Genomic DNA, 71,357 nt, shown 5'->3' with positions numbered 1-71,357 from the left:
AGATTTTCACTAATCAAGTGTATAAGTTAATCACCCTTTGAACAGCTTAAACGGCGTCATATCGTAGTGGGTAAATATTTCATTTTAGCTTTCAAAATCAAAACCACCAATATTCAGAGACAGATCACATTATTTAACGAATTGAATATGTTTTAGTTGTCGTCATTGTGTCTAAAAATGGGGTTAATTTATATTATGATACTAAGTATTTGAGTTCTTATCAAAAGTATTGAAATAATGAGATAAATCCACTTTTTTAAACACGGTTTGAGCCAATCATCTTATGAGAAATATCAGGATGATATGGCGAGTTTAAAAATCATAACATCAATATTACTGTCAACCAAGGTATTTCCGCGTGCGATTAATTTTTGCCTATTTCGCGGCGATTTAAATTCGCGAAAATTAATGACCGCAAAACATTTTCGGTCAAAGGTACAGTAGCCCAGATTGACAAAAATAACATCAGGGCTTGGCACACACTATACTGGCACTAGGATAAACGCTTTATTTTTTGATCAGTTTGTAAAGTGAAACTAGATAAAGACATACTGTTTCGACAAGCCGAGCACAATGTTTTACCAGACAAATAATCGAAGTTTGTATAGGAACTATTTCTTCAAATAAAAAAAATGTATCTTAATATGTTAAAGGTTAAATATATTGAATATTTATCAAAACGAAATGAAAGATATATATATATATATACATTGATATTTCATATTATTCGGTAATTGATACCTCTTTGTATTGGGTACATGAGTACTTAAAAGCTGGTCAGAGGTCACCTGAATATTTTAAACATTGGTAGTATGTATGTATCTTTTTGAAGCATCGAATTTAGTATTTAGTTCAATATGGCGGGCGGTTAGGTTCGAGCTTAACACGGTCTCGGGTTGGCAGAGTTCGAGATATGGATGTTTGAATTTATCTTTTCTTCTATTCCATATCTTTCAGGTGGACTGAACATTTCTGTATTTGAACTTTGTTTCGAGATGTATGACGACAACAATTGTGATGACGTTATAAGTTTACAATAACAAAGTCTGAACAGATGAAATAATGTACATTCGATCAACTTATTCTGCATTTAAGTTTCGTTTTAGCATTAACACACATTTTTTCTTCTAATTATCTTGTAACTAGATCATCACTATTTAAGTTGTAAATATATAATATATAAAACAATCATTCCCAGATCACTGGTGCATATGTTTGCCTCCTTTTACAAATATCGATTAATAATCATTCATATGTAATCATAGTTCGCACCCAGCTTTGCCAACACCAAATCACTACATTTTTTTGCATATTAAAGTGTATATAGCATTTTAGAATAGCATGCAATAACAGATACTGTTTATGTTTTTGAAACATTTCTAAAACTATAGTTTTTACACAGAATAAGAACCTCACATGTACAGCGTACATATGCAGAAATGGAAAGATGATCAATTGAGATTTTTGAAAGAAAGAAAAGTGTAACATATGTTAAAACAAAATCAAAATGCAGAATCAATTGATTTAATGCACACTACTCCATCTGTCCTGACTTTGCTTATTTCAATACGTTATTGTTAACTTATGACGTCATCACAATTCATCTAATTTCACTTCAACACGTTAAAACAACGCCCAAAAATCATCTTAATTAATCATCTAACAGTTATGTTACTTCATCCCTCCAATAACAAACGTAACGGTGCTCTTACTTTACCCTCTTATACCACACCCAACTGTCATATTACTTCTCCCCACTAATATCACACCCAACGGTCATCTTACTTCATCCCTCTAATACCACACCCAACAGTCATCTTACTTCACCCCTTTAATATCACACCTAACAGTCATCTTACTTCACCCCTCTAATACCACACCCAACAGTCATCTTACTTCACCCCTCTAATACCACACCCAACAGTCATCTTACTTCACTCCTCCAATACCACACCCAACAGCCATTTGACTTCACCTTTTTAATACCACACCCAACAGTCATCTTACTTCTCCCTTCTAATACCACACCCAACAGTCATCTTACTTCACTCCTCCAATACCACACCCAACAGCCATTTGACTTCACCTTTTTAATACCACACCCAACAGTCATCTTACTTCACCCCTCTAATATCACACACACCGGTCATCTTACTTCACCCCTCTAATACCACACCCAACAGTCATCTTACTTCACCCCTCTAATACCACACCCAACAGTCATCTTACTTCACCCCTCTAATACCACACCCAACAGTCATCTTACTTCACCCCTCTAATACCACACCCAACAGTCATCTTACTTCACCCCTTTAATACCACACCCAACAGTCATCTTACTTCACCCCTTTAATATCACACCCAACAGTCATCTTACTTCACCCCTCTAATACCACACCCAACAGTCATCTTACTTCACCCCTCTAATACCACACCCAACAGTCATCTTACTTCACCCCTCTAATACCACACCCAACAGTCATATTACTTCACTCCTCCAATACCACACCCAACAGCCATTTGACTTCACCTTTTTAATACCACACCCAACAGTCATCTTACTTCTCCCTTCTAATACCACACCCAACAGTCATCTTCCTTCACCCCTCTAATATCACACCCAACAGTTATCTTATTTCACCCCTCTAATACCACACCCAACAGTCATCTTACTTCATCCCTCTAATACCACACCCAACAGTCATCTTACTTCACCCCTTTAATATCACACCCAACAGTAATCTTACTTCACCCCTCTAATACCACACCCAACAGTCATCTTACTTCATCCCTCTAATACCACACCCAACAGTCATCTTACTTCACCCCTCTAATACCACACCCAACAGTCATCTTATTTCACCCCTCTATTACCACAACCAACAGTCATTTTACTTCACCCCTATAATACCACACCCGACAGTCATCTTATTTCACCCCTCTATTACCACAACCAACAGTCATTTTACTTCACCCCTCTAATACCACACCCAACAGTCATCTTACTTCACCCCTCTAATACCACACCCAACAGTCATCTTATTTCACCCCTCTATTACCACAACCAACAGTCATTTTACTTCACCCCTCTAATACCACACCCAACAGTCATCTTACTTCACCCCTTTAATACTACACCCAACAGTCATCTTACTTCCCCCCTTTAATACCACAACCAACAGTCATCTTACTTCACCCCTCTAATACTACACCAACCAGTCATCTTACTTCACCCCTCTAATACCACACCCAACAGTCATCTTATTTCACATCTCTTATACCACATCCAACCGTCATCTTATATAACCCCTCTAATACCACACCCAACAGTCATCTTACTTCACCCCTCTAATACCACACCCAACAGTCATCTTACTTCACCCCTCTAATACCACAACCAACAGTCATCTTACTTCACCCCTCTAATACTACACCCAACAGTAATCTTACTGCATCCCTCTAATACCACAACCAACAGTCATCTTATTTCACATCTCTTATACCACATCCAACCGTCATCTTACATAACCCCTCTAATACTACACCCAACAGTCATCTTACTTCACCCCTCTAATACCACACCCAACAGACGTCTTACTTCACCCCTCTAATACTACACCCAACAGTAATCTTACTGCTTCCCTCTAATACCACACCCAACAGTCATCTTATTTCACATCTCTTATACCACATCCAACCGTCATCTTACATAACCCCTCTAATACTACACCCAACAGTCATCTTACATCACCCCTCTAATACCACACCCAACAGTCATCTTACTTCACCCCTCTAATACCACAACCAACAGTCATCTTATTTCACATCTCTTATACCACATCCAACCGTCATCTTACATAACCCCTCTAATACTACACCCAACAGTCATCTTACTTCACCCCTCTAATACCACACCCAACAGACATCTTACTTCACCCCTCTAATACTACACCCAACAGTAATCTTACTGCTTCCCTCTAATACCACACCCAACAGTCATCTTATTTCACATCTCTTATACCACATCCAACCGTCATCTTACATAACCCCTCTAATACCACACCCAACAGTCATCTTACTTCACCCTTGTAATACCACACCCAACAGTCATCTTACTTCACTCCTTCAATACGAAACCCAACAGTCATCTTACTTCACCCCTCTAATACCACACCCAACAGTCATCTTACTTCACCCCTTTAATACCACACCCAACAGTCATCTTACTTCACTCCTTTAATACCACACCCAACAGTCATTTGACTTTCCCCCTTTAATACCACACCCAAGAATTATCTTACTTCACTCCTCCAATACGAAACCCAACAGTCATCTTACTTCACCCCTCTAATACCACACCCAACAGTCATCTTACTTCACCCCTCTAATACAACACCCAACAGTCATCTTACTTCACCCCTTTAATACCACACCCAACAGTCATCTTACTTCACCCTTGTTATACCACACCCAACAGTCATTTGACTTCACCCCTTTAATACCACACCTAACAGTCATCTTACTTCACCCCTTTAATACCACACCCAACCGTCATCTTACTTCACCCTTCCAATACCACACCCAACAGTCATCTTACTTCACCCCTCTAATACCACACCCAACAGTCATCTTACTTCACCCTTCCAATACCACACCCAACAGTCATCTTACTTCACTCCTCTAATACCACACCCAACTGTCATCTCAGTTTATCATTTAATGCCACATTAGACGGTCATGTGATGTTACAACTCCAATACTACATCAACACATTTAATTTACTTCCCCCCGCTAGTAAATCACCAATGTTTCATTTTACAACACCCCTCTTATACAACACCAATGTTTCATTTTTCTTCATCCCTCTAATACCACACTAATGTTTCATCTTACTTCAATCCTCTAATTCCACATTCGACCGTCATCTCATTTCATCCCTCTAAAACAAAGCCCAACAATAATCTTACTTCACCCCTCTAATACCACACCCAACTGTCATCTGAGTTGATCATTAATGCCACATCAAACGGTCATACTATTTTACAACTCCAATACTACATAAACACAGTTATCTTAATTCCCCCTCTAGTAAATCAACAATGTTTTATTTTACATCACCCCTCTAATACCACACCGATGTTTTATCTTACATCAGCCTCGTAATATCACACCAATGTGTCATCTTATTTCAACCCTCTAATACCACACCCAACAGTCATCTTACTTCACCCCTCTAATATCACACCCAACAGCCATCTTACTTCACCCTTCTTATACCACATACAATAGTCATCTAACATCACTCATCTAATACCACACCGAACATTCATCTTACTTCACCCCTCTAATACCACACCCAACAGTCATCTTACTTCACCCCTCTAACACCACAACCAACAGTCATCTTACTTCACCCCTCTAATACCAAACCCAACAGTCATCGTACTTCACCCCTCTAATACCACACCCAACAGTCATCTCACTTCACTCCTCCAATACCACATACAAAAGTCATCTTACTTCACCCCTCCAATACCACACACAAGAGTCATCTTACTTCACCCCTGTAATACCACACCCAACAGTCATCTTATTTCATCCCTCTAATACCACACCCAACAGTCATCTTTCTTCACCCCTCTAATACCACACCCAACAGGCATCTTACTTCACCCCTCTTATACCACACCAAACAGTCATCTTACTTCATTCCTCTAATACTACACCCAACAGTCATCTTACTTCACCCCTCTAATACCACACCCAACAGTCATCTTACTTCACCCCTTTAATACCACACCCAACAGTCATCTTACTTCACCCCTCTAATACCACACCCAACAGTCATCTTACTTCACCCCTCTAATACCACACCCAACAGTCATCTTACTTCACCCCTCTAATACCACACCCAACAGTCATCTTACTTCACCCCTCTAATACCACACCCAACAGTCATCTTACTTCACCCCTCTAATACCACACCCAACAGTCATCTTATTTCACTCCTTCAATACCAAACCCAACAGTCATCTTACTTCACCCCTCTAATACCACACCCAACAGTCATCTTACTTCACACTTGTTATACCACACCCAGCAGTCATTTGACTTCACCCCTCTAATACCACACCCAACAGTCATTTTACTTCACCCCTCTAATACGACACCCAACAGTCATCTTCCTTCACCCTTGTTATACCACACCCAACAGTCATTTGACTTCACCCCATTAATACCACACCCAACAGTCATCTTACTTCACTCCTACAATACCACACTCAACAGTCATCTTACTTCACCCCTCTAATACCACACCCAACAGTCATCTTACTTCACCCCTTTAATACCACACCCAACAGTCATCTTACTTCACCCTTGTTATACCACACCCAACAGTCATTTGACTTCACCCCTCTAATACCACACCCAACAGTCATCTTACTTCACCCTTCAATACCACACCCAACAGTCATCTTACTTCACCCCTCTAATACCACCACCCAACAGTCATCTTACTTCACTCCTCGAATACCACACCCAACAGTCATCTTACTTCACCCCTCTAATACCACACCCAACAGTCATCTTACTTCACCCCTCTAATACCACACCCAACAGTCATCTTACTTCACTCCTCTAATACCACACCCAACAGTCATCTTACTTCACCCCTCTAATACCACACCCAACAGTCATCTTACTTCACCCTTGTTATACCACACCCAACAGTCATTTGACTTCACCCCATTAATACCACACCCAACAGTCATCTTACTTCACCCCTCTAATACCACACCCAACAGTCATCGTACTTCACCCCTCTAATACCACACCCAACAGTCATCTTACTTCACCCCTCTAATACCACACCCACAGTCATCTTACTTCCCCCTTTAATACCACAACCAACAGTCATCTTACTTCACCCCTCTAATACTACACCAACCAGTCATCTTACTTCACCCCTCTAATACCACACCCAACAGTCATCTTACTTCACCCCTCTAATACCACACAAAACAGTCATCTTACTTCACCCCTCTAATACTACACCAACCAGTCATCTTACTTCACCCCTCTAATACCATACCCAACAGTCATCTTACTTCACCCCTCTAATACCACACTCCCAACAGTCATTTGACTCACCCCTCTAATACCACACCCAACAGTCATCTTACTTCACCCCTCTAATACCACACCCCAACAGTCATCTTACTTCGACCCTCAAATACCACACCCAACAGTCATCTTACTTCACCCTTCCAATACCCACACCCACCAGTCATCTTACTTCACTCCTGTAATACCACACCCAACAGTCATCTTACTTCACCCCTCTAATACCACACCCAACAGTCATCTTTACTTCACCCCTCTAATACCACACCCCAACTGTCATCTCAGTTTATCATATTATGCCACATTAGGACGGTCATGTTATGTTTACAACTCCAATACTACATCAACACATTTAATTTACTTCCCCCCCGCTAGTAAATCACCAATGTTTCATTTTACATCAACCCATTTTTTATCTTACATCAACCTTCTAATATCACACTAATGTTTCATCTGACTTCAACCCTCTAATTCACATTCGACAGTCATCTTATTTCATCCCTCAAAAACAAAACCCAACAATAATCTTACTTCACCCCTCTAATACCACACCCAACTGTCATTTATTCATTAATGCCACATCAAACGGTCATACTATTTTACGACTCCAATACTACATAAACACAGTTATCTTAATTCTCCTCTACTAAATCAACAATGTTTTATTTTACATCACCCCTCTAATACCACACCAATGTTTTATCTTACATCAGCCTCGTAATATCACAACATGTGTCATCTTATTTCAACCCTCTAATACCAAACCCAACAGTCATCTTACGTGACTCCAATACCACAACCAACAGTCATCTTATTTCACCCCTTTAATACAACACCCAACAGCTATCTTACTTCACTTATCTAATACCACACCCAACATTCATCTTACTTCACCCCTCTAATACCACACCCAACAGTCATCTTACTTTCACCCCTCTAATACCACACCCAACAGTCATCTTACTTCACCCCTCTAATACCACACCCAACAGTCATCTTACTTCACCCCTCTAATACCACACCCAACAGTCATCTTACTTCACCCCTCTAATACCACACCCAACAGTCATCGTACTTCAACCCTCTAATACCACACCCAACAGTCATCTTACTTCATTCCTCTAATACTACACCCAACAGTCATCTTACTTCACCCCTCTAATACCACACCCAACAGTCATCTTACTTCACCCCTTTAATACCACACCCAACAGTCATCTTACTTCACCCCTCTTAATACCACACCCAACAGTCATCTTACTTCACCCCTCTAATACCACACCCAACAGTCATTTTACATCACCCCTCTAATACCACACCCAACAGTCATCTTATTTCACCCCTCTATTACCACAACCAACAGTCATTTTACTTCACCCCTATAATACCACACCCGACAGTCATCTTATTTCACCCCTCTATTACCACAACCAACAGTCATTTTACTTCACCCCTCTAATACCACACCCAACAGTCATCTTACTTCACCCCTCTAATACCACACCCAACAGTCATCTTATTTCACCCCTCTATTACCACAACCAACAGTCATTTTACTTCACCCCTCTAATACCACAACCCAACAGTCATCTTACTTCACCCCTTTAATACTACACCCAACAGTCATCTTACTTCCCCCCTTTAAATACCACACCCAACAGTCATCTTACTTCACCCCTCTAATACTACACCAACCAGTCATCTTACTTCACCCCTCTAATACCACACCCAACAGTCATCTTATTTCACATCTCTTATACCACATCCAACCGTCATCTTACATAACCCCTCTAATACCACACCCAACAGTCATCTTACTTCACCCCTCTAATACCACACCCAACAGTCATCTTACTTCACCCCTCTAATACCACACCCAACAGTCATCTTACTTCACCCCTCTAATACTACACCCAACAGTAATCTTACTGCATCCCTCTAATACCACAACCAACAGTCATCTTATTTCACATCTCTTATACCACATCCAACCGTCATCTTACATAACCCCTCTAATACTACACCCACAGTCATCTTACTTCACCCCTCTAATACCACACCCAACAGAGACGTCTTTACTTCACCCCTCTAATACTACACCCAACAGTAATCTTACTGCTTCCCTCTAATACCACACCAACAGTCATCTTATTTCACATCTCTTATACCACATCCAACCGTCATCTTACATAACCCCTCTAATACTACACCCAACAGTCATCTTACTTCACCCCTCTAATACCACACCCAACAGTCATCTTACTTCACCCCTCTAATACCACACCCAACAGTCATCTTATTTCACATCTCTTATACCACATCCAACCGTCATCTTACATAACCCCTCTAATACTACACCCAACAGTCATCTTACTTCACCCCTCTAATACCACACCCAACAGACATCTTACTTCACCCCTCTAATACTACACCCAACAGTAATCTTACTGCTTCCCTCTAATACCACACCCAACAGTCATCTTATTTCACATCTCTTATACCACATCCAACCGTCATCTTACATAACCCCTCTAATACCACACCCAACAGTCATCTTACTTCACCCTTGTAATACCACACCCAACAGTCATCTTACTTCACTCCTTCAATACGAAACCCAACAGTCATCTTACTTCACCCCTCTAATACCACACCCAACAGTCATCTTACTTCACCCCTTTAATACCACACCCAACAGTCATCTTACTTCACTCCTTTAATACCACACCCAACAGTCATTTGACTTTCCCCCTTAATACCCACACCCAAGAATTATCTTACTTCACTCCTCCAATACGAAACCCAACAGTCATCTTACTTCACCCCTCTAATACCACACCCAACAGTCATCTTACTTCACCCCTCTAATACCACACCCAACAGTCATCTTACTTCACCCCTTTAATACCACACCCAACAGTCATCTTACTTCACCCTTGTTATACCACACCCAACAGTCATTTGACTTCACCCCTTTAATACCACACCTAACAGTCATCTTACTTCACCCCTTTAATACCACACCCAACCGTCATCTTACTTCACCCTTCCAATACCACACCCAACAGTCATCTTACTTCACCCCTCTAATACCACACCCAACAGTCATCTTACTTCACCCCTCTAATACCACACCCAACAGTCATCTTACTTCACTCCTCTAATACCACACCCAACTGTCATCTCAGTTTATCATTTAATGCCACATTAGACGGTCATGTTATGTTACAACTCCAATACTACATCAACACATTTAATTTACTTCCCCCCTCTAGTAAATCACCAATGTTTCATTTTACAACACCCCTCTTATACAACACCAATGTTTCATTTTTCTTCATCCCTCTAATACCACACTAATGTTTCATCTTACTTCAATCCTCTAATTCCACATTCGACCGTCATCTTATTTCATCCCTCTAAAACAAAGCCCAACAATAATCTTACTTCACCCCTCTAATACCACACCCAACTGTCATCTGAGTTGATCATTAATGCCACATCAAACGGTCATACTATTTTACAACTCCAATACTACATAAACACAGTTATCTTAATTCCCCCTCTAGTAAATCAACAATGTTTTATTTTACATCACCCCTCTAATACCACACCGATGTTTTATCTTACATCAGCCTCGTAATATCACACCAATGTGTCATCTTATTTCAACCCTCTAATACCACACCCAACAGTCATCTTACTTCACCCCTCTAATATCACACCCAACAGCCATCTTACTTCACCCTTCTTATACCACATACAATAGTCATCTAACATCACTCATCTAATACCACACCGAACATTCATCTTACTTCACCCCTCTAATACCACACCCAACAGTCATCTTACTTCACCCCTCTAACACCACAACCAACAGTCATCTTACTTCACCCCTCTAATACCACACCCAACAGTCATCGTACTTCACCCCTCTAATACCACACCCAACAGTCATCTCACTTCACTCCTCCAATACCACATACAAAAGTCATCTTACTTCACCCCTCCAATACCACACACAAGAGTCATCTTACTTCACCCCTGTAATACCACACCCAACAGTCATCTTACTTCACCCCTCTAATACCACACCCAACAGTCATCTTTCTTCACCCCTCTAATACCACACCCAACAGGCATCTTACTTCACCCCTCTAATACCACACCAAACAGTCATCTTACTTCATTCCTCTAATACCACACCCAACAGTCATCTTACTTCACCCCTCTAATACCACACCCAACAGTCATCTTACTTCACCCCTTTAATACCACACCCAACAGTCATCTTACTTCACCCCTCTAATACCACACCCAACAGTCATCTTACTTCACCCCTCTAATACCACACCCAACAGTCATTTTACATCACCCCTCTAATACCACACCCAACAGTCATCTTACTTCACCCCTCTAATACCACACCCAACAGTCATCTTACTTCACCCCTCTAATACCACACCCAACAGTCATCTTATTTCACTCCTTCAATACCAAACCCAAGAGTCATCTTACTTCACCCCTCTAATACCACACCCAACAGTCATCTTACTTCACAATTGTTATACCACACCCAGCAGTCATTTGACTTCACCCCTCTAATACTACACCCAACAGTCATTTTACTTCACCCCTCTAATACTACACCCAACAGTCATCTTCCTTCACCCTTGTTATACCACACCCAACAGTCATTTGACTTCACCCCATTAATACCACACCCAACAGTCATCTTACTTCATTCCTACAATACCACACTCAACAGTCATCTTACTTCACCCCTCTAATACCACACCCAACAGTCATCTTACTTCACCCCTTAATACCACACCCAACAGTCATCTTACTTCACCCTTGTTATACCACACCCAACAGTCATTTGACTTCACCCCTCTAATACCACACCCAACAGTCATCTTACTTCACCCTTGTTATACCACACCCAACAGTCATCTTACTTCACCCCTCTAATACCCACACCCAACAGTCATCTTACTTCACTCCTCCAATACCACACCCAACAGTCATCTTACTTCACCCCTCTAATACCACACCCAACAGTCATCTTACTTCACCCCTCTAATACCACACCCAACAGTCATCTTACTTCACTCCTCTAATACCACACCCAACAGTCATCTTACTTCACCCCTCTAATACCACACCCAACAGTCATCTTACTTCACCCTTGTTATACCACACCCAACAGTCATTTGACTTCACCCCATTAATACCACACCCAACAGTCATCTTACTTCACTCCTCCAATACCACACTCAACAGTCATCTTACTTCACCCCTCTAATACCACACCCAACATTCATCTTACTTCACCCCTCTAATACCACACCCAACAGTCATCTTACTTCCCCCTTTAATACCACAACCAACAGTCATCTTACTTCACCCCTCTAATACTACACCAACCAGTCATCTTACTTCACCCCTCTAATACCACACCCAACAGTCATCTTACTTCCCCCCTTTAATACCACAACCAACAGTCATCTTACTTCACCCCTCTAATACTACACCAACCAGTCATCTTACTTCACCCCTCTAATACCATACCCAACAGTCATCTTACTTCACCCCTCTAATACCAAACCCAACAGTCATTTGACTTCACCCCTCTAATACCACACCCAACAGTCATCTTACTTCACCCCTCTAATACCACACCCAACAGTCATCTTACTTCACCCCTCAAATACCACACCCAACAGTCATCTTACTTCACCCTTCCAATACCACACCCAACAGTCATCTTACTTCACTCCTGTAATACCACACCCAACAGTCATCTTACTTCACCCCTCTAATACCACACCCAACAGTCATCTTACTTCACCCCTCTAATACCACACCCAACTGTCATCTCAGTTTATCATTTAATGCCACATTAGACGGTCATGTTATGTTACAACTCCAATACTACATCAACACATTTAATTTACTTCCCCCCGCTAGTAAATCACCAATGTTTCATTTTACATCACCCATTTTTTATCTTACATCAACCTTCTAATATCACACTAATGTTTCATCTGACTTCAACCCTCTAATTCCACATTCGACAGTCATCTTATTTCATCCCTCAAAAACAAAACCCAACAATAATCTTACTTCACCCCTCTAATACCACACCCAACTGTCATTTATCATTAATGCCACATCAAACGGTCATACTATTTTACGACTCCAATACTACATAAACACAGTTATCTTAATTCTCCTCTACTAAATCAACAATGTTTTATTTTACATCACCCCTCTAATACCACACCAATGTTTTATCTTACATCAGCCTCGTAATATCACAACATGTGTCATCTTATTTCAACCCTCTAATACCAAACCCAACAGTCATCTTACGTCACTCCAATACCACAACCAACAGTCATCTTATTTCACCCCTTTAATACAACACCCAACAGCTATCTTACTTCACTCATCTAATACCACACCCAACATTCATCTTACTTCACCCCTCTAATACCACACCCAACAGTCATCTTACTTCACACCCCTCTAATACCACACCCAACAGTCATCTTACTTCACCCCTCTAATACCACACCCAACAGTCATCTTACTTCACCCCTCTAATACCACACCCAACAGTCATCTTACTTCACCCCTCTAATACCAAACCCAACAGTCATCGTACTTCAACCCTCTAATACCACACCCAACAGTCATCTTACTTCATTCCTCTAATACTACACCCAACAGTCATCTTACTTCACCCCTCTAATACCACACCCAACAGTCATCTTACTTCACCCCTTTAATACCACACCCAACAGTCATCTTACTTCACCCCTCTAATACCACACCCAACAGTCATCTTACTTCACCCCTCTAATACCACACCCAACAGTCATTTTACATCACCCCTCTAATACCACACCCAACAGTCATCTTACTTCACCCCTCTAATACCACACCCAACAGTCATCTTATTTCACTCCTTCAATACCAAACCCAAGAGTCATCTTACTTCACCCCTCTAATACCACACCCAACAGTCATCTTACTTCACAATTGTTATACCACACCCAGCAGTCATTTGACTTCACCCCTCTAATACTACACCCAACAGTCATTTTACTTCACCCCTCTAATACTACACCCAACAGTCATCTTCCTTCACCCTTGTTATACCACACCCAACAGTCATTTGACTTCACCCCATTAATACCACACCCAACAGTCATCTTACTTCACTCCTACAATACCACACTCAACAGTCATCTTACTTCACCCCTCTAATACCACACCCAACAGTCATCTTACTTCACCCCTTTAATACCACACCCAACAGTCATCTTACTTCACCCTTGTTATACCACACCCAACAGTCATTTGACTTCACCCCTCTAATACCACACCCAACAGTCATCTTACTTCACCCTTGTTATACCACACCCAACAGTCATCTTACTTCACCCCTCTAATACCACACCCAACAGTCATCTTACTTCACTCCTCGAATACCAAACCCAACAGTCATCTTACTTCACCCCTCTAATACCACACCCAACAGTCATCTTACTTCACCCCTCTAATACCACACCCAACAGTCATCTTACTTCACTCCTCGAATACCAAACCCAACAGTCATCTTACTTCACCCCTCTAATACCACACCCAACAGTCATCTTACTTCACCCTTGTTATACCACACCCAACAGTCATTTGACTTCACCCCATTAATACCACACCCAACAGTCATCTTACTTCACTCCTCCAATACCACACTCAACAGTCATGTTACTTCACCCCTCTAATACCACACCCAACATTCATCTTACTTCACCCCTCTAATACCACACCCAACAGTCATCTTACTTCCCCCTTTAATACCACAACCAACAGTCATCTTACTTCACCCCTCTAATACTACACCAACCAGTCATCTTACTTCACCCCTCTAATACCACACCCAACAGTCATCTTACTTCCCCCCTTTAATACCACAACCAACAGTCATCTTACTTCACCCCTCTAATACTACACCAACCAGTCATCTTACTTCACCCCTCTAATACCATACCCAACAGTCATCTTACTTCACCCCTCTAATACCAAACCCAACAGTCATTTGACTTCACCCCTCTAATACCACACCCAACAGTCATCTTACTTCACCCCTCTAATACCACACCCAACAGTCATCTTACTTCGACCCTCAAATACCACACCCAACAGTCATCTTACTTCACCCTTCCAATACCACACCCAACAGTCATCTTACTTCACTCCTGTAATACCACACCCAACAGTCATCTTACTTCACCCCTCTAATACCACACCCAACAGTCATCTTACTTCACCCCTCTAATACCACACCCAACTGTCATCTCAGTTTATCATTTAATGCCACATTAGACGGTCATGTTATGTTACAACTCCAATACTACATCAACACATTTAATTTACTTCCCCCCGCTAGTAAATCACCAATGTTTCATTTTACATCACCCATTTTTTATCTTACATCAACCTTCTAATATCACACTAATGTTTCATCTGACTTCAACCCTCTAATTCCACATTCGACAGTCATCTTATTTCATCCCTCAAAAACAAAACCCAACAATAATCTTACTTCACCCCTCTAATACCACACCCAACTGTCATTTATCATTAATGCCACATCAAACGGTCATACTATTTTACGACTCCAATACTACATAAACACAGTTATCTTAATTCTCCTCTACTAAATCAACAATGTTTTATTTTACATCACCCCTCTAATACCACACCAATGTTTTATCTTACATCAGCCTCGTAATATCACAACATGTGTCATCTTATTTCAACCCTCTAATACCAAACCCAACAGTCATCTTACGTCACTCCAATACCACAACCAACAGTCATCTTATTTCACCCCTTTAATACAACACCCAACAGCTATCTTACTTCACTCATCTAATACCACACCCAACATTCATCTTACTTCACCCCTCTAATACCACACCCAACAGTCATCTTACTTCACCCCTCTTATACCACATTCAACAGACATATTACTTCACCCTAATATACAACAACCTACAGCCAGATAATTTGATTGGTGATAATCTGCTCATTGTGAGCTATCCCTTTGTATTATAATGTTTACTTGACAATAATTCTAAAGGGGCCGCGGTGGCCGAGTGGTTAAGGTGTCGCGACACTTTAACACTAGCCCTCCACCACTGGGTTGCAAGTTCGAAACCTACGTGGGGCAGTTGCCAGGCACTGACCGTAGGCCGGTGTTTTTTCTCCGGGTACTCCGGCTTTCCTCCACCTCCAAAACCTGGCACGTCCTTAAATGACCCTGGCTGTTAATAGGACGTTACACAAAAACAAACCAAAATTGACAAAAATTCTAGCGTCTCACTTGCATGATTGGTGCTATAGAAATTGTGATGACAAACAGAAACCTGTCTGCAGGGATGTGTTCATTGAAATTCTTTTTTAACCCTTTTCCCAGCCTACGCATATATATTTTTAAATGTAGGAACACGTTCCGGGGTCATTGCCAATGTTCCTTTCACGTTGCTGTCAGACGACGATTGAAGTATTTTGCACATTTTAACGAGAATAAGATTCGAAAAAATGTAATAGAATGACGTAACGCGCGATGTTGGTGACACCGCTTCTAAAGAAGCATACTGCTTTCTAAAAGCGCTGCCGTCTTTTTCGTCGATAGGGTCTTGGTGTGATATTATATATCATTCAAAACGTGTTTTAATGTAAATTCTATTTGTGTCAATTATAAGTGGTATATCGAAAGATAAACACGTTTTATATTGCTTAAACAACCTCAAATATGCCCAAATAACGCTTGTAACGCGTAACATCTTCGGGCTTAGTCGTTTAAAAAAGAATATTTAAAAACGCGCCAAAGGTGGACACAAACTAAAAAAATGACGTATGGAAGTGAAAATGACGTCTTTATGACGTCAGATGATTTCAACAGTGTAGCGAATCTGCAAATGAGATAAAATATACCCAAACCAGCTCCACTCAACATGTAACGCTGGGCCGAGAAAAAAACCGGTAAAAGTTTAAGGTTTTACTGGGGGAAAATGGTAAGTCATTTTAATTATCTGAATTTATATCTGAAATGTGCTTTTGCTGAATGTATCAACTTAAGAAAATTTTCTTTTCAAAACAACGTTTTCATTTAGAAGAGGTAAATTTAGAATTTCCGTAAATTGTCCAGCAGCTAATTTTGTGTCATTTCTTGCATATATAAGGGTTTTGGTGACATTTTATAGTGGATTACCAGATGCAAAATTAAGAAATTACATCATATGAAAAATGTGTCTGTACTGAATATTACGAAACATCTTTCGTTTTGATAATGCGGCTAATAATAAAAAAACGATACCATAGTTATAAATTTCCGTAAAATGTCCACTTAAATATGCCGACGCATTAAAAACGTCATGTACGATAGTACGTCACGTTACACATTATTTAGTAGAAATCGTTTTCAAATCACATCTATAGCTACAGATTGCATGGAAAATGTTTGTGAATTATAAATAGATATCTGTACAAATTTTTGTTTTTTAATAATACTAGAAGGATTGGGAAGGGGAGAGGTGCGTAATCCCGTAAACGATATAGAAGCTACATGAAATTTATCTTATTTATAAAGTATCAGGCGTCAACGTTTTAGTGCTCTGGAATGTGTATATCATTATCACTGTCAAAACAAAATATGGCGCAGACTGACCCCCCCCCCCCCCCCCCCCCCCCCCCCCCCCCCTCGGACTTCATAGCTAATAGCGAGTTTTTTTTATTCTTTTCAAACGTTGGATCGCTCCCCCAGTCTTGGATAAATATTTAATTACAGGATACTGGGGTACAATTGCCCTCTCTAACGTCCACGGAACGCATCAAATTATTCAAACAGAAGCGCGAAGAAAGTAGGAAAAGAAAACGCAGAGAATATTATGAAAAAGAGAAAAATCGCGTTAAAGTGAATCACAAAAATGTATCAAAGTCAGCACTGATCAAACGAAACCAACGTGCTAAAACCAAAGAACAAGAAGAAAAAAATAAAACGAAAAAACTTAAAACTAAAGCACGTGTACAGAAATACAGAGAAAATAAAAAGAAAACAAGCATAGGCGACAAAAACATGACAGACTCTGTAGAAAAATCTTTCAAAAATAGAATGAGCAAGTGTAGGTCTTTAATGCGTTTCAAAGAGAATCTACCGAATACTCCAGTGAGAAGAAGTGCGGTAATATCTGCATATTTAGATTCTAAATCTCCAACTGCAGAATTTCTTCGGAAAGAGAAAAAATGTGTTCCGCCTGAAGATATTGAAAATATCGAACTCGCGAATTGTGTACTCAATGACATGAAACAGGCTATTCAAAGTACCAAAACCAAACGCTCAGATGATGCCAGATCGTCTATTAATGTAATATGTGCGTCTGTTAACGGTCCTAATTCAGCAGAAAAGAAAATCCAAAAGAAAATAGCTCGCAAACTAGGTTTACCAGCTAGGCGTATTTCTGGCGGGAAACGTATTCGTCATCGGGTATTGACGTCTGAAAAATCTTCCTGGACGGAGACCTGTCGGAAAACACGCGCCGATAAAATATCGGACTCGGACAGGAAGAAAGCGTACGATTTCTGGACAGCTTCTCAAAATTCGCGACCAACCGGGAATAAGAATGACATCAAACGAGTAAGAATTCGTCCTAAATGTTACTCTAGTCACATGATCCATGTACTCGAGAAAACACAAACGGAAATTTATCTTGCTTTTAAAGCAGCGTATCCCAATGTAAAAATGTGTCAGAGAACATTTGAAAGGTGTAAACCTTACTATGTAATTCCAACGCGACAGAAAGATCGGAACACATGTTGTTGTAGATATCATGTCGAAACGAGAACTGTATTCAAAGACTGCATGGATTTCCGAAGAAATATGATAAAGCACAAATCGGAGGATGAAAAGGAACAATACCCAATATACGATCACTTGAAGGAAATTGTTCTGACAACATTCTGCAATCAAAGAGATGACAACATTGATTGTATCAACCGAGAATGCAAAAACTGTGGCGTAAATTTATTGTCATTTCATGCTGAAGAATATGATAAGTCTGACTCTACTCCACAAGTCACGTGGTCGAAATACGAATACGTTAGCATCAATGTGAAGAAAAACAAAGAAATAAAAAAAACTATGCTTAGTAAAGAAAACTACTGCACCAGGAGAGATGTTCTCGTATCTAAGACATTTATTAGTCTCATTTCCGGCCCATCAATTCCGCGCGAATTGGCAAACAACACAAATGAAAACCTTACTTGAAAATTTACCGATAAATGACTGCATTTGTATTCATGATTTTTCTGAAAACTTTTCATGCATCGAAAAAAATGAGCTTCAATCTAGTTATTTTCAGAAAAATGAAATCTCAATCCACGTTACTGTTATTCATAGACATTCAGTTCTTGAATATGATGGAATAGACAGTACAGAAGATAGGCCGAACATCGTTACAGAACACTTCTTTGTTATAAGTCCGGACTTAAATCACGACCAATACTTCACATATGCTGTCCAACGTCTGGTATCGGAATACCTTAAATCTATAGCTTATCCAACAGAGAAAATGCATGAATTTACAGACGGATGTCAAGCTCAATACAAAAGCCGTCACTGTATGGGTTCAGTGGCTCATGCATGCGAAGATTTCGGGTACACCACATTAATCAGAAATTATTTTGAAACTTCGCATGGAAAGGGGCCCCAAGATGCTGCCGGGGGATGTTTCAAGCGGAAGGCGGAAATGGCAGTCATACGAGGAGCAGAGACTATCCAGTCTGCAAAAGACTTGTATAATTTTGGAAAAACCAAGTGTGAACAACCAAGTGAGACTGCTAATTGTAAGCAAAGACACTTCAGGTAAGTAAGTCTTACAAAAAAGTTTATGCCACAAATATTGTAGCACCTATATAGGCTAGCAGGCCCGTTGGAAGGAAATTCATAAATGCCAGGATGGGGTGTTAAGTTATATGTTGATGACAATAATTACTCTTTCATTACATGTGACAATTTCATCAACCTAAGGACGCCATAATAATTGGAGGGGTGGGGGGACAGGGTGTGTGTGTGTGTGTGTATGTGTGTGTGTGTGTGTGTGTGTGTGCTTCCGTGTGTGCTTCCAATGGGGCTGAAGGGTAAAAAAATCGTATGGATGTCAGGAGCGGATCCAGAATTATTTTTCGGGGGGGGGGGGGGGGGGGGGGGGGTCCAACCGTCAGAATTTTCCAAGGGGGGGGGGGGGGGGGGGGGGGGGCGAGGAATACATCATGGTTTTTGGTTGTTCTTTTTGAAATTTTAAAATTCCAGTTGGGCGGTCCGGACTCGAGTTATATCCATGTCTTAATAAGGACGGATTCAGTAGTCATACATCAGATTTTGAAATAAAACCAAACTTTACATCGTAAACTATTCATAAACAATGTAAAATATGTTACATTATACTTTTGGGCTTTCATGGAATTTTAACTGTTTTTCATGTATATCGAGGCGGTTTCGCGTGAAACAAATATACGGTTTAAACCAATCCCCCAAAACAGGAAAATACACCAAATAATAACCACCGGGAATCCCTCACTTCTGTTCATCCGTAATCTCTCGTGCTATACTTGCGATGAATGTATCGAGGGAAACTATGGATCTTGTGTTAATCAACACGTCGGGAAAACAACGACAGCAAACATCAGCCGGGAAAATGTCAACGACGCAGAAGTCGATGTAGATGATACGGAGGAAGAACCACACGGATTACTTGATTTATGTCAGCCCGGTAGCATACTGGCTGTATACACAGACGACCCTAATGAAGACTTTTATTTATTCAGAGCTGAAAGTCCGCCCGAAAAGCTGAAAAGGAAGACAAAAGACAGTTGGGGGGCGACATTTGAAAAAGGACATGAAATCATACGGGGGGTTTATTTTGAGGCCACGAATGTCGATTTTCGCTACCGTCTTTTAAATGACAGACATGCCGTGGTGCCATCATGCTCTGTGAGACACATTTTGATGAATGCGAGTATGACCAATAAAACTCTTGTCATCAGTAAAACCGACAACGAGGAAATATTGGCATCAATGTCTGAAGTTTTTCGAAATTAATGAAATTTGAAAGTCGCGAATTTGACATTACATAAACTGAATATAATGTATATTTGATTATTTGTGTGATTGAAGTATGTTTAAATTATATTTAGAATAAGGAAAATTGTTTGATGAAGAGTCACTGCATATTAAGACACCGCGTCAAGAAAGCGACGTCACAAAAACGGCGTAAATATGTTACGCATATGGTCGCCAACATCGCGCGTTACGTCAATATATTTCTATAGATACAATCACGATGACATAACTTCTGATACGTTAGAATGCGTTCACGTGATTTGGTCGGGTATGCGAGTGGGGTATATAAGAGGCTGCCGCTCCAGAGACTACACCACTTGTATACTGTATACAATAAGCATAAGCATGAAGACTGTCGGTATCGCTCTCGGCCTACTGGCCCTCCTCATGGCCGTAGAAGGTTCCAAAATTGTTGATCTTGCCAAAAAACATGGAGGATCAGAAGAGCAATCTTCCTGTTATGCATGCCCTCTTGGATTGCTCAGATTTCTTGGCGAAGCATCCGATCGTAAGTTTTTGTTTATCTTACTCTGTAGTCATCGTATATTGAAGAATCTTTTCAATTTTAAGGAAACATAATATGTAAATATTTACGATATTGAAATGTACACTTTCAAGCATAATATTCTCGTGTCCGAAAGTTTAATTCCAATTCAATTGGCTGTTTTTAATTCACATTGAGCTATAAAGCATTCAATGAATTTCAATAAGAAGAAAATCGGAAAAGTTAAAAAATAAATCGAGTACATTGAAAGTGACGTAATTCGTGTCAAATTTAAGTCAAACATATGCCTTAGCAAACATTCTTGTCAGAAATTACAATATACGACCTCTATACTGCTTATAACTCCAAGGGTTTCATTCTCTGAAGAATGGATATAAGAGTATAATGACAACAACTCTTGGATTTTGAGGCTTTTTACACCGACTAATATTCGTATTTATAATTTTTTTTATGCTTTTCAAGAACTTTTTATTTTATAATTTTATTTTTCTGATCTGATCCGACATGGCTCAACTTTGAATAAGTGTTTACTAAATACGGAAAAACTGACGATTTATTTATGTAAATAATGAATATGAGAATTTATTTCAACAAAATTAACAAAACGAGAGTATCTGTAGTCTAAAAACACATTTTACTTCATAACAAGGCCCCTTCTTCAAGATTACTGATCCAACTCTTAATAAACACATTCAATCACATTTTAAATGTCGTAACATGATCTACCAAGTGCCAAATTTGACACTTTAACATAAAATTTACACAAATGTAAAATTTAAATTGCGGTTTAACGGAAGGGAACATTTTGCGTTATTGTTAGTATTATGGTAACATGTTTTGTTGATGTCATTTAAAACCTTAAAAAAACAATATAATGAATAAGTCACGGACGAGAACGTACAAGCCTGATTATTGAAATAAAGACGTTCATCGTCCCATGCAAAGCTAGGATCATTTTGATGCGTATATCCTTGTATCACAGGGTGTCTTAATCGCTGAACCACACATGAGAGTATCGTCGCATGCCATCCAGACCAATTATTGGAATCTAACTAAATGTGATGTTATTAATGCAATATGTTTTGAGTTAAAGTGAGAAATCATTTGCGTGTTTGAATATTTTGATCATCTTAGTATACCGTTTTTAAGTCCAAATGTTTAAACTTCGATAACTTTATCATCTTAAAAGTCATATTTTATTGTGTTACATTGAATATCCAATGATAGTCTAGCGTACTTTCTTTTATATTTCAGTGATCAAACAATTTGTGAAGAACATGGCCGGTAAGTGTTTATTTTCATACATATCATATATCATGTTTTAGCTTTAGAAACACTCCGTTGCTGATTAAAGTTAAGCAATATGTCGATGCAAAAAAATGAAATTGATTTATTCTTAAGTTATTATACAGTATGAACAGGCTATGCACTTAATAATGTATGGAGTATGCATTAATCTACCGATTGAACATTGTAAACGGTATACATAAAACTATCAATTGACCAATGTATAGAATATGCACTAAACTATGAATTTAGCATTATATAGAGAATGCACTGAACTATGAATTTAGCATTATATAGAGTATGCACTGAACTATGAATTTAGCATTATATAGAGTAAGCACTAAACTAGGAATTTGCAAATGCGTAGATTATGAACTAAACTATGTATTTACTATTGTAAAGAGTAAACACTAAAATGAATTTACCAATGTATAGAGAATGCACTTAACTATGGACATACCATTATATAGATTATACACTAAACTATGAATTTACCATATGATTGTATAGAGTGTGCACTAAACTATGAATTTACCGTTTTCTAGAGTATGAAATTCAGTACACTAAACCATGAACTTACCATTGTATAGAGTGTGCACTAAACCATGAACTTACCATTGTATAGAGTGTCCACTAAACCATGAACTTACCATTGTATAGAGTGTCCACTAAACTAGGAATTTACCATTGTATAGAGTATGAACTTCACTATGAATTTACAATTGTATCAAGCATGTTTTAACTATGACTTTAACATGGATCAATATAAACGCCCCTAGACCCCAATGTTTTTTAGTAGAGTAGAATCTCGTTAACTTGTTTTCAGTGAGACCATGAAAAATAAACTTAGTATCTTTTGGAAATGATTTTATTTAGATTTTAATTTTCTTCAGGACATCATGATATTTCAGTTATTAGATTTGAAAATAATGAAGTTTGTCTGTATCTAAAATTTGTACGTTTTCAGCTTCAATTCCGTATAAGCAATCATATAGGCTGCTGACGTCATTTATGCGATAAGCGGGACATTGTTTGCTTAAATGTTTATGAATGTAAATGGAATCAATGAACTGTTACCATATGTTGGTATACAGTCGATAGCAATACAATTTGTGTGACAGATTAGTATTCATGTCGCCCTGAAAATGGTATTCATATCGACTGTAACTGTATACATGTACATACTAGCATCTGGTAACAGTTTAATGCTGAAATCATGCACATGTACAATATGTAAGATATATTACATTTTAAGATCTTTGTATAATTCTCGTTTGCAGAAATAAAATCCGAGATTGAGGGCTTTGGTGAGTTTTTTCCTCTTTTTTTCTTCGTTTTTTTTTTTATTTCTTTTTTTTTTACATTTAGTTTCCTTTTTAATTAGTATTATTATTGTTTTGTTAAAAATAAATTCATTATGTTATTTTATTCCATTTCATTATTTTTTTTTCATTTTTTTTATCTTATTTATTTTTTTTGTATTAATTTTCATTTAACCATCAAAAACTATTTAATTTTGCTTTACGCCTTCTGCCTTTGCTATAAAAGACTAGCGAAGACAAATTTAGTATAGACGATAGCTGTAAGATTGTTAACTGATATCAGCATTTTGTTGAACAATAGAAACATAGTGTACAGTATATAAAGATTATTGGTTGTGTGCCTTAATTTTAATGGCATGTACCTTTATATATTTTAATAATATGTACCTATATATATTTTAATTGTTTTCATTTATATATTCTAACGGGTCAAAGATGTAATATCAACGTTAATTTTCCGGATATCGCTGGAGCATTAAAAACTAATGTCTTCAGGATACGAATTACTTAAACTGTTATTATACGGGCAAAGAAGTAAGTCGAACAGTGGGGTCAATGAAAAATGTCAAATGTTCGAGGCAATCCATCACTTTATCAAGGCACAAAGAATACAAATACAACTACATGATATATAAATAGAAACTGAAAATAAAATAAGACGCCGTAATATATATATAGTAGTTAAAAAAGACTACCATGAAACAATTTCAGAAACATTCGGTTTGGAAAGCCGAAGTAAGGTGCTAGAGTGACATGTACAGAGGCATGTTCTACTCACTGCTTGAATTACTTCTTTGTGCCATATATACTTTAATGATATGTATATGTACCTATAGTTTTTAAAGATATGTTCCTATATATTTTCCAACAGGTGGACTGCAAGGCTTCGAAGATTACGTCTGTAAGTAGAGTAACTTATATAATTCAAGGTTGTTGATTTCATAAGTATTAACAAATGCCACACAAAAATTCAATATATTTCCGTGCCTACATTGTAATAATATCAAATTAACTTGTCCTTTTATATTGTGTATTCTTTATGGGATATTTTATTGTTACATCGTCCACTTGTTCAGGCATAAATCTATCCTCGATATTAAATAATTCTTTCTAAACATTAAAATAAAAAATTCACTGTTTGTACAGATGACTTGTATTTTTAATTTCAGTGGGTGATGAGTCTGCACTGATGTATTTTTTGATGGTTGAAGGTGGTAAGTTTTTAGAAAATGTAATTTTAAGTCAAATGAAATAATATTTACATGCTAAAATGGCTGTATATAATGTACATTATCTTTATGGCCTGTACCTAAAACATATTTTATCAGTTTTGTTTACGTAGTTCTGCTGCAACAGTCGACTACATTAAGTTTGCTATAGGCTATTGCAATAGGAACGTGTATAGGAACCACGGTACCAAATGATTTCCTGTATACGATAATGTTAACGTTTACCACTGTCCTGCTTAAATGGAGTTTCTATCACTGGTCCACTAACCATAATTTTGAAAAATGTCATCCCGGAAACCTGTAAATAGAATGATTACCTAGATTTACAACAAAATACACACTAATTAACTCCCCCTAACAAAAACAGGTTAGGAAAAAAAAGATTTATATATATAAATATATATATATATATATATATATTACATCTACATGTATTGCCCAGTCCGTACATCAAACTTTGGAAACTTCTCTCACCTAAATATCCAATCATTAGGCCCCGATGCATTCCCCCTCCGATCAAATCTTCTGCCCAAACGGGGAAAGCCCACAATCTATTTTTGATTTGGTTCTGTGGCCTCCTTTAACACACGCGAATTATCCCCCTTAGTAGTAATCCTGCAAAAAGGTAGACTTCCTGTGTATAGTCTCGAATTGTCTTTGTTTTCATTTCCGGGCAATATCTTTCAAGGATACGATAAAAAAAATAGCCGTTCTCCTACCGATTTGATAATATTTATATTGCAGTGGGTTTTCTGAAATAGTTTAGGATTAGAGTAAAAGTAAAATAGCAATTCAACTTCTATATAAGATTATCATACAAATCTATAAAAAAAAGTTGATTTTAATATTTGTATGTTGACACTTGTTTATTTGTTATTCTTCATTACCAGAATCCGAGGAATCTGATGCTACTCCCACCAGCAATCCGAACACTAAATCTGGCAGCGCGAAACGCTCAATGAAAGAGATGTTGGCGCTACTGGAGAAGTTTACCAACAAGAAATAAACAGACTACAAAGTTCCTCGACCTCGGATGACCCCTGACCCTACGCACGCCCATCAATAAAAGGACTCGATTCGCATATAATGCTCTTATATTACTAATCGCCTAGATAAGAAAACAGCTTGAAAAATACTATGGACATTACAAAAATAATAATAATATTAATAATAATCTCTGCCATATCATGCACTTTTATCATTTAAGAAAACTTTCCCTTAACTTCTGTTGAAATAAAATTTACCAAATTTCTTAAAAGCGACCTCTCTTTTTTATCACTAAAAGGCAATACGTTTGACAGTAAGGATGTTTTCCTTCTTGTTGTTTTAAACGACAAGTAAAAACATACTGTTAATCTCTACCCAGAGTTGCCGCTCCTTAGAGCCATGTTGTTTAGTATTGTTTGACGTCCTGTTTACAGTTGATGTCTCTAAAGTATGTTAGCATCTTATATATATATATTTACCATTGTATGGCACTGCCACTATATAACCCTACCAATTCAGTTGCGAGTTCACCAGCCTATGAACTGCCAACAGGAAGTGATCTCTGCTACTTGTAAGCGCGGGAAATTTGAATTTGAAAATTTCAAAACAAAAATCGCATGACAAATAAAAAATCGCAGATGGTAAATATAAGAATTGAACGGCTTTCAGTTGGAATTCATAGTCAATATGAATGCCAACTGAAAGCCGTTCAATGCTTAAATATATTTATATATATATAATATATATATTCGCACATGTATATGAATTGCAGTGAAGGAGACGATGGAAAAGAATTTTTGAAAACATTACATCGAGTGGGAGAGTCTGGCTCTCCTCCAGAGTAGCAACTCCCGAAAAGGAATTTCGCCTCCTGTGGGTTGGGCGGGTAAGACCGGGGGACACAGCGTCTGGAGTCTTCCTTTCAGAGGAGTCTGGCGGGATACTCGGGTTAACCGACATAGTAAAAGTCAAATGATAATTCTATATCAGGATATCAAGTCGTTTCCACAGGGCCAATGTATCTGATCTATACGATGTAAACAAAGATGGCCGAAGTGGTCAAGACAAAGGACATTGGAGATTCGACAGTTAAAACACATATGTCTCTTCAAGGATGTGTTCATAAGTAGATACAATAGCGTGCTAGCTAACAACTGAACCTATTGTAGAAAAGTCAAATAATATTAGATACCCACCTATTTGTACACGAACAAATGCGACATCAGCATTTAGACGTGGAGCCGATTCAAAAGTCAACCCTGAAGATCGCCATTTTATGACGTCACTATGTACTCTTATCATGGTTTCTGAAGGCGAACTTTTTTATTATGTCGATATATAGTAACCTTAAACAACTACCGGACTGAAAATACCTTATTATTCCATTTTTTAACACTAACCATCAGGGCCCAGTTGTTCAAAAGGTGATTAGGCTAAATACAGTTTTACAACAATTCAAAAATCCTGATAAAATCATCTCTAGTACAACTAACTTGGGAACATTTTATAAGACTTTAACACTAGCCAGTCTTTTCCTAAATACTTATTTTCAGATATACACAAACGCGGGTTTTAAAGTAAAATAGAAATACGATTTTCACTAATCCAAGTGTATAAGTCAATCACTATTTGAACAACTGGGCCTTATATGACGTCATATCATAGGGGTCAAATATTTCATTTTAGCTTTCAAATTCTGAACCACCAATATTTAAGACAACCCAGGACATACTATTCAAAAGAAAATTCGAAACAATATGTTCAAATATTTTAGGAATATTTTAGTTCTTATCTAAAGTACTGAAATAATTAGATGAGTACACTGTTTTAAACACGATAGCAGTAAATCTTCATATGACAAATATCAGGATGACATGGAGAGATTGCAAATCATTAAAGCAATATTACTGCAAACCAACGTATTTCCACGGGCAAATAATTTTGCCTGTATCGCGGAGATTTAAATTGGCAAAAAATAATCGTCGCGAAAAGTTTTCAAACGTTAAGTAGGCATTTCATGACAAAAATCGATAGATAAAATCGCCACAAAAACAATCGTTAGACATGAAAACGCAAAAACAAGGCGTTGCAAAAATAAGTTGGTTTACAGCATTTTAACATAATGAGCTCATATGGAACTCATCATTGATAATATGCAATAATGGCGCATGTGAGAACAGAAATACAATTGATGATTTGCTTCGAATGGAGATTTGAACTCATGGAGTATATAACTAAATATTCTTAAATGGTACATTTTTAGAATTCTGTTGTCGAAGTTCAATATTAAACTTTGAACTTGGGATTAATGTATTTTTGAAATAGTGAAGTGCTTTTCATAGTCTCCTGACAATCTTTATACGCCAAAGTGCAGTGTTCACTCGTCACATCTCGGCAGATTCCGTAACTTCATCAAACACAGTGTTGAAAGGATACCGAAATCAGCCTAGGTGAGCTAATTACTACAGTGTTATGTGCTACGTAGTATTAAACAAAATATTATCTATGAAGCCCAGGGGAGACTACTGCGACGATCATTTTATGACGATTGGTTCGTGACCGCATACAGTATAATTAAGAATGGGACCGCATACAAATGTCTTGATCAATACGAACATTTTTGTTTCCTTTTTATGCTTGGTTGGATCAAGGATTGGATATGCAGACAGGAAACATATCTAAAATCATTAATCTGAATTCATTTCATCTCTACTAGCTTGTACTCTTGGTTTCTGATGGCGAAATATTTTATAATGTTGATATTGAGTTATCTTAAACCACTACTTGAATAGAATGAACATCCCTTATTATTCCAATTTAAAAATTGATCATTAACCATCAGGGCCCAGTTGTTCAAAAGGTGATTAGGCTAAATATACCTTTACAACAATTAAAAAAAATCGTGATCAAATCATTTTTAGTAAAACTTACTTAAGAACATTTTATGAGACTATAAAACCAGTCAGTCTCTGCCTACCTTCTTATTTTCAGAAATACACAAACGCGGGTTTTGAAGTAAAACAGAAATAATATTTTCACAAATCAAGTGTATAAGTTAATCACTATTTGAACACCTGGGCCTTATATGACGTCATCTCGTAGGGGTCAAATATTTCATTTTAGCTTTCAAAATCAGAACCAATATTCAAAACAACCCAGAACACACTATTCAATGAAATGTATATGTTCATATTTTATAGGAATATTTTAGTTCTTATCTAAAGTACTGAAATAATTTGATCCAGACGTTCCGCTAAATGGAACACGACGTTCCGCTGGAACGAAACGGTTCGTCGGGAACGTCTCATTTGAGGGTACCAAGTTGGATCAAATATGGCCGCCAGTGATAGATTTACGATTACAATTTACACAAAATGCGTTATATATGTATGCATGATGTGTTAACCTGTATTCAGCTGTTCCGTATCCTTTTAGCGATCCCAACTGCGGGAATTGTAATTGCTTTGAAAGGATTACGACTTGACTCTTCAGGTTATATCCGGTAAATTGTGTTTTTCGGCAACAAGCAAAACAAAAGATGACAACAGGTGAAAAAAATGATCAAAATTTATAGTACTTTCAGTGTGCTTTGTGTCAAATTTATCACAAGTGTCTAAAAGTATCCATAAGTTTTTTTACGGGGAGAAGACAAACATACCTCAGATCTCTAAATGTCTTGGCTTATTAATACTTTTTACGTGTCGACATGTTTGACGATGCTACTGTTTATATCAGAAATTTCCAATCACATTTTTGGAACAGTGATGTTCAACACCTACGTAAACGTTTATGAATAAAGTTTTTGTAACCACCGTTGGAACGATCATTATCCAAAACCATTTATTTTTACTCTGAGGCATTTAGGAATGACTTGTTAGTAAATTAAATGATGATATTGTATATTGAAATATAAAACCAGATATTTGAAGAAAGAGAGTGAGTCTTTGGATTTGGCCAGTCTTTACAAAAACAATATTAGACCGATTACAACAGAATGTATTTACTGTCATTTTCCTCCTTAACGATTTTGCTGATAGCCAAATGATTTAAGAAAAGTCTGTCGAAACACTTGAAGGTAATTAAACTGTAAATGGCTCATTATTTGGTCTTGAACCTATCTTAATTTCAAAAATTGATCTTTAAATATTTTTACCAAATTAAGGGCTACACACATAAAAGATTTGCTAGTCGACAGAAATGCTTACGAAAAAATAAAATAAACAGTTTCAGTTCAATAATTGTCACCGTTCCTATATTTTTTTTCTTCAAATTATCAACCTGGAACTCGCCATTTTGTAGTCACTAAAAATGGACATTTCGCCCTCAATCGATATGAACAGATTTTGTCCATAAAAATCACTCGTTCTTGGCTATTTTTTTAAAAGATAAACAATAAGAAGAACATTGGGAAATTGCGTATAACCGTTTTTTATACCACATTTTTATCTCTCGAGGAAGAAATTAGTGAAGATTTACAGCTGTTATGTTAATAGATATATTATGTTGTTTTGATGCAGTCTGTAATCGTTTTAAAGGTAGAGTATGCATTGTATAATAGATAAGTCAGTTAAATATGTTTTCGATTCATCGACGTTGTTATGCTTTACAAGGAAAACATGTTTGTTTTTATGTGATATGAAATGAAGGCACGACATAGCGAAAGTAACGGAACACGACATACACACCAACAATCTGTCCTTGTTACGTTAGTTTGTAATTTCAACATAAGGGGTATAACTGTAAAATAGTATGGCAACATGTATATTGAATTGATTGTTTCCATATCCATTTGTGTTGAATAGTAAAAAATACTCCACGTAATAGTGTCTATCAAGATTGTCAATGACTGGTGTCTGTCATATTACGTGAAATGTCTGTCATCTTACGTGACTTGTCCTGTCAAAAATTGGGTAAAAAAGCATTCATTAAAATTCAGGTGATTGTTCGGGTAAAAATGGCCTAGACCAAATAATGAGCCATATGTTAATAGATACATCGTAGTTTAATGTGACAAGAATTTTTAATTAATTGTGTCAATCAAATGCACCTGCAGGAGTTATCGCGCTTGTGAACTTTCACCCCACAATGTTTTGAATTGACTGAAACGGCATAGGAGGACGAGGACGTATGTACTGTAGCCTATTTTGCGGTATTGTGCCGCGTAAGTAGATTTAAATGACAATTTTAAACTATTATACTCTATCAAGTTCAAAAGTGAAATTAGATGGCATCGTAAAAGGTAGATTGTGTGTTAGTTGGCCAGACGATGAACTCCTTCAACAATTCCATTATGGCGATGATGACTCGGGCCTTAGTCCTGGCGATACTACTGACAGTGACATCGAAACGGTCTGCTATCTCTCTGTGTGAATCTTTATTGGCTAAGTACCATATGGTTATCAAAACTTGCTTTTCAATAGATGTGGGCTTACGGCCCTGCTCATGATAGACAGGTACTTTACCAGTGCCATGAATAAGATCTATTAAGATTTCAAAACAACTCCTGGTCATTCTGAAATGTGAATGAAACTCCTGTTCTTCATAATATTTGACAATAGTCTCTGCATAAAAAGGAATTCGGGTACGTTCGTTTCTTTTTGTACAAACCGCCGATACTGTTTCTACAGTATCGTCTTCGTCCTCGTTGAAAAACGACAAAAACGTATAGGACGCTGACGCAATCATGGTCAAGTCCGCCATGTTGGATTTCGCGTGGACAGAACGTGATTGGAACGTCATGTACCATTTAGCGAACCCGTTCCAAGTTGGCACAACCGGAACGTTCCGCTAAATGGAACACGCTGTTAAATTCGCGAAAAAATAATCGTTGCAAAAAGTTTTCAGTCAAAGGTACATTAGGCCTTTCATGACTGAAAATCTCGAAACAAAATCGCCACAAAAATGTGTTAGACATGAAAACGCAAAAACAAGTCGTTGCAAAAATAAGTTGGTTTACAGCATTTTAACATAATGAGCTCATATTGAACTCATCATTGATAATATGCAATAATGGCGCATGTGAGAACAGAAATACAATTGATAATTTGCTTCGAAAGGAGATTTGATCTCATGGAGTATATAACTAATTATACATAAATGGTACAATTTTAGAATTCTGTTGTCGACGTTCAATATTTAATTTTGAACTTGGGATTAATGTATTTTTGAAATAGTGAAGTGCTTTTCATGGTCTCCTGAAATTCGTTGTTATACGCCAAAGCTGAATGCTTTGTGCAGTGTTCACTCGTCACATCTCGGCAGATTCCGTAACTTCATCAAACACAGTGTTGAAAGGATGCCGAATTCAGCCTAGGTGAGCTATTACTACAGTGCTATGTGCTACGTAGTATTAAACAAAATATTATCTATGAAGCCCAGGGGAGACTACTGCGACGATCATATTACGACGATTGGTTCGTGCCCGCATACAGTATAATTAAGAATGGGACCGCATACAAATGTCCTGATTAATACGAACATTTTTGTTTCCTTTTTATGCTTGGTTGGATCAAGGATTGGATATGCAGACAGGAAACATATCTAAAATCATTAATCTGAATTCATTTCATCTCTACTAGCTTGTACTCTGACCATGGTTTCTGATGGCGAAATATTTTATAATGTTGATATTGAGTTATCTTAAACCACTACTTGAATGGAATGAACATCCCTTATTATTCCAATTTAAAAAAAAAATGTATACATTTGTAAATCATTAACCATCAGGGCCCAGTTGTTCAAAAGGTGATTAGGCTAAATATACCTTTACAACAATTCAAAAAAATCGTGATCAAATCATTTCTAGTAAAACTTACTTAAGAACATTTTATGAGACTATAAAACCAGTCAGTCTCTGCCTACCTTCTTATTTTCAGAAATACACAAACGCGGGTTTAAAGTAAAACAGAAATAATATTTTCACAAATCAAGTGTATAAGTTAATCACTATTTGAACACCTGGGCCTTATATGACGTCATCTCGTAGGGGTCAAATATTTCATTTTAGCTTTCAAAATCAGAACAACCAATATTCAAAACAACCCAGAACACACTATTCAATGAAATTTATATGTTCATATTTTATAGGAATATTTTAGTTCTTATCTAAAGTACTGAAATAATTTGATCCAGACGTTCCGCTAAATGGAACACGACGTTCCGCTGGAACGAAACGGTTCGTCGGGAACGTCTCATTTGAGGGTACCAAGTTGGATCAAATATGACCGCTAGTGATAGATTTACGATTACAATTTACACAAAATGCGTTATATATGTATGCATGATGTGTTAACCTGTATTCAGCTGTTCCGTATCCTTTTAGCGATCCCAACTGCGGGAATTGTAATTGCTTTGAAAGGATTACGACATGACTCTTCAGGTTATATCCGGTAAATTGTGTTTTTCGGCAACAAGCACAACAACAGATGACAACAGGTGAAAAAAAATGATCAAAATTTATAGTACTTTCAGTGTGCTTTGTGTCAAATTTATCACAAGTGTCTAAAAGTATCCATACGTTTTTTTACGGGGAGAAGACAAACATACCTCAGATCTCTAAATGTCTTGGCTTATTAATACTTTTTACGTGTCGACATGTTTGACGATGCTACTGTTTATATCAGAAATTTCCAATCACATTTTTGGAGCAGTGATGTTCAACACCTACGTAAACGTTTATGAATAAAGTTTTTGTAACCACCGTTAGAACGATCATTAGCCAAAACCATTTATTTTACTCTGAGGCATTTAGGAATGACTTGTTAGTAAATTAAATGATGATATTGTATATTGAAATATAAAACCAGATATTTGAAGAAAGAGAGTGAGTCTTTGGATTTGGCCAGTCTTTACAAAAACAATATTAGACCGATTACAACAGAATGTATTTACTGTCATTTTCCTCCTTAACGATTTTGCTGATAGCCAAATGATTCAAGAAAAGTCTGTCGAAACACTTGAAGGTAATTAAACTGTAAATGGCTCATTATTTGGTCTTGAACCTATCTTAATTTCAAAAATTGATCTTTAAATATTTTTACCAAATTAAGGGCTACACACATAAAAGATTTGCTAGACGACAGAAATGCTTACGAAAAAATAAAATAAACAGTTTCAGTTCAATAATTGTCACCGTTCCTATATATTTTTTTTCAAATTATCAACCTGGAACTCGCCATTTTGTAGTCACTAAAAATGGACATTTCGCCCTCAATCGATATGAACAGATTTTGTCCATAAAAATCACTCGTTCTTGGCTATTTTTTTAAAAGATAAACAATAAGAAGAACATTGGGAAATTGCGTATAACCGTTTTTTATACCACATTTTTATCTCTCGAGGAAGAAATTAGTGAAGATTTACAGCTGTTATGTTAATGGATATATTATGTTGTTTTGATGCAGTCTGGAATCGTTTTAAAGGTAGAGTATGCATTGTATAAGAGATAAGTCAGTTAAATATGTTTTCGATTCATCGACGTTGTTATGCTTTACAAGGAAAACATGTTTGTTTTTATGTGATATGACATATAGACACGACATAGCGAAAGTAACGGAACACGACATACACACCAATAATCTGTCCTTGTTACGTTAGTTTGTAATTTCAACATAAGGGGTATAACTGTAAAATAGTATGGCAACATGTATATTGAATTGATTGTTTCCATATCCATTTGTGTTGAATAGTAAAAAATACTCCACGTAACAGTGTCTATCAAGATTGTCAATGACTGGTGTCTGTCATATTACGTGAAATGTCTGTCATCTTACGTGACTTGTCCTGTCAAAAATTGGGTAAAAAAGCATTCATTAAAATTCAGGTGATTGTTCGGGTAAAAATGGCCTAGACCAAATAATGAGCCATATGTTAATAGATACATCGTAGTTTAATGTGACAAGAATTTTTAATTAATTGTGTCAATCAAGTGCACCTGCAGGAGTTATCGCGCTTGTGAACTTTCACCCCACAATGTTTTGAATTGACTGAAACGGCATAGGAGGACGAGGACGTATGTACTGTAGCCTATTTTGCGGTATTGTGCCGCGTAAGTAGATTTAAATGACAATTTTAAACTATTATACTCTATCAAGTTCAAAAGTGAAATTAGATGGCATCGTAAAAGGTAGATTGTGTGTTAGTTGGCCAGACGATGAACTCCTTCAACAATTCCATTATGGCGATGATGACTCGGGCCTTAGTCCTGGCGATACTACTGACAGTGGCATCGAAATGGTCTGCTATCTCTCTGTGTGAATCTTTATTGGCTAAGTACCATATGGTTATCAAAACTTGCTTTTCAATAGATATGGGCTTACGGCCCTGCTCATGATAGACAGGTACTTTACCAGGGCCATGAATAAGATCTATTAAGATTTCAAAACAACTCCTGGTCATTCTGAAATGTGAATGAAACTCCTGTTCTTCATAATATTTGACAATAGTCTCTGCATAAAAAGGAATTCGGGTACGTTCGTTTCTTTTTGTACAAACCGCCGATACTGTTTCTACAGTATCGTCTTCGTCCTCGTTGAAAAACGACAAAAACGTATAGGACGCTGACGCAATCATGGTCAAGTCCGCCATGTTGGATTTCGCGTGGACAGAACGTGATTGGAACGTCATGTACCATTTAGCGAACCCGTTCCAAGTTGGCACAACCGGAACGTTCCGCTAAATGGAACCCGCTGTTAAATTCGCGAAAAAATAAACGTCGCAAAAGTTTTCAGTCAAAGGTACATTAGGCCTTTCATGACTGAAAATCTCGAAATAAAATCGCTACAAAAATGTGTTAGACATGAAGACATGGAGTATATAACTAATTATACATAAATGGTACAATTTTAGAATTCTGTTGTCGACGTTCAATATTTAACTTTGAACTTGGGATTAATATATTTTTGAAATAGTGAAGTGCTTTTCATGGTCTCCTGAAATTCGTTGTTATACGCCAAAGCTGAATGCTTTGTGCAGTGTTCACTCGTCACATCTCGGCAAATTCCGTAACTTCATCAAACATAGTGATGAAAGGATGCCGGAATCAGGCAAAGTTAGCTAATTACTACAGTACTATGTGCTACGTAGTATTAAACAAAATATTATCTATGAAGCCCAGGGGAGACTACTGCGACGATCATATTACGACGATTGGTTCGTGCCCGCATACAGTATAATTAAGAATGGGACCGCATACAAATGTCTTGATTAATACGAACATTTTTGTTTCCTTTTTATGCTTGGTTGGATCAAGGATTGGATATGCAGACAGGAAACATATCTAAAATCATTAATCTGAATTCATTTCATCTCTACTAGCTTGTACTCTGACCATGGTTTCTGATGGCAAATTTTTTTATTATGTCGCTTTTTAGTAGCCTTAAACAACTAACTATGTATTTTGAATTACGCTTGTGAGGTGTGGGGCTATAACACTGCGCCACAGGTTAAAAAAACTACACTTGATGGTTTTAAAGTCGATTGTGGGCGTTAAAAGATCTGTTAACAATTCTATGGTTTATTTTGAACTAGGACGTTTTCCTTTTTATATAACGAGAAAGTTTTTATTGTTAAATATTGGCTACAACTATTGAAGACTGAAAACTGTATATTGAGGGCTTGCTATAATGAATTATTTGAACTTAACATTAAAAAGCCTAATAGCAAAGCAAATTGGGTTCATCATTTGAAAAATGACTTATGTTCACTTGGTTTTGGCGATGTATGGTATGCACAGAACGTACCAAATAAAAACATATTTTTGTTATTGTATAAACATCGTTTACAAGATATTTTTATCCAAGAAATGAGAGCTAGTTTAGAAAGCTCTTCTAAGTGCATCATATATAAACACATCGTTCATACGTTTATCATACAGGACTATCTCAGTAAACCATTAACTTTCAAAATAAAACGAATTATATCCAAATACAGATTAAATGCTCATTCGTTGAAAATTGAAACTGGTAGATACAGTGATATCCCTAGACCCCAAAGGCTTTGTACTTTGTGTGATAATCATGAAGTTGAGGATGAAGTCCATTTTATTTTGTTATGTCCAAAGTATTTGGATTTAAGGGTGAAATATTTAAAACCATATTTTTATCGCCGTCCATCTGTTTTCAAAATGACTGAATTGTTCTGTAGTACCAATGTAAAAACTTTAAGAAATTTTGGAAAATATTTAATTCAGGCAACGGCCAAAAGGAAGTCACTGTTACTTAGTTTATAAGTATTAATATATTTGATTAATAGTTAATTAATTAGTAATTGCACAACAATATTTTCTTCATCAGAACCTTCTAGAGAAAATATGTCTAGGAATATAATTTCAAGTATGTGATTGTCTTTTTATGTCTTAAAAATTCGTGTAGTTTAGAATTGCAATTGTAATATTGTAATTGTATGATATACACTTTTTGTGATGGCAAAAAATATTAACACATGCTTTATTGAAATGTATAATACTTTGTGTTACATTGGCTGTGTTCTCCGCCGTCTTGCACAAATGTAAAATGTTGTCATATGTATGTATATTGTGATCCTATATGCTATTTGCATACGGAATAAAAATAATTGAAAAAATTGAATTGAATTAACGGTCTGAACATCACTGTCGTTCATTTGTGGTTCGTTCTCCTTTCGCCCACTTTTTGGAGTTCAAAAGAATTATATAAACACTTGAGAACAATGGCCCACCAATTATAGTCTGTTCTGGGAAAGTCCGTAAATACATGCAGATATTTACCTGTATTTTTTCAAAGTCACACTACATCACAAATATTATTATTATATTAGTAATTTATATTAAAATGTAACGTCTTCTTTTGTCCGTTATCAGTTATATATTTATATATTACCAATTCAACTACTAACACAACAAAATTTACAACTATAAATCTTTATTGTTTTTAAAGAATCAACGGTATCATATGAATATATTTCATGACAAACTTCGGAAGTATATGACAAATAATTTTATGACAAAGGAAAGAATGCATATAACAATACTTTTATTATACAGAGAAATTTTAAATGCGCACACAGTTAGTAATACTAAGCACTGGACAATGGATGATAAATTGTTCTTAAAATTTTAAATGAACACACAGTTAGCATTGGATCATCTAGTTATTACTCAAGATGTAAAAGATGGGATGCTGCATCGGCGTACTGGATGACATCAATGGTTCCGGTCTCCAAGCGTTCCTTCAGTTGGTTAAGGCGACTGTCAATGTTTCTGTATCGTTTGGCCCTGGTTCTCAGTTGTCCTCCGAAATCTTGCTGGATGCTCTTAGTTCTTCCAAAAGAATGACCTAATATGATTTTGTTTTACAGTATTTAATCACTTAAAACTGTACAGTATCTTAAATATATATACATATTCGTACTATGGCTGTCTTTTGCCAATTTAGCTGATGAAAATGGTATATGGTATATAAAAATTAGTTAAATAATGATGAAATGAGATGAATTTAAAGTTTGTGTGAAAGACAGATAAAACCATGTAAAGTGGGAGAATACAGGTAAAATACAGGTTATGTGGGAGAACACAGGTAAGATCCAGGTAAGGTATATATGAAGCAGACTATAATGACTGTCACAACATACCTGCCCCAATGTTATTTTTAAAAAGTTGGCGAAAGGAGAACACACCCATTTAACAGTAGTCAACCGTTGTAAACAAGATTGAAGCTGTCGTCACGCACGTGGTTGACCGTCGTTTATTTCCCCGAAGTTAACCTTAGTCAATTAGATAAAAGCCGTGGCCACGCAATTGATTGACCGTAGTCTATTCGACAGCAGTTAGTCGGTGTAAACTAGACTAAAGCCGTCGTCACGCGCGTGGTTGACCATAATTTTTTTGACAGTGGTAAATCGGTGTAAACTAGATTAAAGTCGCGGTCACGGTTAACTATAGTTTATTTTACCGCAGTTAACCGTAGTCAAAAAGGTAAAGGTCGCTGTCTGCACGTGGTTGACCGTAGTTTCTTTGACTGTAGATCACAGTAGTCAACTGGATTAAAATAACGGTCACGCACGTGGTTGACCGTAGTTCACCCTAGTCAACTCTGTTAGGTAGCATGTACTCTACATGACATGCCCGTGGTGATATCAGTAGTGTTAGTTGTTGTGACATCGTAGTACGATCGACTACGTTCAAACGACGATCCTAGTAAGGCCTCAAAGACATTTGGAACTTGTTTCGCCGCTCTGACCCATCACATTTGTATATTTTGGTTCCAGTATTTTATGATTTCCAATGTTCGTTCAGATTTCATTTGAATTCATTGAGCGCACTGGGTGATGTCACTTTCTCAGCTAAAGTGTTACACGAATTAACCCAATGGAAATGTCTTTTATGACAAACACCTATATAAACAAACTTGCCAATTATTTCATGCCATCTTTTTGATTATATAAGAATAGATACATCCCTGTGAATTAACTATCAGTCTTGAAAACGAGTACTTTCTTATGTAAGCAGCAGTATTTTTGTACTGGTTTTTTGCATTTTGCTTGGTTTCCTGGAGTAGATTTTTTTTTCATTGAGGTACTCTTCTATCCGATCCCAGACCAGACCAGGCCACCCCATCCGTGGCCATCCCTGACCAGGCTAGGCCAGACAAGACCAAATCACACTAGACCACATCAGACCGACCACACCAAACCACACCACACCACACCACACCAACCACACCACGCCACACCACACCACACCACACCAAACCACACCACACTCAACAGCCATCTATCTTACTTCACCCCTCCAATACCACACACAGCAGTCATCTTACTTCACCGTCTAATACTACAACCGACAATTATCTTACCTCGCCCATGAGATATTGCAACCTTCAGCCATTTTTAAGTCCCGCCTGATCGCATATTGTTGAAACTTGGCCGGTGTTCAGCAAACCCCGTGTATTATCCATGTTTGCTTGACAAACTGTACAGCGTCAGACATGGATAAGTGTTGCTATATTTACCTGTTTGCTAAAATGACTTAATTGTTGAACCTCACGTGCCATATATTTTCCTAAATTGTAAATTTAATTTGAAATTCATGAACATAGATTGAATAGAAATCGTGATGACAGACTGAGCGAACCTGTTTGCAGCGATGGGCTCATTAAAATTCTATTAAATATTTTTTTCAGCCTATGCACATGCTTTTAAATCTGGGAACACGTTCGGGGGTCATTCTTAAAGTTCCTTTCACGTTGCTGTCAGACGACGTCTGAAGTATTTTGCATATTGTAATGAGGGTAAGATTAGAAAAATATATAGTTAAATATATCTCTATAGATAAAATCACGATAATAAAACTACTGATACGGGACGATGAGTTCACGTGATTTGGTCGGGTGTGTGAGTGGGGTATATAAGGGACTTGCGCTCGCTCCAGGCATTACACCACCTGTATACAATATACAATCAACATGAAGACTTTCGGTATTGCTCTCGGCCTACTGGCCCTCCTCATGGCCGTAGAAGGTTCCAACATTATTGATCTTGTTAAAAAACGAAAAGGATCACGAGGATCAGGAGAGCAATCTTCCAGTGAAGAATTTGATGATGGCCCTTTCCCTGTACTCAAATTTATCGTCGAAGCATCCGATCGTAAGTTTTTCTTTTTCTTTCTGTTTGGTGATTCATACTCTACTAGCTATTCATCCTCAAATGATTCATCAAATTAGTACATTTTTATTGAAAAAAATATACATGCTTACAAAATCCTTTCAATTTTATACAAATATAATATGTAGATATTTACGATATCGCAATGTCTACTTTCAATCATAATTTTCTCGTGTCCGAATGTTTCATTTCAAATTAGATTGGCAGATTTTTAATTCACTTTGAGCTATACAGTATTCAATGAATTTCAATATCACGAAAATGGAAAAACTTTGAACATAAAAGGGTAACGTTGAAAGGGACGTAGTGCGTGTCAAACACATACCTCTATACTCTCAACTTCAAATCCAAGGGTTTCATTCTCTGTATAGTGTATATAAGCACCCTCGAAGTTTCTTACACAGGCTTACATTTGTATATATAGTAAGAAAATTGAATACTTTTTTTGCACTTGATACTTTATTATTTCGTGGCGTACCAATACACATGCAATTTTAATAGTTTTCAATAACTTTTTTTTGATGACTTTATTTTAACGGTCTTTATCCGACATGTGTCAACTGTGGATATGTGTTTACTAAATATAGCAAGACAGACGGTTTATTTATGTAAATAACAAAATTTAAGTTAACGAGCTGAATATAATTCTACTCCATAACATGGTTCGTCAAAATTGCTGATCCAACCCTTGATTAACACATTCAATCACACTTTAATTCTTGAAACATGATCCATCAAGCGGGAATTTTACATTTTAACATAAATTTTACACAATCTTTAAACTGATTTTGTGGTTTAACCGACGGGTATTATGAAGTATTATGACAACATCTTGTGTTGATGTCATTTAAAACTTTTAATATATATTGATATAAATAAGGAAGGAAGGCATTATGCAATGAATCAGACATAGACAAGAACGTACAAGCCTGATTATTGAAATAAAAACTTCTTTCCGAGAATAATTTAGTGTGTTGATATCCCATTATACAGCCAGTGTCATTTTGAGGCAGGTTATCCTTTAAGTAGTTGGTGACAACTTCACTGAACAACGCAGGGGAGGCCAGTCGCATGCCATCCAGAGCAATCATAGTAAATTGTCTTGTCCAAGGACTAGACTTCTCATCCTGCCCGAGAGGCAGCAAAATTATACATTTTTGGTAAAAACAAATTTGAACATAATTGATACATTAAAATAATACAAAAGTATTCTTTATATTTAGGATTTTCCTTTGAGAGATTTACATATGAGTTGACTTGAGCATTTTTCAAAACAACGTGAATGGTCGAAACTGATTCTGTTTGAAAGACTTACATATAAGATCATCTGAGCATTTTTCTTAACAACATGAATAGATCGAAACTGATTCTTTTTTGCGATATAGTATATAGTCATAACATTTTTTCCCGCTCAGACAGATCTTTTTAAATGATGTGTGTATACAGACACACGTTCATGTAGAGTTATTTTTTCAGTAATAGATAAAATGAAGAAATGTATGCGTTGGCCTTTGATATACAAGACATTTGTGATTCAGTCTTCCATGTTAAATGCAATAGGTATTTTCCTATACGACATATCGCTGTACTTGTCCATGCGTCAGTAAACAAACCATAAACTTATTCATTGCGGCGAGTACAATACGTATGGGTTCTTCAATAGATTCTGTCAGCATGTCTATTCATATCTGAGCCGTGAGATGACAGAATTTATTGAAAGGACGGTCATTCAATGAAGTCTGTCATGATTGGCAGGTCTCTTTGCCACTACATCACTTACTCATAGGAGAAACTCGACATTTGTATAAGGAATTGACATTCATGTATGTATTGACAACTCGTCTACACATTCATCAACATCATCAGAGTTCTCTTTTCCCAGTCAACATCCGTTTCATGACCTATATCACATTAACCCTACATCACAGATAGTATAAAGCAATCCTGCGTATATCTGTGCATATGCTTTAACAGTCAACTGACTATAAAGACCCTAATTATTTTGAAGTATGCATACTCAGTAGCAGAAAAATTGTACTGAGAAAAATTGTACTGAGAAAAATTGCGATTCCATGTTAGATTTTGTAACAACACTTGATCAGGACCATCTCAGTATTATTCCTGGAAATTTTTCAACTGAATCGAACTGTTGGAACTAGAAATATCAAGGTATGGTTTTCAAATATTAGGTCAGAAATATCTCTAGATCATTGATAACAAGTCTCAGCTTAAACCTACAGACTGAACTGGGAAAGAAGTTAAAAATGTCTTGGTTTTTTTTTTTTACAAAATTGCGGCTGCAGCGGCCATCTTTGGTTTCGAAAATAACCAAACAAGATCACAATACTTAGTGAGTTTCTCTCAGTTTCATTTAGTTCATTTGTTTGTTTGCTGCGTTTATCGCCCCATGAGCACATGTCATTTTGATGTAGGTTTCCTTGTAGTAGTTCGTGGCTACCTCACTCATCTGCACACAGGATGTCCGTCGCTTTCCATCCAAAGCAATTATTGGAATTCAATTAATGAAACTTGAAATTTAAGACTTAAGGTCTTGGATTTCGGACCGATCCCCGAAGTAACAACACTTAGTCAGCACCACCTCATGATCATTTCTTGCAAGTTTCAGATTAGTTGATTACGTAGAAAGTATTCCTCTTAATCGTTCCCAAGACAAATTTGATGTTATCAATGGAATATGTTTTGATTTAAGGTGAGAAATTATATGCGTGTTTGAATGTTTTGGTCACCTTAGCATATCATTTCTAAATCAAGCGGTTTGTCCTTCGATAGCTTAATCTTCTTCAAAGTCATATTTTATTGTACATGGATTATCTTGAAAATCTAATGATAAGCTAATATACTTTCTTTTATATTTCAGTGATCAAGGAATTTACGAAGAATATGGCCGGTAAGTTAACTATTTATACATATCATATATATGTTTTATCTAAAAAGAATCCGTTGTTTATTATAGTTAAGCAATATGTCGATACAAATACATTAACATAATTTATTCTCAATTAAATTTACAGTATACACTAAACCATGAATTTAACAATGTATAGAGTATAACTAAACCATGAGTTTAACAATGTATAGGGTATTCATCTATAAACTATGAATTTACCATTGTATAGAGTATAAACTAAACCATGAATTTAGTAATGTATAGAGTATACACTAAACCATGAATTTAGTAATGTATAGAGTATACACTAAACCATGAATTTAGTAATGTATAGAGTATACACTAAACCATGAATTTAATAATGTATAGAGTATAACTAAACCATGAGTTTAACAATGTATAGGGTATTCATCTATAAACTATGAATTTACCATTGTATAGAGTATGCATTAAAATATGAATTTACCATTGTATAGAGTATACACTAAACCATGAATTTAACAATGTATAGAGTATACACTAATCCATGAATTTAGTAATGTATAGAGTATACACTAAACCATGAATTTAATAATGTATAGAGTATACACTAAACCATGAATTTAGTAATGTATAGAGTATACACTAAACCATGAATTTAGTAATGTATAGAGTATACACTAAATCATGAATTTACCATTGTATAGAGTATACACTAAACCATGAATTTAACAATGTATAGAGTATACACTAAACCATGAGTTTAACAATGTATAGGGTATTCATCTATAAACTATGAATTTACCATTGTATAGAGTATGCATTAAAATATGAATTTACCATTGTATAGAGTATACACTAAACCATGAATTTAACAATGTATAGAGTATACACTAAACCATGAATTTAACAATGTATAGAGTATACACTAAACCATGAATTTAGTAATGTATAGCCATTAAACTATGAATTTAACAATGTATAGAGTATACACTAAACCATGAATTTAACAATGTATAGAGTATACACTAAACCATGAATTTAACAATGTATAGAGTATACACTAAACCATGAATTTAGTAATGTATAGCCATTAAACTATGAATTTACCATTGTGTAGAGTATAACCAAACCATGAATTTAACAATGTATAGAGTATGCATTAAACTATTATTTCAACAGTGAATAGAGTATACATTTAAGGATTGAATAATTTTTTATTTAAAGTTATGTTGAGATGCATGGGGGTATAAACCTCAATAGGTCTTGAGACAAATTTTATGAACTGCGAAGCTGTTCATGATAAATTTGTCTCAATGTATAATATTTTGTCCTTGACAAATAGGGACTTGTGCAAGTCTACCAAGGAACTTATCGAAATGCACGTGATCACTCTTCGTCTACCTATGGTTAATACTTTCAGGATTTCCTTCGTGAACAAACTTAATAACGAATTAAAATAAATATCATTTTTAAAGGAATTTATTTCATATAAATCTGATCACTTTTGAAAAGGAAATAAAAAAAAATATAGTCAAAGCTCGACAAATGTATTCCTACGCCGGACTTGATATAGTTCATTGAACAATGACTTGAGTTTCCTGTGGTAGGTTCATTGAGTCTGAATTAAGTGGAAATATAAACATTTAACTATGTTTAACAATAGTACTAGAAGTATTTAGGTATCTCGACGTAATTGAGACCATGCAAAACTTAGTATTTGTGGAAAAATCATATTTTATATAGATTTCTATTTTATAGATTTTAAGGAAACGAAGTTTGACTTTACGCTTTCAGCTTCAATTCAGGACAAGCAATAACATGGCTGTTTTTTGGCTTGAGGTCAATGTCATTGTATATACGATAAACGGGAATTCAAACAAAAGAAATATGAATGAAAATTATAAGCAATGAACTGTTACCAGATGTTAGTATACAGTCGATATTAATACAGTTTATGTGACCGATCAGTATTAATGTCGCCCTTAGAATTGCATTCATATCGACAGTTTACTAGCATCTGGTAACAGTTCAATTCTTAAATCATGCATAATATGTTATGTAAGAAATATTAAGATTTGTGTGTTATTCTTGTTCACAGAAATTAAATCCACCATTGACGGGTTTGGTGAGTGATTTTTCTTTCTTGTTTTTTTTTTTTTTTTTTTTCATGAAAAATTATTTTATCTTACTTTCATCTATACAACCTTTTTTATTAAAGGCTAGTAAAGACATAATCTATCTTACAAAATATTTAATAACAAAAAATTACCAATTGTATAGACTATACATATAAGATTGTCATCTGATAGGAACATTTGTTTCTTATTGCAACATATTTTAGATATGATGATATATTAAAACAAATTCAAACGATGAAACTATAGAAGCATAATGTACAATATATCAAATATGTTGATTATGTGCGTATATATTTTAATGATATGTATGTGTACCTATAGTTTTTGTAAAGATATGTTTCTATATATTTTCCAACAGGTGGCTTGCAAGCCTTCGAAGATTATGTCGGTAAGTAGAGTAAATCATGCAATTCATGGATGTTGATTTCATAATTATTTATGAATGCCATACAAAAATTATATTTATTTCCGTGCCCACATTGTAATAATATCAATTGAACTTGTCCTTTTATATTGTATATTCTTTATAAAATATTTTCTGTTAGATCGTCCACTTATTCAAGCATAAATGTATCCTTGATATTAAATCATTCTTTCTCGACATTAAAATATAAATACAATGTAAGTAAAAATATCTTATATATTTAATTTCAGTGGGTCCAGAGTCTGCACTTTTTTACTTTTTGCAGGTTGAAGGACGTAAGTGTTTAGATAATATAATTACATGTATAAATAAAATGAAATAATAATGACATACTTAAATGGATGTATGTAATGTACATTATCTGTATGACCTGTACTTGAAACATATTTTTTAAGTTATTTTATTAAAAACTTGTAGTACTGCTGCAACAGTCGACTACATTCCAGATGTTTCCTAGAGTCTCACAGCGAATATGTGTTACAGTTACACACATGCTAGCTATTCCCCATAAGCAGTAAATCTTGCAAAGAGAGTTACCTCCCGTGTAATTCTCTCCACCGTGGTCTTTTTCTTTACATTGTTCTGGTTCATGGCAATATCTCTCCAAGGATATGATAAAAATTAGTCATTCTTTTCCTGATTCGATTATGTTAATAAGAAAGTTGATTCTTTTGATTTATATTATATAGGGTTTTCTGAAATGATTTAGGATGAGAGTAAAATGAATGTATACTACCCATATAAGAATATCATATATATAATTAAATAAAAAATATTTTTATATTTGTATATCAATATTTATTAATATGATTTGTTTCTACTTTAATAGAATCGCAGGCCTCTGGCGGCTCCGCATCATCTCCACCAACATCCCCAGCGCGACCACCAACTTCACCACCCGCATCGCCAACATCCCCACCCCCACCTCCTACAACCCCACCCACACCCACTGGGTCTGGCAACGTGGTACGCTCCATGAAAGAGTTGTTGGCGCAATTGGAGAAGTTAGCCGGCAACAAATAAACAGATTTCGAAGTTCGTCGACCTCGGATGACCACTGACCCTACGCTCGCCCACAGATCAAAGGACTCGATTCGTATATACTGTTCTTTTAGTTCTTGCCGCTTAATATGTAGATAAGAAACAGTCATGAAAATACTATTGACATAAAAAAACAAAAACAAAAGTAACTAGCTGATCAAGATGGTGATATATATACTATTCTCGTATGTTGCTAATTCGCTTTCTGTCAGATCATGCACTTTTAAAAAAAAAGTGTTTCTATAACTTTGTTGAAATAAACTTTCCTTAGTTCCTTCAAAGATCCTTCTGTTTTTGTTCATCACATAGGCTCTAATGTACAAAAATTGGCAGTGCGTTTGGATCTGTTCCTTCTCGGTGTTTTAACTACAGGTTTCTAACATGCATGTATATGCACTGGCATATTGAAAACTTTATAAATTATTCTATTACCCATACACGTACACGGCGTACATTGAAAACTACATAAGGTTATTTGTTAAATTCTTAAGTAATTTGTTGATAAACATATATGTAGAAAAGCTGAGAGAAAATCGTAATCAGATATGATTTAACAGATGCTTAATCTTGATTTTTATGTGATCACCGTCATATTCTAAATCGTCTGATCATGTGATCATCGTCATATTCTAAATCGTCTGATGTGTGATCATCGTCATATTCTAAATCGTCTGATCATGTGATCATCGTCATATTCTAAATCGTCTGATTGTGTGATCATCGTCATATTCTAAATCGTCTGATTGTGTGATCACCGTCAGATTTTAAATCGTCTAATTATGTGAAATCGTCATATTCTAAATCATGAGATTATGTGATTACCGCCAGCTTCTAAATCATGCGATTACATAATCAATATCTTATTTTAAAAGACGTCATCTCGCAGTGGTCAAATATTCAATCATAGCTTTCAGATAAGAGGCACAGAACAACCTAGATGATACTACATACTACATGTACATTTGATATGTTATAGGTGTCATCAAGATATAACGAATGGGATTGATATATGTTATGTGCAATTCATTATAGCAATATTACTGTAAGCCAACTTATTTTCGCATGCGTTAATTGTTGCGTATTTCGCGGGCGATTCAAGTTCGCAAAAAATAGTTAATAGTTTCAATTACAATCCCGAAATTAAATATCCTCGAAAAAATTCTATATAAAACGCCAAATTAAGCGACAGTGAAAACAAGTTGATTAATAGCAATTTTTATGTAATGAGCTTATATGGAATATATCATTGATAACTAGAACTGTCGTCCAGAGGGCCACCTCATACCCCCCACCGCTCCTGCAACCCCCATCGTTACTATGTGTTCATTTATACAATAAACGAGATATACAGTTAAATCTCACTTAGTCGTATTCAGTTTTCTTGGTTACCCTAATTCTTTTTTATCTATATTATGAATAAATGGTTGTACATGTCATTATGAAATGATTTCACATGATAAAATCTTTTCAATTGATCAATTTATAACAAAGAAAAAATTAAAAAGGTTATGAGAAAGGTAAAGTGTGAATGGGATTTATTCAAAAAAATACGACGTGATATAGATTACGCACATCTACAATGTATAAGGATTATTGTCATGAAGTTTCGTTGAAATCAGATAAGTAGTTTAGGAGAAGTAGCCGGTACATCGTTGTGTCTACAAACTAGCCCAAAAAACTAAGTTTTGTGCCCTGGTTACAATGGTAACCAAAACATTACGACGTGATATAGATTACGCACATCTACAATGTATAAGTTTCGTTGAAATCGGATCAGTAGTTTAGGAGGAGTAGCCGGTACATCGTTGTGTCTACAGACGGACGGACGGACGGACGGACAACCTGATTCCAGTATGCCCCCCCCCCCCCCCCCCCCCCCCCCCCCCCTCACTTCGTTGCGGGGAGTATAATAAGCAGTAAGGGCGCAAGTGAGAACGGAAATACAATTGATGATTTGACTTCGATAGGAGATTCAAACTCATGGAGTATATAACTAAATATGCTTAAATGTTATTTCAGAATTATGTTGTCAATATCCAACATAAAATTCAAATTTTTGGAATAATGTAAACCTGGAAATAGCGAAGTACTTTTTTCGTGGTCTCCAGGAATTCGTTATACACAAATGTGACTGCTTTGTACAGTGCTCTCTCGTCGAATATCGGCAGATTCTGTAACTACTTCAAACATATTGATGTATGGTGCCGAATCAGTCGAAGTTAGTGGCACAGTACTATGTACCATATACATTTGTACTATCAACAAAATTCGGGCGTTTTATCAATGAAGCCCAGGGGAGACTACTCTGACGATAATAGTATGACGATTGATTACATGCCGCATACTATCTAATTAAATTTAAAATATTGGGACCGCATCAAATGATATTGTTTGATAAATTAAATACTTTTTATGCTGGGGTGGATTCAAAATAGGATTTGCCGAGAGGAAACACATTTTCAAAATATCTAAGTTTATTCTAACTTTACCAGCTTGTATTCTGAGCACGGTTTCTGATGGTGAATTACTACATTATGCTGATATGTAGTAACTTACCTACGACAACTATTGGACTGAATATCCCTTTTTATTCCTATTTTTAATGTAAGGATATACATTGATACTACAACAACACAGAAATAATACGCTCATACACTCAGCACACAACATCTAGATTAAAGTCACAGCCACGCTCGTAGTTGACTGTAGTTCACCGTAGTCAACTATGTTAAGCACTGATAAGTCTGTTTCATGGACAGGGATATCTCAACCCGAGTGTAAGAGTTTGGCCAGTCAACATGAGGCTTGCCGAGTGCTGGCCAGCCAATCACAAGGGTTGAGATATCTTTGTTCGCGAAACAAAACCATGTTTGATTATTTTCCTCACATACTTTCAAGCAAATTTAAACTTTTATGAAAGTTTTTTCATTGTGACGTTTACAATGCTTTTTTGAATGTGTGTCAAAAGTGATGACGAAATAACTTACGACATGGTTACTCAACGTAAAATGATGACGTTACGTTATGTGAGCAGCGTCATAAAGCGCGTGCCAGCTGTCTTTACCCCCTGTGTGAGTTCGATTTTATCTCACCCAAGGAAAAGACAAGCTACTCGTGCTCGATGCACGTCCTCAACAATTGCGTTTCGTCACATCAACAACACCATGACGTCACGGCGACAATACAATGACGTCACGTCGACAATTCCTTGCATTGATATAACGTCCATATTAAATACATAAGAAGGAAAAAAGTAAGAGAAAAAATAATAAGTCACTCCCATGGAAGTGAGACAGGGAAATCGCAATTCTCGGGGTAAAATATTTAAGTTGCCAAACACTCGGCCAGTCTCGTGTTTAGCAACTGAAAAATCTTGGAATGAAAGATTATATCATCTTTTCCCTAGCAGAAAGGGTAACCCTGTGAAGTATGTGAGAAAACGGCTCTACACATTTACATCTCTATAAAGACATTATGTATATGGTTTAATCCTCGACAGATTTTAGATGAACATGATAAATATTTGTGTACCGAACATAATTGACATAGATAATATCATGATATGATACATACAATACTGGCACTAAGAGAGATACCTCATTTTTAAAATTTTGCAAAATGAAAACAAAACCTACATCCTGTATAAAGACAGATTGCTTTGGCGAGGCAAGTAACAAGTTTTCCCAGATAAGTTGTCAAAGTTTGCTTCAAGAGCTATTTCTTTAAATCAAAAAGATATATCTAAATATGTTTCAGGTTAAATATAATAAAAAAAATTATCGGAAAAGACACAAAGATATACCTCAGCATGATATTGGATGACTCTATTTGAACTCATTATTTCATATAATTCGGTAATTGACACATCTTTGTATCGGGGATACATAAAATCTGGTCAGAAAACATTTAAATTATTGGTATTATTTCGTATCTTTTTAAAGCAACAAATTTGTCCATTATGGCGGGAATTCATCAGTGTTTCGTTGACCTGAACTCGAAAAGGTGCCCGCTGTGATCAAAACTGATAAAGATGACCCGCATTGTTAGGTGGATTGGTTCAAGCATTTTCCGGAGAAGGTTCTTTTTCCTGTTCGATTATAAGTGTTGCAGGTTTAAGCGGTTATTTTAATGAAATTTCCCACCAAACGAAAATTACTATAAATAAAATGGCAAACGAGACGAGTTTTTATTAAAACATAAACAGGCTACGGTATTTGTTTACTTAAGTATACCGAAACAAGTAAACACGAAAATGAGCTTAAAAGTGTGGGAATGCAAAGTTCAGGTCATATTTTGGAGTCTTTATTATAAAATAAAATAAATATATTGATAGAGTTATCAACATCACAGGCAAATCTTGTGAGTGTGGTTAGTCAAGGATAACATGGATAATTTGAGGCCAAATGGTAATGTCGAATATATTTTCTAATACGAAGTTAAGCCTTTTAAATATTTACAATATACACGGCTTTGAATCTTTCCTTACTTTCTACATCAGTAAGCAAAGCATTAGCCGGATATATGTATATGTCTATGCTGGTATGAGTCATGCTTGTCCTCATGCGTGTTTGACGAACACATATTGAAATAAATAAAAATAATTCAAAGGACATACGTAGGCAAATTCACGTACAGATCAACGCATAAATTAAGACCTTATTTTCGTCCTCGGGAAATATGACATGCCTTGGGTAAACAAATCGTCATGTCTCCCAACAAACAGGGCTATAAATGTATAAAGTTACCTTTATCTACATTAAAAATTTCCAAGAGACCAAAAGAAATATGGACTTTTTATAATTTTTTTCCTAAATTGTATTTACAATGTTTAAAATATAACATTATGTAAAAATATTTTTAAAGAAGAGGCCAAACGAAGGGGTAGTATATCTATCGTGTCCTTGGTTCAGCATGCATAAATATCAAGTTTGAAATTTCAGGCCTGGTTCAAGTACAAGTCAGAGAAGGGAAATCTAACAACCTAATTAGACTTAATTGCTGTGACTAATTACAAGTATTTAGGAATAATCATATAATTTTATCTGAATAAGGTCTTAATTTATGCGTTGATCTGTTTGTGAATTTGCCTATGTATGTCCTTTGAATTATCTTTATTTATTTTAATATGTGTTATATGCTAGATACATTGTACGTATGGGCAATGAGCCAAACTCTTACCTATGCAGTTAAACTACTTAACTTATACAAGTTTATGGGATGCATTAAACAGTGTGATGTTGATTTTTAACGAAATGGTAAAAACATGTTAGACAGGCTCAATACATTTATCCCACTACCTACACATAGTTAAGAATGTATACTTTACTAAACTCCTCATAGATACGCCTCCATACGAAAACTAAAATAGAATGACATTCATAGAAGACTGTAAACGATTTTTCACAAAAACAAGGCCTTAATGCATATCGACAATATATAGAGAAAATGACGAAACACCGACCAATATCTGAATCAGACGAGCCCTCCACCAGAATGTAACCTCTCCTCCCTCCCTCAACCCCCTCTGAAAAAAAACCCTCTTCTCCTTCCTCAAAAGAATACACAGACACTACAGCTCACCAAAAATAGTCATCTTGCAGTAGATCCTGAAAACAAATTTAAGTGACAAATTCAATGAAGCCTTCATAAGAGAACACAGTACTACATAACAAATGACCATCACACCACCCATCCATGCCATACATATATATCGTACGCAAATGGACGGCAACATCTCTAGACAGCATCACCTCCTCATTTAACCATGCTAGATATATACAGAACATGGGACTGAGTAGGAACATTTTTAAATAGCACCATCTTACACAAAACAATGGGCCAAGATAAAAAGCTAAATAAACGAAAATTACTGCATCAACTTTTACAAAAATAATCAAAATATCATTAAACACAAATACTGCCACAAGACTTGAAACATGCGAAAGTCAGCTCAATGTAAAATAAATGAAAACTGATTTAACACAAATTACAGACTAATATCACTCACATGCATCTCATGTAAACTCCTTTAACACATATCAACAAAACATTTGAAACAATAACGTACACAATTATCTACAATACGGTTTTTGCTCAACACATTCATGGGAAACACAGATCATCCCAATCACACAAGACCTTTCATAAAGCAACAACAATAACGCAAAGACAGACAGCATGCCCATATTGCGTGCAATAGACACTTCTCACCATAGACATGTTTATTTGGTATAATATATGTTGAACACATGTACTTAAATATCAATATTTGTTCACACTCATGAAATAAAGATGAACTTACTCAACTAGAAACTATTAAATATTTAATTTATAAATTCATATTCACATGTTATAAAGGAAACAAGTTCGTGATACGCGGTATGTTTCTATTTACTACTTCAAAAGAGTCTTAAGTGTGTTTGTAAAACATAAAAAAAATGCTTTCAAATCAGAGAAAGCAAACACTCCTATTGAGATAAATGGCGATATACATGACGCGGATATTTCTGAAGGTAACCTCTGCCACACCTCACTGCGTAATACTGCGAGACGAGTGCACTGGAGTGTTACAAGTTTTACTTAACAGTGAGAAAGTGATTGAGAATTTGATTAATTCGTGACACCTTAAAACCCATCGCGGCTTATCTATTCCTGACCAGGTACGACAATCAGGAGAGGTGACAGACAGCTCGTGAATATTTGTATGATAATGTGAAAAATATACGTATATCTTGCTGTTTCACCTATGTGAAATGTACCATGGACAACGTATATTGAATGTACTGCTGTTTATCGATATTACTTTCTACATCATTGCAGAAATATGTTAACTTATGATATATTGTCACCGACGATAGCAATTTCTGGTCGAAAACTGCACTGGAGCAGTGAAATACCTGCGGAGAAAAACAGTAATAAAATAAAGTTGAGTTCATGTTTCAAAATAAAAGAAATCTAAAATCTAAAAAAAAGCATTAAACTGAGTTAGATGCACCTAATCTTATGCCTTTTGATATCTACTTATGCCCATTTTGATTATCTAAGCTCCTGGAGCATATTATAGTGATTAACGTCATGAGCCAAGCCGACAAAAAGTGTTTTTGAATTCTTTAATGCACTTGTATCAGACATTCCAGGTAATGTGACAGCTTACTATAGAATTTATAGATGACATCGTAAAAGAGCATTATTGGAGTATTAAGTCCTGAAAATTCTTAATTTGACACGAGTATCACTTATAACCACAAAGATTATACGGTATTTGTATACGATACGACCTTTCCTATACATTTTTGCGTTAATGTTATTACATGTAGGCATAAACACTCATATAACCATCGTTCAATCATAGATTTCATCAATAGAAATTGTGCATGTTTATGATGTACGAACGAAAAAATGCCCCTTTAAATAACTTAGAAGATAGAAAATACTGAGATATTTTAGTTATGGGCATTTAACATAGAGGTTTTGGAATTAAAAAAATGGCAACATCGGGATTGTGAACTTCCTAAGTAACAAAACTCAGATTGTCATCGTAGAAGAGGAAATATCTTATTCTACCCGAGTAAGATCAGGGGTCCCCCAAAGTTCGGTTATTGGGCGGGTCCTTCCCTGTGAAGTAACCTCATCTTTTAGAGAAATATGTTACATGCCCTTTAGAATATATATATATATATAGAATAAAGTTGAAATGTCCATGTGACGGTAAATAATAATAAAATAAAAAGTCAAACACAGATCTGCTGTCTCCCTAGTACTTTCGCGGCTACATTGTGCCGCTCTTCGGGGGATTATTATTATTGTAAGGATAATCCCCTGAAGAGTGGCACAATGTAGCCACGAAAGTACTAGGGAGACAGCAGATATATGTTTGACTTTTTATTTTATTATATATATATATACTAACGGAATACATGCCTATCAATATACACGTCCTAAATACTGTATCACGTTTTGCTTATAATGCGCTTTATCTGGCTCAACGCTTTTCATCAATATCGCTATGGTTCAGTTTAAGGCCAACACCATTAAGATGATGAAAAAGATTTCACTTTCTGTATGGGTCCATTTCAGGCTTGATTGAATCACGTTACTCATATCGAGTAATGGAGTCGGACGCTACTGATTCGCTCCAATCCATGATTGCGTATATTTTATGATATGTACATATACTTGTTTACATGGATAAATAATAAAAATGCACTTTGTTGTTTTTGCAACGTATGATACACTTGTATGCATATAATCTATAAATGTGCATATTTGAATGCGATATAACGAATTATTGATCAACTACAATAGCCTTATGAAATATATTTCATGAGTTATTCTATGATGTTATTATCGTTTGTTTTGGTAAGGACATTTCAAAAATAGGTGTTCAGTGACCAGTTGAAATATTCATGTCCTAAGGATGCATGAATAATGGAGACATAATTATTACAGCATATCAATTTTGGTCGAAAATGAAAAAAAAAAATTTAGTTCTCTGCTACACTGCATATTAAATGCTGCAAAATTTTATTAACATTTTCGTTTATTATTAGAAATATTAATTAATCATTTGATTAATTAGACTTAAAGTGGAGCTGACATGACCAGTAACTATTTCGATAAGGCAGATCATATATTTTGCCGAGGTAATGGACATTTAGGGATTAACATTTTGTAAATAAATCAGTAAATTCTGTTTTCAAAATTGGCAAAAGAAGGAAGCTATGCCCTTATGCAGATACATGGACAAGTAAATAAAGTAAGTACAATATGGTAACGGACTTTCTTCCATCGTTGACGACACCCGAAATGTAGATCAATTCAAATTTTGATAATGCCATGTTGTCAAAATGCGAACCGTAGTAGTAATAGCGACAACATCAGTCATTCTCACAAATATTGAAACTTTCTCCAAACCACAAACACAAAAAAATACATTACAACAGAATGAAAGCAGAATGTGTAAGTTCGTTCAATTTTCAAATTTCCGGGGCATCTCGTGACAAGTACGGACAGTTAAAACGATATTTTTGTTTTTCTTTATCACAAATTTAATCCTTTTTAATTCGTTTCACGGAGAGAAACCTTTTAACAAATGTGCCCATCCTGACAAATTATGCGCACTTTCAATTAGAGAAATATCCTTAAAATGATTCCTTATCGCCAACGGGTTGGGAAACTTGATCGTCAGTTTCTGAATACCATTAGGATACTGAAAATGCTGTCAGATGACACTTCGGTCGTCTGATTAGCATATATAATGGACCATGGATGTTGATTTCTGCGAAGTATAAATAGACCAAGTGTTGCGTTTTTGGCCATACCCTTGCTAACATTTCTACCACGATGAAGATCACTTGTTTGGCCATTATACTGGTTGTGGGACTGGCCGCCGTCTATGGCGCTAAACTGCCGACACCTAATCATGATATGGGAAATGAAAAAGACACCTTGGTAGGTATTGCTTTTCTTCTTGTTGCATATATTACATAATGCCATAACAGTTATACATTTAATGTGACTGCATGAAAACACATTTTATTTTTCAATTATCCCCACAAAATTTGCCATAAGTTAGACCACCTGTTCGCTTCGGTCTCGGCCAGCAAGAGGGATTGATATAAATTGATAAAACTTGTTTTTCCAAATAGATTTAAAATACGTAAAGTTTACAAATTTGCGATTGCATAACGAAGGGTTATCCAGGACATTAAATTGACAGTGACATTAACAAAATATATCGGGATTTACTTGGAGTGCTGGGCTAAAACTGCATCTGTATATTTTTGTACATGGCTTTGATTACTAAACATGTTTAGGGACAGCACTTATATTGGATTGGCAAATAGAAATTATCACCAATTAAGTATCGTGTGGTTATTTTGTATTTATTTATGTTTTTTATTTTCATTTTTTTCCCTCATCGACATGGGAATATCGCAAAGAATATGACTAGACTATACGTACTCTACAGATAACAAATACTAAATTTAGATGTAATTAATCTGCCAACATACCGATTTGGCGGCTTACCGGGTATATAAACATTTTATTTTCTATACATATTAGGTATATAAACATTTTGTCTATCTAATGTATACATTATTACAAATTTATAAAGAATGGGTCTTTTTATATCCGAAATATTCTCGTTTGAAGAATTCAGATAAAGTAAAACCCCACAACCTCAGCTGTTAAGTACCATGCTGATAGTCCTAGACCATTACAGGTATTGATCTTACGTATGTTACACAATAGTCACTGAATGTCAACTTAGTAACTTCGCCGTTATTTATCTTATTTTTTTAATAACTGTATCACAAAAGGGAAGATATATAAATATTCAACATTTAATTATTTCAAAATATATATATTTATATATATAGTCATCCATTTGCAAGTCAAGGCTATGTCGGAAATATTGCAGGAGCCTGTAGTAAAACAAAAACACCTTTGTTACATTTTCACAAGTGATATATCGAAAATTATTCATTCTACAAAGGTTATATTTTTATTTTTTCTGATATTCGAGAAAATATCCCCTTTTTTGCTATAAAATGTAATAAACATAGCATTTAACAGTATCGTCAGTAAAACCAAAATATATTTCTAATATTTTGATATTTTTCACTCGTGCTTCGCAGTCATGAAAAATATCAAAATATTAGCCCCATCCGTGAAATGTATTGGTATTGCTGAGAACACTATACAAATATAGCATTTTAATGAGGTCGATACATGGTTATATCGACATAAGAAAAAAATATTGCCCGGGGACGTAGTCCTAGGTCAATATTTTTTCTTTGGTCGATATAACAATGTATCGACCGAATCTTAAATGCTCTAATTGCTTTATTATTTTTCTTGATTTTGTGAAAAAACTTTATATCGGGCGATATAGACTTAAAAGTTAGTTCAAAGTAGTTGTCATTTGGTTTCTAGATACCAATTCCATAAAGATAACTGAAAAGACCAATATGAATGAGACAACAATATTCAATTTTAATCAATTGAATCCTGTTATAGTTTAGTATTCAAAATACGATACATTTCATAGTGTCTAATCAGCTGTTAGAAAATCTATGACAAGTAAGATTCAGCATCAGCACATATTTCACAAAGGACCGTTCAGGACACCGTGGACTCTCTGAAATAAAAAAAACAACAGTATTTTAATCATTTTGTAACAAAGTCAAACATTACATGCATATTTATTGTAATTTAAAAGATTTTTTTTTTTAAATCATGAAAAAGGTATGTGCAGTATATCCTATTTTATTTCTATATTAATCATTTTAATCTTAGATAAACAAACCTTTGATTTCATACATTCGGCCATCTTCAGACAGCTCTGAATCATTCTGGTGGTTCTTTGTCTTTTCATCTGTAACTTGGTAGACATAAAGTGCATTCGTAGAGTCTTTTGTGACAGAAAAATCATAGTGTTTCAGGTTTGCTAATTCTTTTCTCCCTCGCCTCCCAAAGTGCAGCATGATATCAATAAAAACTAGAAAATAATGATAAAAATAATCAAAATTAAAAATAATACGGTACATTATACAGCAAAAACACATTTTCTTTTTCAAAACATAAATGTACCAGTATGTTTCAATTATTAAATTTATTTAATTGTATAATTACAAAAAAAAGTTAAATAAAAAACCAATTCCTTGTTCAAATGTAAAAAAAAAATCACCTTGCAAGTATTTGTTCACGCTTACCTTGTGTGTCCTCGTAGTTGCTGGTGACATATCGGTCATACTGCTTCCAAATCGTCGTCAGTAATGGGAGGTTGGTGGTCTATTACCGCTTTACCTTTGCGTTTTAACTCCTTGGTCATTGAATTAAAAACACGATTAGAATTTTTGAAATCATCCCCCTTGCTTATGTTTATATCATCACGTTCTTTCTCCAAGTGTCTTTGGATGCCACTTCTATCGGCCAACAATGTTGATTTCTTGTAAAGTTGCCCTTTCCTGTCACGCATCTCAAGATAAAAAGCTGACAGTGCGTCATCTGATTCTGCAGGAGAATATGCCTCGAATTTGTCCTGCATGCTCCTGGCTGTAAGGTATTGTCGAAAAAGCTTCACAACTGTATTGGTAGCTCGTTTCGTGTAAGAGCGTCGGCATTTTCAAGAATATTGTTGATATCGTCTTTAGACAGATTGGGGAAACGGTTGTCGTCTGCCATCTTTGATTGTTTACACTATTCAGGTCGCTCAAACGCTTGTGTCAATAACGTACGTACAAAACGCTAAGACCTCGTGTGATCTAGATGCTTTCTAAAAATAACCGTGCAATATAGTTTTTTTATAAACTTTTTTCCGGAAACAGCGGTCAATATAGCTTTTTACAGGTGGTCGAGTGACCTCTTTTCAGCCAATCAGAAGTGGCAAAAAAAACAAAGAAAAATAAAATGTTAGATATCCACTATTTAAACTGCATACGATGCAAATTTACATGTATGTTGTGTATAATCAGCTACATGTATAACCTTCGCTTCATATATCGTCATTCCGTTAATTGGTTTTGCAAAAAAAAAATGGAACTTCCGTTTGCGTTCATAAAGACTTATAACAAATGAATTCATATAACAAAAGTGTTTTACTGTATATTATAAAATGTACAATTGTTTTAAAAACATATTATTTAAATCTCATTAGATGATATCAATGATAAGTTTTTCATTTCAACAAGAAACTTAGTAGCATTATGTTCATCAATGACAAAGAAATGGTAACTCTGCGCTCGACAACACTTGGCTTATACAGTAAGCTCCGTGTCACCGTTTTGTTTATACTATTAATGATATATTAGGTGAAACAGGATTTTCATCTCCATTTTTTTTTATCCTGACAAAGAAAGAAAGTTGTTTCTATGTCTTCCAATTCAGTTATTTACTCTGGATTTACTATTACCAATGTACTGTTTCATCCTATTTCATGACACTGTTTTATTTCTACTGAAATGAAAACCTGTTTTCCTGATAAAAGAAATCTAATTATTGATATTGCGGACGGCAGAGCAATCATAATCGTTATTCGTCACATTTACCTAAAATTATATGTAGGGTGTCTTCGATTGAATAAAAAAGACGCTTACTCACTCTGAGCACCTGGTCATATCATCCTTGTACTTTTTTGCATGAGTCTCCATGTAATTCTATTTTTGCTGATATTCTGCCCTGGTTTTATCGTTTTTGGGTTTGATATATGGTCTGAATGTTATGTCGTTGTCGTATCTATAAAGTCGCATGTGTGTGTTTATAATACATTTAGTTCTGTTATATTTACAACAACAGGAAGCTCTACGGTCATCATTGATGAAACTGATGATTAAGAAGCGGTCTGTCTTAAAGAGTCCAGCAAACGAAAAACGTGATTTTGATATTGGGAGACGTGGGCAATGCAACATCAAAGACTTTGTTTTCCTATTTACCAGTTTACCAGGTATTGTTTTGTTATATATATATATATAGTAAACCCTAATGTTGTAATTAGATTTAAAAAAAAAAAAATTTTTGTTTTTGTTTTTTTTTTGTTGAGATTTTCACTTATTACTTATTAACTAATTATAAATGATTAACATGGCTAAGACTTAAGTAGAAAATAAAATCAGAAAGACAATGCATGCACGCCCAAAAATATTTTATTTGTATTATTTGATATTCTTCTTTCAATCATTTAATCAGTAATTGTTACAGTTTAAAAGTAAAGGGTATATGTATTTATTTCTATTTAAAAATTTTTTAATCTAGGAATCAGAAACGCACTTGATGATATCGGAGGTAAGTAATAATTTATTTTCTTAAAATCTTTAGTCAGAGTTAAAAATGAATAAATGAATATAATCATAAGCAAATAAAATGCTGATATCGGAATTAAAATATATTATGAAAATTGGATAATGATATAGTTTATCAAAGAAAATTTAACCGTTAAATTAATTAAAGATAGATATTTCACGGTAAGGTAAGTTTTAACCTATGCTTATCAATTCATTAATTGATTCAATCAAATTATGTTTTAGAACCTGACGATGTCATCGAAATTGTTCGTAAGTATTCAACGGCTGGACACTTTCAAAAATCTTTCAATCTTATAATTATTAGTCAATAAAGACCTAAAGAGATCAGATAATGTTATATCTATGTACATATTTAAGCATTTTTTCAACTTTTATTTTAGCTATTTTCATGCGTGATTTCCTCTCTCATATATACTAGGTTGGCCAATTTACCTAAGTGCTAATCTGTATTTGATTTTGAATTCCTGTAAAATGCTTGCTCACGAAAACTGATTTTAAAAAAATTTGGTTAGTTTATATCGACGAGGTAGCACTCTAAAGTAAACAAGACAAGCGGCCCTTAAACAAAGTGTATAGATATTGAAGGGGATTATGTTGAAAAATAATACAATATGTCCGTCAAAATTCAAATCCTTCAATATGAGGCTCACAACCAACTAATCAGCCCTCGTACTAAAAAAAATAATGTAATGCTATAACATAATCTTTCAGAGGAGATCGCGAGTGTCTTCGGACAACTGCAATGTAAGTATATACATATTTTTCTATTGTACGCAATCAAATTGTATTATGACCATTATCATTCAAGCGTTACGTTAGATTTACAACTACAATTGAGACATGACTTTAGTTTAAATCACATCCTATTACATTTCTTTATATGTCATACATAATATACGGGAATATTAAAAGGATTCAGAAAAAAATGTATATGAATATGTATGTTAATTTATCTCCTTAATTGATGATAAGCGGATGACAACACAAGGAGAGCTTAACAATAATTGTCAATAACATGGACCAGAGAGAGAGAGAGGGGGGGAGAGAGAGAGAGAGAGAGAGAGAGAGAGAGAGAGAGAGAGAGAGAGAGAGGTGGGTAGGAAGAATATTTAATTCGTGACTTGGTGATACTGTAATATAACTGACGACTGATCTTTAGTATACAGTAATATATATTTAGTCGGATAAATGTAACCAAAAAATTAACATATAAGAAGTATTTGTCAATAATTTATTGATGGTGAAAGATTTTAAGTTTGTCAATATGCTCTTTCAGCTGTCATGGAGCCCAGCCTACCTTTTCCAACCTCGTTCAAGTAGGAACACATGGGGTGACGACTCTTTCTGGAACCCACGATGATTACCTTGCATCCTGTATAAGCGGACTATCTCGTTAGGATCCTATTGTATAACCTTAGCCATCTCTCTTTAATAGAAAATTACAAGTTTATCTTATTATTAATTTTTAACACATTAAGCCAACTTACGACGAACTGGCGCATCTACAAAAGATCTATAAATAAACATATTTAGAAATTGTCATTCATCATTCTTTAGAAAAAAACATCAGGGTGAAAAGCGCCAATATTCTAACCGATAAAGTATTTAAGTTGCAGCTTATGCAGAAGGAATCGGGCGACATTTCAAATTTTAACTGATTTTTTATTATATAATTTTCTCAACAATTGTAAATGAAATTCGATATATTCGTAATTGCTCTAGATTCATTAGTTTCTTGCTTTATTAAAATACAATGCACTGAAATTAATTGTTTGTTTTGTTTGTACTAGCCGATCTTTTCATTATTTTGATGTAAGATTTTGGAAGAATCATCGTGAAACTACACATTGAATCCACTTTATACTGTGACATTTCTGACAGAAGGGAAAGTGCGATCAGCATCCCTCTATTAGAGGAAAGTAATTAACATAAAAATTCCCATAGGAAAATATTACATAATCCGAGGAGTTGGAAAAACTGTTTTAAATATGTACTGCTTTTCTATAAGATATTTTACGCTGAAAAATTTCTGTAAGGTAAATAATAACATTGTTGACAATGGTTGTACAGTAATTTGAACAAATTTCTCCCTCTGTTAATGACAGTCAGACAGGTATATTTTCAGTGTTCACGAAGGACATTAATTATTTCTCGAGTTCCGGGCCCAGTTGTTCAAAAGGTGATTAGGCTAATCACATTTTAACAACATTTTTCAAATCCTGATATAATAATTTCTTGTAGAACTAACTTGACAAAACTTAATGAAGTTCTGTAATTCTTTATTCTTTTCCAAGTGGCATAATTTAAAGATGATATACTCACAGGTTTTGCAACAAATGAGAAATGAAATTTTCACTAATCAAGTGATTAAGCTAATCACCTTTTGAACAAATGGGCCCTGATGGGGGACTACTTCAACTAAGTAAATTAAGGAAAGGAAAATGAATTTGTGCTTCAGTTCAAAATATACACAATTTATGCTTGGCGTCCCTTTAAAAATTATACAATTTGATTTTTAGCAATAGGATGTTATTTCAAATATATCGTTCTCAATTGGAATAGAAACAAATACAAGGAAGCATTCCTTACTTGATATATTAAAATCTATGAGAAGACATTTTGATAAAAAAAATATTGAAATATCAAATGATTATTAATCAACAAATCTTAGATAAGACTTATATCAAACTAGTATAAACAGGAAACGAAATAATAATAATAAAAAAACTGCAAATATTAATTACAACAAACATGTATAAATTTGAACTAACTGAGCCATGTCGAGAAAAAACTACTCTCATAAAGCACGTGTCACAAATAGACGTATCACAGAAAGAAGCCAAAAATGTATCTGAAGGTGATTTCAGGTGTGAGGTGTTTAAACAGTGTTTAAAGGGACATTACTTCGTTCGGACATCAGAAACATGCACAATTTCTATTGATGAAATCTATGTTCGAACGATCATTAAATGAGTGTATGTGTCTACATGTAATAAAATAAACACCGAAATGAACAGTAAAACGGCGTATCGTATGTAAATACCGTATGTCTTTACTGTAATTAGCGATACTTCGGATCGAATTAAGAATTTTCAGGACTTAAAACTGGAAGAACTTTGGTTTATCTTGAGAGTAAAACAGCCTTATTAACGTAAAGATTCAAACTTTTACTATTTGGAAAAAATACATATTTTTCAGTAAGTTTAAGTCTAACGACGTAATCTTTATCAAAACGAAGGAATGCCTCTTTAAGTAAATAAAATGTAAGCGAAAAGAAACTTATGGAAGATATTTAATACAACAGAGCTATGAAAGCTATGAAAAATATTTTAAAAACGAATAACAACAAAAACAAAAACTTAAAGCAAAAAGGGAGGAAAGACCGGATAGATTTCTGTAAATCTTGATTTTCATTACATAAGTATTAAACATTCCATCAATTGCTAATCTGCACAAATAAAAATGACTCAAATTGTCATTTCTAGACCTTTCTTCTGAGCAGAATGTTATAAAACTGATATGCCGATCAAAGTAAAATAATCACCAAAGAACATTTCCAATTGCATTTCTCTGATATGAAAAAATAAATTAATGCATTTTTAATGTATCTTCTTTATTAACGTTCTACATAATGTAAAATCATGTAATTATCCTATATGTAAATCTTAAACAATATAAGTAATATAATTCCATGGGGAGAACATTCACAGTTAAGTCCATGTAAGCCCAATTCAATTGTAACAACTATAAAAAGGTTTTAAAAAATGCTGGTTTGAGTGTTCACATTACGTGAATAGTCTAGATTATTTGGAGTGTGAATAGATATTTTATTTAAAAACTGATGATGCTGATTTGTACATCGCTAGTTTGCGGGGTGTATCGCCCCTAGTGAAGCCCAGTGTTAATTTTAGCTCGAGGATACCTCATCTCACGGAACAACATACGGGAGGCCCTTTGGTTTGTTTTTGTTTAACGTCCTTTTAACAGCCAGGGTCATTTAAGGACGTGCCAGGTTTTGGAGGTGGAGGAAAGCCGGAGTACCCGGAGAAAAACCACCGGCCTACGGTCAGCATCTGGCAACTGCCCCACGTAGGTTTCGAACTCGCAACCCAGAGGTGGAGGGCTAGTGTTAAAGTGTCGGGACACCTTAACCACTCGGCCACCGCGGCAAAAGGGAGGCCCGTTGTCATAACCTGATGTTTGAATTATAAAGAAGAACACCTTTTATATACAGTAATCTGTGTTTACCAGAGTGAGTTCTTCATTTTGTTCCAATACCAGGTAATCTTTTTTTTCTTGTCTTAAACAAACGCATTTACTCCGACCTGATTTCTTTCGAAACCTCCCTGAATGTCTTTGATAAGAAAACCGTCATTCATTCTTGAATGCATCTTCTAACATTTTATTTGAATAGGTCACCCTTTTCAAATGTTGAAAAAGGGTCATGACAAGAAACAAACCCAACGGGTAAGTTATTCAACAATCCAGTAAAGTAAGGGGACACAGTCAGAGGTAAGGGGACACAGTCAGAGGTAAGGGGACACAGTCACAGGTAAGGGGACACAGAGGTAAGGGACACAATCAGAGGTAAGGGGACACAGTCAGAGGTTAAGGGACACAGTCAGAGGTAAGGGGACACAGTCAGAGGTAAGGGGCCACAGTCAGAGATAAGGGGATACTGTCAGAGGTAAGGGGGACACAATTAGATGTAAGGGGTACACAGTCAGAGGTAAGGGGACACAGTCAGAGGTAAGGGGGCTCAATCAGAGGTAAGGGGACACGGTCGGAGGTAAGGGGGCTCAATCAGAGGTAAGGGGACACAGTCAGAGTTAAGGGGACACAGTCAGAGGTAAGGGGGCTCAATCAGAGGTAAGGGGACACAGTCGGAGGTAAGGGGGCTCAATCAGAGGTAAGGGGTCACAGTCAGAGGTAAGGGGTCACAGTCAGAGGTAAGGGGACACAGTCAGAGGTAAGGGGGACACAATTAGAGGTAAGGGGTCACAGTCAGAGTTAAGGGGGACACAATTAGAGGTAAGGGGTCACAGTCAGAGGTAAGGGGTCACAGTCAGAGATAAGGGGGACACAATTAGAGGTAAGGGGTCACAGTCAGAGTTAAGGGGACACAGTCAGAGGTAAGGGGACACAGTCAGAGGTAAGGGGGCTCAATTAGAGGTAAGGGGACACAGTCAGAGGTAAGGGGGCTCAATCAGAGGTAAGGGGACACAGTCAGAGGTAAGGGGTCACAGTCAGAGGTAAGGGGACACAGTCAGAGGTAAGGGGACACAGTCGGAGGTAAGGGGACACAGCCAGAGATAAGGGGACACAGTCAGAGGTAAGGGGACACAGTCAGAGGTAAGGGGACACAGTCAGAGGTAAGGGGGCTCAGTCAGAGGTAAGGGGACACAGTCAGAGGTAAGGGGACACAGTCAGAGGTAAGGGGACACAGTCAGAGGTAAGGGGGCTCAGTCAGAGGTAAGGGGACACAGTCAGAGGTAATGGGACACAGTCAGAGGTAAGGGGACACAGTCAGAGGTAAGGGGACACATTCAGAGGTAATGGGACACAGTCAGAGGTAAGGGGACACAGTCGGAGGTAAGGGGACACAGCCAGAGATAAGGGGACACAGTCAGAGGTAAGGGGGCTCAGTCAGAGGTAAGGGGGCTCAGTCAGAGGTAAGGGGACACAGTCAGAGGTAAGGGGACACAGTCAGAGGTAAGGGGACACAGTCAGAGGTAAGGGGGCTCAGTCAGAGGTAAGGGGACACAGTCAGAGGTAATGGGACACAGTCAGAGGTAAGGGGACACAGTCAGAGGTAAGGGGACACATTCAGAGGTAATGGGACACAGTCAGAGGTAAGGGGACACAGTCAGAGGTAAGGGGACACAGTTAGAAGTAAGGGACACAGTTAGAGTCAAGGGGACACAGTCAAAGGTAAGGGGATACAGCCAGAGGTAATGGGACACAGCCAGAGGTAAGGGATACTGTCAAAGGTAATGGGACACAGTTAGAAGTAAGGGACACAGTAGAGTAAGGGGACACGTCAAGGTAAGGGACATAGTCAGAGGTAAGGGATACAGTAAAGGTAAGGGACACAGTCAGAGGTAATGGGAACACAGCCATAAAGAACAGTCAAAACGGATATATCATTAAGCATAAGTCAGGGTGTTAGGGCCAAATCGAAAAGGACACAATAAAATGCGGATTTATGACGGGTTGGGACTTAGGGTGGTCACCAGGCAAACAGAGTTCAATAGAATCAAGTAAGGTGATATAATACAGGAGGGGAACAGTGAGATGTGTACAAGTCAGAGGTAAACAGTCGGTAGGGAAGTGAGGTAAAGGGGACAATCACAGTCTATATAGACAGAGGTAAGGGGACACATTCAGAGGTAAGGGGACACAGTCAGAGGTAAGGGGGACACAGTCACAGGTAAGGGGATATAGACAGAGGTAAGGTGACACAGTCAGAGGTAAGGGGCCACAGTCGGAGGTAAGGTAACACAGTCAGAGGTAAGGGGACATAGTCAGAGGTAAGGGGACACAGTCAGAGGTAAGGGGGCTCAATCAGAAGTAAGGGGATACAGTCAGAGGTAAGGGGGCTCAATCAGAGGTAAGGGGACACAGTCAGAGGTAAGGGGGCTCAATCAGATGTAAGGGGGCTCAGTCAGAGGTAAGGGGACACAGTCAGAGGTAAGGGGATACAGTCACAGGTAAGGGGACACAGTCAGAGTAAAGGGGACACAGTAAGTGGTAAGGAGTCACAGTCAGAGGTAAGGGGATACAGTCACAGGTAAGGGGACATAGTCAGAGGTAAGGGGATACAGCCAGAGGTAAGGGGACACGGTCAGAGGTCAGGGGACACATTCAGAGGTAAGGGGATACAGTCAGAGGTAAGGGGACACAGTCAGAGGTAAGGGGACACAGTCAGAGGTAAGGGGACATAGTCAGAGGTAAGGGGACACAGTCAGAGGTAAGGGGACACATTCAGAGTAAAGGGGACACAGTAAGTGGTAAGGGGACACAATTAGAGGTAAGGGGACATAGTCAGAGGTAAGGGGTCACAATCAGAGGTAAGGGGACACAGTCAGATTTAAGGGGACACAATTAGAGGTAAGGAGACACAGTCAGAGGTAAGGGTGACACAGTCAGAGGTACGGGGACACAGTCAGAGGTAAGGGGCCACAGTCAGAGGTAAGGGGGACACAGTCAGAGGTAAGGGGAAACAATTAGAGGTAAGAGGACACAGTCAGAGGTAAGGGGACATAGTCAGAGGTAAGGGGACACAGTCAGAGGTAAGGGGACATAGTCAGAGGTAAGGGGACACTGTCAGAGGTAAGGGGGCTCAATCAGAAGTAAGGGGATACAGTCAGAGGTAAGGGGTCACAGTCAGAGGTAAGGGGACACAGTCAGAGGTAAGGGGGACACAGTCAGAGGTAAGGGGAAACAATTAGAGGTAAGAGGACACAGTCAGAGGTAAGGGGACATAGTCAGAAGTAAGGGGATACAGTCAGAGGTAAGGGGACACAGTCAGAGTTAAGGGGACACAATCAGAGGTAAGGGGACACGGTCAGATTTAAGGGGACACAGTCAGAGGTAAGCGGACACAGTTAGAGTTAAGGGGACACAGTCACCGGTTAGGTACACAGTCAGAGGTAAGGGGAAATAGTCAGAGGTAAGGGGACACAGTCAGAGGTAAGGGGACACAGTCAGAGGTAAGGGGATACTGTCAGAGGTAAGGGGACACAGTCAGAGGTAAGGGGACACAGTCAGAGGTAAGGGGACACATTCAGAGGTAAGGGGACACATTCAGAGGTAAGGGGACACAGTCAGAGGTCAGGGGACACAGTTAGAAGTAAGGGACACAGTTATAGTCAAGGGGACACTGTCATAGGTAATGGGACACAGTTAGAGTCAACGGGACACAGTCAAAGGTAATGGGACACAGTCAGAGGTTAAGGGACACAGTCAAAGGTAATGGGACACAGTCAGAGGTTAAGGGACACAGTCAAAGGTAATGGGACACCATCGCAATAACCAGAATACAGTACAAATCGATATATCCTTAATGCCATAAAAAGGGTGATTATGCGCCAAAATCGAAAAGCTACGAATAAATTCCTGTTTTATGGCGGTTTGGAGACTTTATGATGTGGTTTTCACCAGAGTCACCAGTTCAATAGAATCAATAAAGGTGATAAATACGATGAAACAGTGAGCATGTGTCCAGAATCTGAAGAGCTGTGCAAACAGTTCGGTGTGGAATGATGAGCAAAATGGGGAAATATTCATCTATTCTCATTTTCTTTTGTTCTTTATGGGATACAGGTAAATTGTCTAGTTTATTTATACATAAACAAACGATATTTTGTCAACTGTATTCGACTGTTTACCTTGATGTTCCTGTCCTAGTAACTGTCAGTATGTTACCATATCCAATCCAGGTACTGCGGTCAGTGGAGTGACCGTTACCGGTCAGTTATCTATACAAGGGGACACAAACAGTTCTGGAGTGGAAGATCTCAAGCCAGCCAAAGTGGAAGTAGGTGATGAAGTAATCTGCAACTTTCAACTGACTCTTTTTGGTGGCAGTAGTCTAAGGTCTCTGGAGCTTGTTCTAAATGCAACAGGTTTGGAGGTATGCTACGTTTCATTTTATAATTGAATTTACATTTAACTTACGACCGTAACTAATCTATTTGCAAAGTATAAAGACATACTCTAGTATGTACATTTCTGAAACAAAGTATTGACCCGAATATCTTACATTTGTATAAAGTCAAATGTCACGCTGTTCTAAAAGTAATATATAACAAAGACCGGTGACGTAGTGGATCACTGGCTTTTCACGAGTGGTTCTCAAAGTTGACGAAAATGGTAAGACAATGTACTAGTAAATTTAAGTATTGAAAAGAGGTTTTAATGTTGTTATAATCGATATGGCAGCAGGATGTATGCTGGGCAAATGTAGCATGGAAACCCTTACGGGTTCCCATGCCATTTGCCCACCATACATCTTGCTGCCATATCGACTATAACGAAATTAAAACAACTGTTCATTGCTTAAATGAATTATTTTTAATCAAATACAAAATAATTTATCTTCAATTTCGAATTTCCCGATATGACAAGTAACAAGCCCAAATCAATCAGCCTGATAGTTTATTTTTAACGATACTAGATTATATTATATAATGAATTGGAATTAGTTTATCTCGCAACTTTAGATTTATGAATGATGAATTAAGTGTAGATAATCCTCATGAGGACACAATCGTACTTTTTATATAGAAATATTTGAATCTGAAAAAACTATAAAACAAGAACGATTCAGGAAAAAAATGTTCTACTACAAGAAGTGAATTTTACAAACCATTGAACAGAATTCCATAAACATAAATAACTTTTACTTACTGTGAGCACGACTTGCATTGCTTCTGCAAATTAAGAAAATGAAGTTTGATGACATTTCATTTTAAAAGATATATGTGAAATCATAAAGAAAGCTGCACTTATGTTTTCCTCCCGAGGGCTTATAAGTGACACATGAACAAAAATAAGGGAATCTTTTTTTTCCATGCTGACAGTTTCCAACAAAAGTGCCGGCGAGATCTGTGGAACTGGAGTGGGTCACCGATAGGATAACGGATCCAGAGTTACTAGGAAAACAGGTGGTAAGTTTGAATTCCTTCAAAGATGCATTGCTGGTCATAAAGGTTTAAAGAAATGTCAAAATCTAGATTGGGTGGCTCATTAGCGCTCTAATACAGTAC

At 36.3% G+C, this 71,357-nt stretch overlaps 5 protein-coding genes and 1 long non-coding RNA gene across 6 annotated transcripts; 3 read left to right on the top strand and 3 right to left on the bottom strand.

Annotated features, from left to right (window-relative positions):
* Positions 1-21,584: 21,584 nt before the first annotated feature.
* Positions 21,585-26,923, top strand: LOC117330887. Its single transcript, XM_033889438.1, has 6 exons — positions 21,585-21,830; positions 23,082-23,111; positions 24,395-24,421; positions 25,308-25,337; positions 25,606-25,650; positions 26,556-26,923. Exons 1-6 carry the CDS (start codon positions 21,593-21,595, stop codon positions 26,669-26,671), a joined length of 486 nt encoding a protein of 161 aa, XP_033745329.1. The 5' UTR covers positions 21,585-21,592; the 3' UTR covers positions 26,672-26,923.
* Positions 26,924-31,872: 4,949 nt separating this feature from the next.
* LOC117331226 lies at positions 31,873-32,352 on the bottom strand. Its single transcript, XM_033889824.1, has one exon. It carries the CDS (start codon positions 32,350-32,352, stop codon positions 31,873-31,875), a length of 480 nt encoding a protein of 159 aa, XP_033745715.1.
* A 3,405-nt stretch (positions 32,353-35,757) lies between these two features.
* On the bottom strand, positions 35,758-36,237 carry LOC117331225. Its single transcript, XM_033889823.1, has one exon. It carries the CDS (start codon positions 36,235-36,237, stop codon positions 35,758-35,760), a length of 480 nt encoding a protein of 159 aa, XP_033745714.1.
* Positions 36,238-41,010: 4,773 nt separating this feature from the next.
* On the top strand, positions 41,011-48,063 carry LOC117330886. Its single transcript, XM_033889437.1, has 6 exons — positions 41,011-41,271; positions 44,168-44,197; positions 46,278-46,304; positions 46,676-46,705; positions 46,972-47,016; positions 47,571-48,063. Exons 1-6 carry the CDS (start codon positions 41,091-41,093, stop codon positions 47,762-47,764), a joined length of 507 nt encoding a protein of 168 aa, XP_033745328.1. The 5' UTR covers positions 41,011-41,090; the 3' UTR covers positions 47,765-48,063.
* An 8,986-nt stretch (positions 48,064-57,049) lies between these two features.
* On the top strand, positions 57,050-63,351 carry LOC117330884. The gene is made up of 6 exons (XM_033889436.1): positions 57,050-57,232; positions 61,082-61,229; positions 61,538-61,567; positions 61,810-61,836; positions 62,299-62,331; positions 62,864-63,351. Exons 1-6 carry the CDS (start codon positions 57,125-57,127, stop codon positions 62,905-62,907), a joined length of 390 nt encoding a protein of 129 aa, XP_033745327.1. The 5' UTR covers positions 57,050-57,124; the 3' UTR covers positions 62,908-63,351.
* LOC117330885 lies at positions 58,760-60,239 on the bottom strand. Its single transcript, XR_004533414.1, has 3 exons — positions 59,500-60,239; positions 59,094-59,285; positions 58,760-58,925 (listed from the first exon to the last, which is right to left on the bottom strand). It is a non-coding gene; the product is annotated as an uncharacterized LOC117330885 (long non-coding RNA).
* Positions 63,352-71,357: the final 8,006 nt, after the last annotated feature.

This window comes from Pecten maximus, chromosome 7 (genome assembly GCF_902652985.1).
Source record: "Pecten maximus chromosome 7, xPecMax1.1, whole genome shotgun sequence".
NCBI classification, from domain to species: domain Eukaryota; kingdom Metazoa; phylum Mollusca; class Bivalvia; order Pectinida; family Pectinidae; genus Pecten; species Pecten maximus.
Note: the sequence above shows the minus strand (reverse complement) of the source record. Positions and strands in the feature narration are given on the sequence as shown.

Bases quoted from the DNA above. Each gene is read 5' to 3' on its own strand.
- LOC117331226 (XM_033889824.1), bottom strand. From the start codon at position 32,352: ATGGCGGACTTGACCATGATTGCGTCAGCGTCCTATACGTTTTTGTCG.
- LOC117330887 (XM_033889438.1), top strand. From the start codon at position 21,593: ATGCGAGTGGGGTATATAAGAGGCTGCCGCTCCAGAGACTACACCACT. The intron at 23,112-24,394 runs GTAAGTGTTTAT...TCTCGTTTGCAG, and splicing joins ATTTGTGAAGAACATGGCCG to AAATAAAATCCGAGATTGAG. The intron at 24,422-25,307 runs GTGAGTTTTTTC...ATTTTCCAACAG, and splicing joins ATCCGAGATTGAGGGCTTTG to GTGGACTGCAAGGCTTCGAA.
- LOC117330886 (XM_033889437.1), top strand. From the start codon at position 41,091: ATGAAGACTTTCGGTATTGCTCTCGGCCTACTGGCCCTCCTCATGGCC. The intron at 41,272-44,167 runs GTAAGTTTTTCT...TTTATATTTCAG, and splicing joins TATCGTCGAAGCATCCGATC to TGATCAAGGAATTTACGAAG. The intron at 46,706-46,971 runs GTAAGTAGAGTA...ATTTAATTTCAG, and splicing joins AGCCTTCGAAGATTATGTCG to TGGGTCCAGAGTCTGCACTT.
- LOC117330884 (XM_033889436.1), top strand. From the start codon at position 57,125: ATGAAGATCACTTGTTTGGCCATTATACTGGTTGTGGGACTGGCCGCC. The intron at 57,233-61,081 runs GTAGGTATTGCT...TTACAACAACAG, and splicing joins GAAATGAAAAAGACACCTTG to GAAGCTCTACGGTCATCATT. The intron at 61,230-61,537 runs GTATTGTTTTGT...TTTTTAATCTAG, and splicing joins CCTATTTACCAGTTTACCAG to GAATCAGAAACGCACTTGAT.
- LOC117331225 (XM_033889823.1), bottom strand. From the start codon at position 36,237: ATGGCGGACTTGACCATGATTGCGTCAGCGTCCTATACGTTTTTGTCG.